General features: G+C 38.3%; 1 protein-coding gene across 2 annotated transcripts; it reads right to left on the bottom strand.

The window, feature by feature from the left end:
• Nucleotides 1-3,047: 3,047 nt before the first annotated feature.
• Nucleotides 3,048-60,713, bottom strand: LOC6572621. Of its 2 annotated transcripts, XM_032733363.2 has the most exons (12): nucleotides 60,260-60,713; nucleotides 51,728-52,802; nucleotides 45,259-45,456; nucleotides 45,028-45,180; nucleotides 44,761-44,949; nucleotides 44,532-44,694; nucleotides 37,823-37,954; nucleotides 35,027-35,194; nucleotides 15,352-15,541; nucleotides 9,291-9,442; nucleotides 8,460-8,575; nucleotides 3,048-8,373 (listed from the first exon to the last, which is right to left on the bottom strand). In XM_032733363.2, exons 2-12 carry the CDS (start codon nucleotides 52,404-52,406, stop codon nucleotides 6,263-6,265), a joined length of 4,251 nt encoding a protein of 1,416 aa, XP_032589254.1. In that variant the 5' UTR covers nucleotides 52,407-52,802; nucleotides 60,260-60,713; the 3' UTR covers nucleotides 3,048-6,262. The 2 variants fall into 2 exon arrangements, with proteins under 2 accessions (XP_032589254.1, XP_032589257.1); XM_032733366.2 differs by lacking the exons at nucleotides 35,027-35,194; nucleotides 37,823-37,954; nucleotides 44,532-44,694; ... (3 more) ...; nucleotides 51,728-52,802; nucleotides 60,260-60,713 and adding an exon at nucleotides 15,902-16,060.
• Nucleotides 60,714-60,948: the final 235 nt, after the last annotated feature.

The raw sequence follows: 60,948 nt of genomic DNA on the forward strand, positions 1-60,948 counted from the left end.
ATTTTAAAAATAAAAATAAAAAAATATATCTATATATATATTTCTTATATATAGTAGAAATCAATGTTAAGAAATTTTATGTATTATAAAAAGAAATATAAAATATTATAAAATGAAGTATTGTAATAAGTCTTAATTTTCAGTTTTTGTTTTTATTATTTTATTTATAGAAAATAAATAAATTAAGAAGAAATATATTTGATATAAATAAATGTAAAGAAATTTGAAATCCAATATCATATGTACTGTATAAAGTTATATAAAAGAAATAAAAAATCTTACAATATGGGCAATCTATTTCTTATTTTTTAAAGTTTAAGTTTACGTATCTTATAGGTATTTAATATGTACATTATTATTATTATTATTATTATTATTTTTGTTTTTTGTTTTTGTTTTACAATTGTGCAAACCGAATAGGTTACTGCTATTGCAATTTTTTGTTATATCTATCTATAATTGAATTACTCTATATTTAATTTATTTTATATTACATATTTTAAAATTGAAAGTTCTTTACGTTTGTCGTTCTCTTATTTGCAAACGCGAATTGGTTGCATGGTGTAACGGCACTCAACTGGGTTAAAAGTCTCCATCCAACAGCTCAACATCCTCTGTGGTGATAGTCGAGCAATTTGTGTACGCTCATCGGGCATTTAAAACAATTGCTGCCAAGCAATTATATGGAAAAGAACGAAAGGGGAACCGAACGTGGAGCAGCCAAGGCGCGGCGCACCAAATTAGCGACTGACAATGCGAAAGGGTCGCAGCGCCGACATTGGCAAGGACAGTGTTGCATGGTGAGAGGAGGGGAGGAGGACTGCAACGACCCAAATTGCAAATTGCAACAAACTTGGCTGGAAGTGGGGCGCGATGTTGGCGACAGTTGTGCCATCGTCTGGCCCAAGTTTACGCACGCAATAAGTAAATGGAACGTAAAACTGCGAAGCGCTGTAAAGTATGCTACAAAAATGGCTTGATATAAAATGCTCGCTAGTGTAACTGTCAATGCGTCTCATTTAGCATATTAACGCAGCGCTTTGTTGCACACACACACGCACACGCACACTCACGCACATGGGGTGCTTACCACGTGCCACCGAACCGCAATATCATGGCGTTAATTGCTACTCGAAGGCAGTTAGACGCGTGCAGTCATGTCGGAGGCAGTCAGGCGGCAGACGAAGCCACGTTGCCACATGCCGCATCCCACGAAGCCATGTTGCGGGCGGCAGGCGCCTGTTAGCCCACTTCTCTACTTCCAAGTCACGTTTTATAAAGTTTCCTGCGCTACTCGGCGAATTTTTTATTTTCTTGTTCCTTTAGTTTTCATGCAGCAGCGAAATAAATAAATAAATAAGTGCATGGAATGAGAGAAATCCGCAAGTAACAAAAGTCATAAAACAAGGATGAAAAATTTGATATAAACATACTCATATTTATAAAGAAATTATGCTGTGCCTGGAGCCAACTTTAAGATGATTATATGATATCTGTTATTTGTCTATTGTAATTATTGCTTAGGGTCAAGCACATATGGAGTTGCTTGTGAAATTCGCAATCAATAAAACTCACCAATTCCGCACCTGAGCTTTAATTACTAATCTATTGGCATTTTGAAAAACGTTTCGTATGCACAGCCATAATAATACCTACAATGGATACTGTAATTTTGCAGCCCATTGAATTGCAGCCGCGACAAACAACCGCAAACAAATAAACGATTATGCAGATGGGTGAAAACTAAAATGAGCTGGAAAATCATTCGGCACTGGGCAAACAGAGTGAACAGCGTGAACAGCGTGGCGCGCTAATTATATTTAATTAAATATTTAATTTATTATTTTAGCACAATTCAATTCAATGTGTTTCTTTTGGTATAATTATGCGGACGCAAACAACATAAAATCAACCGCAAAATGCAAATATATGTGAAACAACAGTTTGATTATATCTCAAAGCTATACATTAATTTGCTGTACTGTGGGGTGAAAACATGGTTTAACTGGACACAATATATGTATTATGTCAATACTCAGTTCAACTTTATGTTAATCAATACTTTTTATACTCGTTCGCCCAAGTGAGATGAGTATATTGGTTTTCTGTCCGTTCGCACGAACGTACAACTATGAATGAAGCAATTTTGAAGCCAGAGACTGAATAAAAAATAAACAAAACAAAATAAACAACTTAATAAAATATATTGTATAATTAAACTAAAATTAGAAAAATCTATTTATTTTTTTAATAAATAAATAAATAAAAAACAAAAAAATAAAAATAAACAAATTAATAAAATATGATTTATTTTTAAACTGAAAATGGAAAAAAATATAAAATATAAATAAAAACAAAAAAGAAATTAATTTAACTATTTTATTTTTATATAACATTTAAACAATTTTTAGCACGTCCATATTTGTATTTTATTTTAAATTGCTCACTTTGGGCTTTAATTGAAATTAACTTATTCAACTCCAATATGCTACAGTAATTCATTACCACCCGCATTGTTGAACAAATTGCGACAATAATCAGCTGAAATTGGAAAACGAGATAAAAAAATATGTCTTTGTTAAATGTAGAATGTGTATTTTGTATTTATTTTTTAATCAAACTTAAATTACTTTACTCCATTTTTTTTAATTTTTATTTTACGTTTGCGTTAATAAATACCACTAAAAATAATTGTTTGGCTTTTAAATAATTTACACATGTTTATTTAAAGTGATGTCCTTTGTTGATTTGTCCTATTGAATTATGAAAATTTCCATTAAAAAGTCAAACAATGTTGCAGCACATCATAAGTGAAGGATAAAAAAGCAAATAAATGAATAAACCAAAAGCAATTATTGTGCAGAAAAACTATATAATTTGCATATTTGCTTTTGTTTAATTTTTTTTTTTTTTTTTTTTTTTGCATGCAAGTCTTACTTTTTGTTGTTGCTGTTGTTTGCGAGTGCTTTTTATTTTATTTTGTTGCAATTTTTTTTTTATTTTTTTTTTTTTTTTTATTTATTTATTTATTTATTTTTTTTTTTTTGAGTAAGGATTTGGCGTCTGTCATGTGGAATGTTTGACCAGTTTATTGTTGAATGCTATTGAATTGAATTGCTGTTGACCCTGTGTTGGCATACATTCATATAGATATGTTATATTAATCTTATAATACTAATTATAAAGTGCATTAATTAGTCCGGATGCATTTATGCCGCTTTATCATTGTATGCATACGCAATTATCATTATTTACCTTCCCTGTCTCGTTTAATTAATGCAAATTTATTTCACATAATTTTTACTTAAGTTAATTTTGTTGTTTTTTTTTTCCTTCGTTGACAGTTTTGATTTAACGCAATTAAATATTAAACTGCTATAAATATTTGCTTATTATTTATTTATGTTCCGTGTACAAGCCGCATAAAAAAAAGAAAAATTAAAAATTGTCTGCCATAAATCAAAAGCCTTGGCAAATATATTGTTATTCAACTGAATTTATGCTTGGAGGAAGTTTCATTTCTGACTACGTATGACTCTTGGCTCAGTTCTGCTCTGGATGCTATTTGTTTATGTATTTCAAAGTTATTTTACTCCTTCACGCAATCTGTAAATAATTCTAGAGAGTCTTTTAAATCAACTCTCGACCCAACTCTAATTTGCGGTTGTCAGCAATTTTGGCAAATAATTTTCCCCTTTTTTTGGTGTGTTATTTATTTTTCTTCATTTTTTGGCTGTTAACTTTTAGTTACTTTCTGGTCGATGGTCAAATGTTGAAGTAGTTTCTGTGATTTTAGCATCAGCTAAAAAGTTTCAAACAATGTGAAAAAGCTTAGAGCTTAGATAGAACATTTTAGGTTTCATTTAGAATTCAATTAAAATTTAAAAATAATAAAGATATTTGATAATTGAAACTGAGTAAAAAAACCTTACATTTTTGGGATAGATGTTGAATATGCAAATGAATATATATCAAAATAGAACAGTGGAGAGGAATTTTAGGGAATAATATTTGAAATTGAAGTAATTTAATTCGCTGCCTCATAGTATATTCATAGGATTAAAAAATATAATAATATGTAGCTCTATTAGAATAGAGTAATAAACAGATGTAAAGTTTCAAATTATTTGAATAAAAAACATAAATCATCCTAGCAAATTGCTGTAGTCGACATAGCGTCCTATGCTGCTGGAATTTGATACAGAGCCGGGGAGGAGACTTTCTATTTCATCTGCCTTGAACAGTGTTGGATTGAGCTGCAAAAGTTTTTAAGAGGTTTATGGACCTAGCTCGGTTTAATTAACTAAATGCCCCAAACTTTATTCAGTTCATCATACAGAAGACTCTGAAATGCACAAATATACAAACTGTCAGAGAGCCCACATGTGGGAAAAGTTAGAGCGGCAAAAGGAGAAGTAAAACAAAAGAATGAGAAAAAAAAGCAAATGAATGAAGTGTGATGCAAATTGAGTGTAGAGAATAGTGTAGAAGAAATTCGGCAATTGCGCCAAATTAACACACAGAGCCGATAGAGAGCAGGAGCCGAGTCAGTCATATGAGCTGCCGCAGGATGTTTTGCCGTTGCTTTGTCGCTCTTTGAAGTGCAAATAAGTGTCAATGCGGAAGAAACTTTGTAGATATATATAGAGAAATTTTTGTTAGTTTTGCCTATATATACATATATACATATAGAGTCTATTTGAACTAATTGGTTGCTAATGAAGTACAAAAGTACTTAACGAAATTAGCGCAAGACAAATATAAACATACTATTTATGCAAAAGCGAAAATATGAGAATGGCTTTTGTACCTGGGCGCCAGCCAAACAATCCAATTGGGCGCAATATTTAATTACAACTTTGGTTCTACGCCCTGTTTATGGCAGGGACTTTAACTTTTCATCGAGATGAAGAAAAACACAGAGAGAGAGAGAGAGAGCGAGAGAGAGGGAATTTCTTAACATTTTTGGGCAAAGTTGTTGCCTGACAGCAATTTGCATAAAATGCCAAACGAAAAGCGACAAAGTCGACACAATAACTCAATTCGCAGCGAGAACAAAAGTAAAGCCCAGGATAAGAGCGCTGAACTTCCTGCAGCCAGGATGGAGTTTAGGCAACTGTTTGGCAACTATTTTGCGGTGACAAGTTTGACGGAACTCCCAGCGGCTAAGTATCTCAAAATATTTGAAATATTTGCAACTATTCAAATGTTCACATAGCCAACAGTTTTGCCGTGGCTCCTGCTGCTGCTGCTACTCCTGCTGGCAGCAACTACTTATGAAAGGGCTCCTGTTTGCCAATCGTTTGGGCCAATCAAATTTCGCATTGTTCGTGCTCATTACACAGGTAGCGCACAGAGGACAAACTTTCTTCCTTTTCCATTTGCAATTAGCCTACAAAAATAAACTCAACTTCTACTTCTACCATAAAGTCCTTAAATTGTGCCCCAATTTACGTTACTTGTTGTTTAATTAGTTCGTACAATATACTTATGTACCTAAATATATGCTATATGAAGTAATCAGTAGCTCCCACATTTTTCCTCTCATAATACTTTTTGGGGATATTTTTTATATATGTATATAAAAGTAATGTAGTGCTTATTTGTTTTGATTCCTTTGTCTCTCTGGTTTCCGATAAATAAATGGAAGCAATAATTTCTAAAGCTTAATTGAAATATCTGCAACTACTTTAAGTTTGTTTAATCAGCGGCAATTAATATTCTTATCAAGTGATTTTTGATTCGCTTAAACTTCTATTCTTATAGTTCGTCTCGCTTAACTAATAAGCAGTTCTACTTGACTTTTCTTTCATTTCTATTTCAATTAACTAATTACGACTTTTTTTATGTTCGTAAAGAGCTGCAGTTTTTCCATTTTTTTTTTTTTCCATTTTTTTTTTTTTCTCTTGCTTTGACCACAATTTGTTGGCCAAACTCGTCTTGACTCGAATTGAATTTCCATTAGTTATTTCGATATTCGTTCTCTCTAATTTGAATCAAAGCCTTGACACAACTTGCAGTTAGCAAAACTTTGGCCAACAAAGGCGACCACGAGCTGCCGCAGGTCCTGCCATGCTCGAGCAGCTGCACGGCTCCTCCGACCCTCAAGTCAAAGATAAACTTTTGGCCAGAATGTATTATTAAATTTCGCGCAAACACCAGCAAATGCCGAGCACTCGCAGTCGCAGTCGCCACAAGCTGCGCCGTCAACGTATTTGGCAAGAGCTGCTTAGCGGACCACAACAGGGCGTCAACTGCAGCTCTATATATGGGTGGCGATGCTGCGGCTCGGCTGCAGTTCCGTGCGCACCGTGCCGGTTGACGAGGAGGACGAGGATGTCGTCGAGTTGCACCAGGAGGCGGTCGAGGCCGATGAGCCACTCGAGATGGTGGAGTCTATGCGTGAATTTGATGCTGTTGTGGCATCCGCTGTCGGCTGGCTGTCAGCCGGCGACAGCTCCTTGCTGGATGCCTGCCGCTGCAGTTGCGGTATGCGACTAGGCGTGGCTGGGGCCGGGGCCGGAGGCGCCGAGCTTTGTTCGCACGCAGTGGCAGCTGCCGTTGACACCTGCTGTGTGACAGCTGGCGTCTCTGCTGTCGCCGCTGCTGGCGTCGCTGCTGCCGTCTGCAGCGGGCGCGGTATTAGCGACGTCCTCGAGGCTGACTTCATGGGCTGCGCATAGACATCGCCGTTGGGCGCTGACCAGCTGCTGCCCGGCATGGAGCCGACGCTGGCACTCGCCGCTATGGCATAGACGCACTCGGTGCGCTGTCCCTGGGGCGGCGTTGCCTCGTGCGCCGGGGGCACCGACTCGAACGACTGGAATGAGCCGCTCAACGTGCTCATCGGCGCGTCTGGCCCGCCAGGAGTCGGCGGCTTAATCCGCTTAAGCGAGGCCGCCGGCGATTTCGGCACAATGGGGCCCACAATCAGCGTGTTCTGCGTGATGGGCGGCTCGCGCGGCTCCTCCTCGCCGCAGTCCTGGGCCAGCATAAGCGGGGATGTGGTTATGTTGCTGCTGTCGCGCCGCCGCCGGCCCAGTGTGCTGCTGATGGTGCGCGGCGGCGGCAGCGGCGCCGTGGCGTGGTTCTGCGGCGGCAGCGAGTTGCGCTTGTAGCTGTGGCTCGCGCGCAAATCCTGCGCCGTGGGCAGCACCTTGGGGTAGTTGCGTTGGCGCAGCAGCTCCAGCTGCTGTGCGGCGCTGAGGGGCTGCAGCACCAGCGCCGCCTCGTCGCGGCTGGTCACATTGATGTCCACATCGTCGGCGTGCACAAAGCTGGTGACCTGCTCGTCGGCGGCCAGGATCATGTCCACGGGATCCGAGTGCGAGTGGCAATGCTGTGGCTGCAGCGCGGCCTCGCAGGGCTCGGTCAGGGCCGAGTGCTGGCGCTGCAGCAGCAGCTCATAGTGCACGCCCTCCTGCCCCTCGTGCATGTGCTGCGGCGTCAGCAGCGCTGCGTCGGCCACCTCGATGTCCTGGCAAATGATGATGCGCCCGTCGCACTGCACCGCCGCCGCCGGCGCTGGCGTCGTGTTGAAGCTGCCCGCCTTGCTGGCCAGCGACTGCTGGTGCTGCGTGGCGGACATCCACTCGCAGACCTTGGTGTGCGTGTCCACCGTGGAGCTGCTCAGCTGCCGCTGCATGGCATAGCCGTTGATGGGCGAGCGCTGGCCAGTCTTGATGGCCTCGTATGTGTTCGACTTGCGCACAATGTCCAGGATGTAGCTCTCGTCGCCGTCGCGCGACTTGCTGCAGCGCTTCAGCTCGTCATCGTTGGCGCCGTCGTAGCTGAGGATGTTGCCGCCCAGCTTGCGCTGCATCGTGGTGCTGCGCTTGCGGCGCTGCCGCACCAGGAACGTGGTGTATATGACCACATTCAGCACCAGGAAGATGGCAATGAGCGCGATGAGCAGCTGCAGCGTGGTCTCCGATTTGGCAATGGGCTCGCCGGGAGTCGCCGGGGAGGCCGATGCCCCGTACTCCCCGTAATCGCTGTTGGGTGTCGCCTCCTCCACGGAAGTGGTAGCCACGCCCTCGCTGCCCTGCTGCTGCTGGTGCTGCTGGTGCAGCTGTTGCAGCCTGTGCACGTGGCCGAATGTGGGCGGGGCATTGTACATGTTTTCCGCAGCTGTTTCGAGCTGCTCGCTGCCCGTCGCCACCGGCTCCTGGAGCAGCAATTTGAGCGTACGCACCGGATCCTCGGCGCCATTGTCACGCGGCCCGTACTTACTCATGTGGCCCGTAATCACCTCGTTTCCGGCCAGCTGCTGCTGCTGTATGGCGGCAATTTGATTCAACTCGTCCGGCAGCTCTTTGTTCCAGAAGTTCATATAGATCTGACGGTACTTGTAGCCCACTGTCGGCGGAATGCCTACGCAAATCAAAAGCGCGAATGTGAATGTGATTAGATGTCAGAGTACTTGGAGAGGGCATGCAAATTGAGCGAGCTCTACTCACCAATATTTAGATAGGCCTGGGCACGCTTGTTGAACTCTGGCCAATCCAGGTCATAGCGATCCCACTCCAACACATGGGAGTTCAGAAATGTGCCCTTCCAAGGTGCTTTCGGGTTGCTAAGAACGGAGATTGATGATCATAAATATATAAATGTAAAATAAATACAAAATATATTATTATACTATAGAGAGTATATAAATTTAGCAGAGTATCTCATCTTATTCCCATTTGCCCTTTACTCTCAAATATTCATGTTGGTCTCGCCCTAAGCCGCATTTGCTCTAATATTTCCTGCTTTCTTTTGCTGCTAATGACCTCCCAGATATTAGCTAAAAACTGAATATCCAAAGAGTGGAGTGGAGAAACGAGTAAGGCAAAAATATAATCCGAAATGTCTGCTAACGATCTCTGATTTTGGCTTTGATTGCCATTTGGCTGGAGGGGCGCATCGCATTGCCACTAATAATATTTGCATGTCCTGCTTATGGCCCGTTTTTGGAGTTGTTTTTGCATCGAAATAATCATAAAAACGGCAGTAAAAATTCTATTCATTTCGCTGTCCGAGCGTTGCAGATTGCAAAACGTGCCGCAGCCCAGCTCCCTGCATATCGCATTCGCAATGGCATTCGCAATCGCATCCGCAGTCTCTGTCGCATTTGCATGCAGAGCTGCGACTAGTCGTGCAGCCCGACACCCACAGCCTCCCTCTCTGCTGCCCCACTGGCCGTTCCACTCTTCTCTTTCTGCGGCTGCCACCCCCCGCTGCGTTTCCAATCGCTAACTCTCAGCAAATGCACTCTTCAATTCGCCCTTGGCTCAGACACTACTCACCCGGTCTTCACGAAGTTCGTCCAATATGCCATTACCGCCTCGGAAAGCAGCTTTTCCTGCACGGAATAGTTGTGGCTGGGAAATGGGCCGGCCGGCGCCAGCGGCGCACCAAAAACGAACGCCAGCTCCTCGCCCATTATGCTATGCGGTAGCTGCAATTGAAACAGATGAGCAGGCACATTGAGAAATAAGAAATATTTCAAATACTCTTATTTAGTGTGAGGAAATAAAGGTAATATTCAATTTAAGCATTCTATAAATATTAAATTTTCTCCGGAGTGAATATTCTCTAAATATTAAATACATAAAATTTCAATAAATAAATAAATAAATAAACTAAAATAAAATAAAAAATTATATATATAATTTATTTTAAATAATACAAGTTAATATTTAAAAAAAATTAAAAAAAATGTATAATCAAATAATTATTTTATAAATATATTAAATCCTACAATAAATTTATAATATAGAAAAAAAATGTATATTAAAATAAAAATAATATATTTGTAATTTATATTATAATACATATTTTAATGAAGTATTAAACGAAAATCAAATATATTATTTAACAAATATTTTTCAACAATATTTTGTAAATACAGGATAGAAAATAATAAATATAAATAAATTTGATATATGTACATGTAATTGTAAAATTCAAATTAGATATAACTCTAGCACCTACAAAATTAAAATATAAAATTAAAATACTTATATATTTTTATATTATATATAATTCCAGTTTATTCATCTGATTTTATAATTATTTCTTTTCAAACACTTTTTAAGTGTGATGGAATTTAAACTTTTTTCTATTCAATTTAAAATAGCTACATTTTCCATTTTTAGCTTTATTCATTTGTAATCCACCAAATTGTTTTTAGACATTTGTCGGCCTGCTATAGAAAATCAATATACCCTCAGCGAGATTTATGATATGCATTGAAAACGTGGTGAAAATTGTAACAGACATCAGACACCAGATCAGGGGAAAATGCTATTCAGCAGCTTTTGGCCAGTCAGCATCAATCTTCTTGGCTTTGGCTGCATAAATATTTGGCCAGTCTGTCGGACAGTTTGTGGGCAAGCGGACAGGAGGGGACGGGGGCATCAACTGCAACCGTAAGTAGGTAGGTAATAAAGCCAACTTTTTACTGTTGCCATGAAAAATGTAACAAAGTCACAAAGCATTTCGCTTTGGCGCTCATAAAAATTGGTGTCGTCCATTGTGGCCTTTGCGTAAGCTCCTTTTGGCTCATTTTCATGGTTGTCGCCGGCTTTTGTTGGCGTTTATGAATGATAAATGTCATTTTTGATTTTGATTTTCTATTCCATGAAATGTGCAAATATCGAAAGTAAGCAGACGAACGAAGGTAGAGACAGTCAGCCCGCATGGAACAGAGGCAAGTTCTGTTGCCCTTTTGTGAGGTTCAGTCAACTTTTTATCTGAGACAAGCCGAATTGTATAGACCATAAATACTTGTTTATGGCCCGAATTGTTGCCAAACAACCAGCACATGTTTATTTGAAAGCCATTAAAGCATAATAATAGAAAGTTCAACAGACAACAATTGGATTAAACAGGATATTGCTGGGCTGCTATTGGCACACTTTTACAATTTAAAGTAAGCCAAATTTACACAATTTCCCTTATGGCTGTCAAAATACACTGTCATAAATGATTATTGAATAAAACAAGCGATGCAAAGAGCTATTTTCAGTGACCTTTTAATTGAGTTCAGCACAAATGTTTTCAATATGAATATTTAAAATCATAAACTGTTATTAAATTATTTTCGTCTGACTTCCTACACGAATCTCGTCATTAAAATTAAATATGAACGTACAAATAAAACCCGGAAACTCAATTTAAAATACATGCGTTAATTTTGTTGTAATTTATGCTTTTGTTTGTTTTGCGCCATCGAGCATCTGTCCACCTCGCTCTCTCTCTCTCTCTCTCTCTCTCGTTCGCTCGTTCGCTTTGACTTCCGCTTTAGCCCAAAGCCAGCGGAAGCAACAATTTGCCTAAGCGTCAACCTCGGGAATTGGCAAAAGTGTTTGCCAAATTGGCCCTAATGTAAACGACAGCAGGCGTGGCATGAACTTCGACTCCCCGTGGCCAGAGGAGGGCAGGCCGTAATTTGTAACTCATCTTAATGGGCTTTTATAAGCTTCAGCTGACACGCCTACGCCGAGCTGGGGGCGTCTTTAATTTGTAATTTTCTATTTCGTAATTAGAAATTTTCGAGCAGTTGCTTAAGTTGCGCAGGAGTCATTTTTTTTTTTCGGGACTGGAACCCAAAAGTATTCCCACACATTTCGCGTCACGTTGCAAAAGTTTTTTATTATTTACCCAAGTCTTGAGACGTATTTCTTTTATGAATGCGGTCAACGGCAGCAAAAAATAAAAGGACGAAAAGGAGACAAAAAAAAAAGAAAAAGACAAAAAATTGTGAATGAAGAAAAGTTTTTGGCCCGCGCGACGCAAATAACAATTTTAGTTTCGTTTTTATTATATTTATTTTTATGAATTCTGTTTCCTTCCTTTCACAATTTATTTCGCATTCTTATCAAAAAGGCAGCTCGAAACTTTTACCGGGCAGAGGAAGGCCGACAAAAGGGCTCAAAGCAGACATAGTTGGAATGCTCGGTATGTTGCTGTGGGTGCGTATCAAATATGCAGACTTTATTATGCTAAAGCATATTAAATATGTATTATTATTAATAGAAATATTTTAGAATATTTGAAAGTTTTGGAAACAAAATTGAACTCTATTAGCTGCTGCCTAAAATATCTATTCATATGAAAAATACTTGGATATAAAAATTTATGTATCTATAGAATTCTCTCTTAAATGCTAAAAATAGATATAAATATATTTTATTGCATGGGCTGAATGTAATGCAATTGAATTTGGCTGCGTTTAAGAAGAGCTTTTACACACATCATTCTAGCCAGTTAAACAACCGCCTTGAGCCGCATTCAGACAGAGAACTGAGTGTCTCTTCTGGGGTCCTTGGACGGCAGCTTCTCAGCTGCAAACATGCAAGACATGTGCCAAAAAGTTTTACAATATGCCCGCAGCTTAACTCAGAGATAGGCGAGAGCTTTGCGGAGAAGAGCGGAGCCAGTCACTCAGTCAGTCAGTCAGTTTGTCGGTTTCAAGTGGAGTGGAGTGGGCGTGGTATGCTTAAGTAGCCTAGTATAGAAATAACTATGGACAAAGGCGTGACTGTGGCCTCGATATACCCTGTGCAGCCCTTTGAGCAATTGGGCAGAAATTGAAAAAATCTAGTTTTAAATATGTTGAAAAACATTCAAAACAAATTTAAATCCATTTTCTATCATAAGATAAGCTTGCATGGAAGATCCTCTCGAATAACCTGTCCTAGCTTTAAGCGACTCGGTTTTCTTCATTTCTGTCTACAGGGTATCCGAGTACTTGGTCACAAGTGCAGCGGCAGCAGCGCAGTTTATGCAGAAATGTGCGCGTTTCAGTTGAGTTTTTGGCTCTGGCCTCTGACAGGCAACAAAGCAAATGGCCAAATAAATAAAAATAAAATGCCGGAGAAAAATGTTGCGGCATTGTTAAAGCTCGCCTAACACAAACTGTGTACATGTGTCTGCTTCTATGTGTGTGTGTGTGTGTGTGCGTGGCTGTGTGGGTGGGCCTAGGTTTGTTTATTTGTCTGGCACATGGGCCCCAGGACTTGGGCTGTCGCTGCGATAATTTGTAGGCAAACGGCAGCCAGCCAGCTCGTAACCAAGAATCCAGCTCATGCTCGTCGTGGCAGCGTTTTGGCTTCGGCTTTGGCATGAATTATTTAAGTGAATTTCATTTCATTTCATAATTTATTTGCAACTAATGCGCTTTGGCGCTTTACGCTGATCGTCGTCGCATTTTTTCTCATCTCGAGCGCATAAATATAAATGTCGCTTAAGCTATGGCACATGCTCTCATCTATTATTAAGCCACTTTTAGCAAACAACTACAATTTAATGAGAAAGAGAGAGGGAGAGAAAACAGAAAATAAACAAAAGTTTCTACACAAAGTTTAAGCACTGCAGCTCGTTGGCTCATTATTTATTAGTAATATATATTTTTACTCTCTCCTTATACTCTCCGTATAGAGTATATTCTGATGCCTTAATTGCCGGCTATTAAAAAGTTGTTGCACTTTCCACTCAGCCACAAATTGTTGTCGCATTTGAAAGAGCCAGTCGAGTGCATCGAGAGCCCCATCGACGTCTATTTTCATTTAGTTGGGTCTTAGTTGACTTGGTCATGGTTTATGTCCAACTCTCGCACCCTCCGCCCTTGGCCAGCTCGGGTCGTAAAAATACGCTTAACACCAGAGCCAAAGCTAAACTTTCCCAAAAATATAATGCGAAATAATAACTTCTCGCTTTTTTCCCTTATTTGTTTTATTTGTATTTGTATTTTTTTTTTTTTTTCGTTGCTTTGGCTCCTTTTATTTAGATTTTTATATGTTTTCTCCCCATTCATTATTTCTGTTTTAGTGCTCCTTATTTGGGGATTTGCTGGATGTTGTTGTTGTTACTGTCTCATTCTCTTTCATTCGGCTGTTTGTCAGGCTCTGCTGTCGGATGTATTCTGACGGGTATTTAAAGTCTTATGAATACATCAGCAATTATTTTGTATACTGTCAAATGGTTTATGTTCGCTACAAGAACTTTTTTACTTGTTAGATGATTTATTTCGATGTTATTCAATTCAATTATATATCAATATTTGTACACAAATTTAAAAATTTAAATGGAATTAAATCTGAATTTTTCTTTAGTTTATGTGAAGGAAAAATAAAAAAATTATAAAAAAAAAATATAAATAATATATAAAAATATATTTCTTGTTTAAATAAATATTTTCATAAATAAACATCAATAATATTACAAATAATAATAATATATAGTAAGTATTTCAAGCAATCATAACTTATCAAAATTCTCTTCAATTGCAAAACAAACAAAAAATATTAGTATTATTATTATTTTTTTTTTTTTCCTAAGCTTAAATATTTAAATGCATTCTTTGTTTCCTATGCCCTGCCTGCTAGGTTCTTCATTTAATCCTATATATTATTGGCTATTTGACAATTTGAAATTGCTTTCTTGGCAATATATCAGCTTCAATCTCTACCAAATTCGAAATGCTTATTCAATTTTCATTAATGCGAATCAAAGTGGTTCAAGCGGCAGTCAGGCTATCAAATTTGTGGTATTATCCCCAAGCAAATGGCTGTGCTCGCATCCTAATTACAAATCGATAGACACATTTAATCATAACAAACTGAATGTATAGAGTAGCGATAGCTGGAGCAACACAGGCTATCTTCCAATGGCAATCACTAGCAAATCCATAAGCATGGCAAAGCCATAAAAACAGCAGCCGAGAGCAGCGGCGTACGGACTGACGCACGGGACAGACTCTCTCGGCAGAGACACAAATAACCAGACAAGTTGGTCGAGGCAAACGGGCAACCAGCCAGTCAGCCAGCCATTCAACCACTCAACCACTCAACCAGTGAGCCGCCCGCAGGCCACAAAGCCAAAAACAAAAGCCGTAACGTATTCCCCTCGCCCACACTGAGGTGGTTCGTTGTCTACTTAGCGACTTGGCCTCAACTTAAAGTTGTTTTTGTTGCGCGTGTTGTTGTTGTTGTTTCTCTTGTTGTTCTTGCAGGAGTGGAAGGCAGTTCATTGCCTTTATTACGATCGTTACGCGCCGCGTCCCGAACAGCTGCAAAGTTGTGAATTGTTTTGCTGAAAAGCTAAAATGCCAGTCAATGATAGAATGACCCAGCAGAGAGCAGCTAACCAAAGAGTCGCCATGGGAAGCGAGCTCTTATGCCGTTTATGTTTTTTGAGAATTGACCACAACAGTTAAATGAAATGCGCCGTTTAATTAGAATACCAGCTTGACGGCGCACACAATATCGAAAATCCATTTGCCCACACAAATACCCTCTACACACATACATACATACATACATATATACACAAATATAGTAATTCAAATGCTCTCTTACTTACATTTGCATAGGGACCCGTTGCGCTGTTGTGTCCGAATACGTACATATAATTGCGTCGATTCACATCCGCATGGAACATGCCCGTCTGCAGCAGCGGGCCCACGACCCGGGCATCGGAGAGTATGTCCAGTACAACGTCGCGATGCTCCAAATTAGTGGCTTTTATCGGATTGTTGTACATGTCCTGGTATCTGTGTGTGGGCAGAGAGTGAATAAAAAAACAAAATACTACAATCACCACATGGCGTATACGTAATGCGCATTGTTAACAATTTTCAAATAGCTGACGCCGTTGTCGGTTGCACACTTCAGCGCTTAATTATGCGGTTTGCATTGTTCGAAAGTTCTCTGCGCGCACAAAATACGCAAAATACGCAATTCGTGGGCCCAAAAGGCATTAGAAAGCAGCAAACGCACTCAATGTGAAAAGTTCTTTAGGTGTAGAGTATTTAAAAAAAAAAAAAAAAAAAAAAAAAATCAAATCAATATACTTAAATCTAACTATACTCAATATATATTTTTCAGTAAATACTAAGAGCTCCACTCCTTACCACATTTTCTTTTATTCCTTCACTCTATCAAACTCTGATAGACTATTCAACTTATAGAACTCTTGAAAGTAGATTAAATCTTTTTTCATTTATAAATTCCTTACAAATTTCCACTTCACTTTAATAAAAAGCATTCCTAATCCAATTTCGTATAGTGTCAGAACTTCATTTGCTTTGATTATTTGACGTATGCGCCAAAGGACTCAAATATGGTTTATGCCACGATCTCAGCAGCCTTTGCAGCGCAGCGTGAAATTATTATGGCCCCAGCAGGACACCCACACACACACACACTTATATATATATATGCACAAATATAGCAACAACAACGTACAGTCAGGGCTGTGCTCAATGGGTTCTCGGTACATGTCAAGCACAACACTTGGCCTTTTGCTAGCAGCTGCTACAGCCAGGTGGAAGCCGAGGAGAAACGGGGCGCTGCTATATAAGAGCGCATACACACACACACACACATAGAAAAAATACTTGTCAGGCGCGTATTTCAACATCTTCTTCTGCTGCTGCTGCTGCTGCTTCTTCTTGTTAGCCTAATGTACAAATAAATAGAGCCATATTTTCTACATTTTCGCACAGGTTTGCTTTTTGCCTTTTGGCCCGAGCGCCATATTATGCATTTTATTGTCGGCTACTTAAGTTATGCGCTTTGACCTCGATACAGACAACAGCCAAGAGGCAAGTCTCTGCACCTTCAAGCCCGTCCACCCCGCCTCCTGCAGAGCCAGCCTGGGGCGGTGAGGCCCGGGCAGGGGGAGCACTCATCATGAATGTATGGCCCAAGGTACGAGTCGCTCGGTGGTCTTCTTTTCCACTTATTTTTACCCGCTAGCTACTGCTGCTGCTTGCTGCTGGTTGCTGCTGACTGCTGCTGCTGGTTGCTGCTGACTGCTGCTGGCTGCTGATTTTCTTGCAGAGCTGCAAGTGCTCTGGCCAAAGGAAGCGAACAGCACTTGCTGTCTCCGGAGACACATGTTCGTACATACATAGCTGCTTGTTGTTATTGCTGCGTGTGTCATGTGGCTATGGTACGCGATATATTTATTTGCGGTCTCTATTATGTAATCCCACACACTTGAGCAAACGCTTAGAGCGAGCGCTCCAATTGTTGTTGCCAGCAGGACGTGAACGTCTATCCCGATGTGTGTGTGCAATAAATAAAGTGAAAATGTCAAGTCTATGTTTACTTAAAATGAGCTCAAGCAGCGCACTGGGCAAACTCTCTGCAATATTTCTTTAAATTATTCAACGAACAACAGCAGCAGTAGCAGAAGCAGCAGGAGCAGGGAACATGGCAATCAGCAGCTGCCAAGCGGAAGGAGGAACAGCTACAAATAGCTTAGAGAAATGGAATATAAATGTCTATGGAATGTTATATGTCTATGGATTTGCTATTCCTTCGAATTACATTTAATTTACATTACCCGATTTTCATTGCGGAAATATTCTAAAATTCACGCTTAGTTGCTCAATAAAAACTTTTTCTCTTAAGCTGTAATGAAATCCAACTAATTTTCGACCGAAAATGCATCAGCAACATGAGATAAACGCAAATATTATGCGAAACCGGAAAAAGTTTTTTTGTTTTTGCATCGTGAATCCCAACCGAAAAACATATATGAGCATTTCTGGTGGTTTACAAAAGCAGCTGAAACTGTGCGAGAAGTTAAACCACCGCACGACAGTTGAATTTAATAGAAATAACCGCATACCATGTGCGTGCGTGTGTGTGTGCAACCAAGCTACGTATACGCACCGCAAACAGTGCTGCAAAGGCAGAGGCCAAAGCAAACGTAACGCAACACCACGTAAAGCGGTGCATCGCAACGTAACGAAAGGCAAAGTAAACTCTCCACTCAAAAAACTAACCGCAAAACACTTAAAAATCAAAACCCAAAACACAGAACACAAAACTTTAAACGCCTCCGGCCGACAAGCAACAGAAATATGCGCAGCAAACACTCCGAAAAGTATGCAACGAATGGAGGGATGCTTATGCGAAGGGCAGGAGGAAACTGGAAGATGCCACAACAACAGCGAACAATGTCGTTTTGTTATTGCGCCACGTCCACAGCGAGAGGCGAGATCTCTCTTGCACAGGAGACAGACACCTGGACTGCTAGCAGGCACTGTACTGTCGCTGGCTCTGACTCTGGCCATTCACACGGCAGGTCGGGTATATAAACTGTGGATGGCGCACTAAACCACAAAATTGCTGATTAATGTATTAGACATCTCAATGGCCCCTCCCCTATTCTTTGTTGCCTTCTTTCTTGTGAGCCATTGACCGATGGTTAATTAATAGAAGAGGGGAAGGTAAATGAATATGAAGATGTGTGCAAGAGAGTCGTAGATGTGCCTGGTCATTTGGCTAAGCACTTATAAGGTTAAGGCTGATTGATGTGCGATTGAGATGTGTTGCGGTTCGTCTAGAGAATATTGTATACAAATGAAATTATTTGCAAGAGAAAGTGAACCAATCAAATAAAATGATTAAATAGCATACGAACCAGAGAAAATAGCTCATTTTCAATCAGATGACATAAAACCTTAATAGCTTAAAAGGCAAAGAAATGAACTCCCATGAATTGATCTTCGAATTGCTTCAGCCCTAAACATATTTTCCAGATCTGATTCTCTCTTACTTTCTCTGTTATGTTTGATGTATGTTTGAGATTGTCTAAATAATATATATTATTAAGCCATGCAAGTAAAATATTAAAAATTGTATTGCTCATGAGCTTAAGAGTTCTCTTCTTCAAGTATATTACATATTCCACTTATTCCCGTTATAGGTACAGCAAGAAAGATCTTTCTCTTTTAATAAGATGTGTCGTATATCAATGATAATCATGAACATATCGCTAGAGTTGTTTTTCAAACTACTTTCTCATTCATCGTATGTTCCAGAACTATTTTCCAATGACTTTTTTACAAAGATTTTCATAAAATACTTTAAAACCTAAAGACAAATCATATCATCAAATTTGTGTCGTGTATTGCTCCAATAATCATTGTCCCGAAAAAAACTGTATTGAGTAATAAAATAAAGAAACTCTCCAGGCCAACCCATTCAACTAAACCCATGTTCCGTCTATTTAACTTTTCAGCATAACAGAATGATTCATTAAAACATGTTAATGTTTTTAAAAATAATTTCGTGAAATAATAAAAACACTTCACCTCTAGATATTTACCGTGTGCTACAAAACATGCCCAACAATATTAAGTATATATAAAATATAAATAATATATATATTTATGGTCATTTAAGCTCTTCATACGTTTTCTTCATACAAATACAAGTTTATCATCATATACATATATAGTATATATGTATATATTTAATTATGCTGTTGCACAGTGTAATGGGACGTCTGTTTTCCGTTTCCCGTTCAGCCCGATCTCATACCCGGGGCCACTTTTACTGGCTGAGCAGAAGCAATGCTCACATTTAATTTCCGAACAGCGTGTGTGACACTTTAAATATTTCCGCACTCGAGAAGACATTTCGAGTGCTCGTAGGTGTGCATTTCGTGTGTTTGCGCGCGTGTGTGTGTTTGTGTGTATCTGTTGGAGTTCATGAGTGTGTGCGACAGTCAACTTTTGGTCGACTGCAGCCATTTGTAGTGCCCTACATTTTGATAGTCATTGGCAGAGTCGTAATGAATTTGCTGAACAGTTTTTGCTAATGAAGTTCTGCAAATAAAATGCAATTCCATTTTAAATTGCATTAAATGGGAATGTGCAATGTTTTGTTAGTGTCTATGAAATATATACAATATTTTTCTGCAAATTTCTTAATTAATAAATGCATACATATTTATTTATTTAAAGATACTGATGCATTAATGTTATCATTTTAATCAGGAGTCCAAGCACTTTTCAGATTGCCTAAGCCATGTTGTCTACTTTTTATTTACTGAAAAAGTTTAAAAATAATATGAAGCCTGATTAAAGACACCCTGTGATTCCCTCAATTCTACCCTTTGCCCTGCACTCATCTCCTGAGAAACAAAAATTAGAAATTGCTTTCTTGAACATTTGCTTTGAACATCATCTTCAAATAATAGAATTTATTTCCTAGTTGAACCTGCTTGAATAATGTTCATTTGTCTGAATTCAGCTCAGCATATGCTCAAGCAAACACATTATATCTTTGGCTTAACTTATGCTCGATTAGCCAACAACTAGGCTGCTCTAGTCGGCTCCAGGCGCAATTTCCAATTCGAATTTCATAATCCTAAAACAAGCTCAGCCACAAATATGCAGCCTATATTAGCATACATAAACAAACTGGAATCAGAGCCTTTGCTAGCCCCAAAATCAAATCCATTTAATCGTCCTAAGGCCACACATACACACACACACACACACACACATTGATAGCAACTGATATGGCAGCAGCTCAAACATTTGCTTAAATAACTAGCTAACCCGAGAGCGAGTTGTATCTCTGGAAGGGCGTTAATGCTTGTGTCTGGCTAGGGTTAAAATGGGATGGCAGCTGCTGCCAGTGCTGCCTCTGCTCCTGCTGCTCTTCCCGCTTCTGCTGCTGCTTCTTCGGAGTTCGTAGACCCCACTTAACACGGCTGCCATTTCCGGAACCGCTGGCCCCATTAGGCCGGGCCGCGCTTTGCCTGGCAGCACTCGAAGGCACAGTTTTAGCTAAATAGTGAACAGAAGCCGGTGGAATTGCTCGCAGATGAATGCGAAACGAAAAGAGCTGCCACACGGCATAAAACAGCGCCCTTGCAAATGTGTGTTGCTTTCTTGACACACTACACATAATACTCATACGACCCTTAATGGCATACAATCAAATAAATTATGTTTTTTAATTGTTTTCACTGGGCTTTCGAATGCGCCAGCAATTGTGTAAGGTGCTGCCATTTGTTATAAGCACACTGCATTATTTATAGTAACGGCTATTTCGTTTTAGCGCTTAAACAAATATATATTATATTGCTCATACGCCAGCGTGCACCGCGAGCGTTCACCGAAAATGCCCCACCGCAGCCTGCGGTCGCTTTGTGTACCACATTTGTTTCTGTTGCTTAATGTGGCTACTGTTGTATGTGTGTGTGAGCGTGTCGGTGTACATAGGCCACAAAATATGGACAAACGATTATGAATAACTCTTGTTCTGCTGGCCGCAATGGGCTTGAGGTTGAGCTCGTGTACTGTCTGTCTGTGTGGCGTGGCCGTCGGCGTCTGGTCTGGCATGTGGAAGATTGCCTGCACATTTATGACGCCTCGAATACCAAAAGCAGCCTTTTATTACATCTCAGCACTTACACTACGCAACAAGCTTGAGATCGCGACAATAATTAAACAAGTGAAAGCGATCAGAGGCACATAAAAAAATAATCGTTGAAAGTAAAAAAAATATATATGTATGAAAAGTAAGAAAAAAAATTTGTTTGTGCATTCAATTAAACACAATAAATTTATCTAAAATAGAATAACAAATTTTTAAATTTGTAAATAAATTTAATTAAAATAAAAAACACATAATTTGAAGTTTTTAAAACTGCAAATTAATAATTTAATAAACCTAATTTAACGGAAGAAAGTTTGTTTTTATGTCAAACTTATTTGCCCACCTATTTATTCAATTCTAGCTCAGCTAAACCTCAGCTCTCAACATGCTTCAAACGTTTTTCAACACAGTTCTCTCCTAAAAACACCTCCATAATAACTTTTTCAAAGCTTTTTTCAAAATGCCATAATAATATAGTTGAGCATAAATTTTATTTTTGCAATTCCGCTTGAGCCAACTAGGTTAGTGATCAAGTTTATGCAGCCCATAATTGTGGATTTACACACATATTGTAATTTGCATGTGGCTTTAGTATTAAACTCTACATGTCTATAACATTTATTCGTGCGCTACCCGGCTCTGTGGTGTAATATATTTAATACGCAGTTAAACTACAGGCAATTTCCCCCTGGAATGTACATACGTACATATGTATGTATCTGTATCCGTGGCGGGTTATCCCGCCGACAGAAGGCCGCGCATTGCATTCGCACTTCATGAATAAAATTTCGACATTAAAATTGTTGCCATTCACAGATTTATAGAGCCAACAAACATTAATATAATACTCGCCAACGCCTTCGTACTTGCATCCTGCACTTTTATGCCACCAACAATAAAAATAATAAAAATAAAGAACGCAGAGAAAAAATGAAAATAAAATAGAGCAGGCAAACGAAAAGTTGAGCGCATATGCATAACACGAATGAGTGGGGCTCGGGCTGGGGCTCGGCATTGGTTTAGGGTCCGTTGCAGATTGAGTTTGAGCGCGTACACACAAGAGGCGTGTGGCAAAAAGCACGCATGTAATTTATGATGTTTCAGCGAGCAAACAACACGTTCCCCAGCAACAGCAGCAGCAGCAGCAACAGCAGCAGCAGCAGCAGAGCAGCCGAAAAACTTTATGAAACGCACAACATACTCTCTATATGTGCATGTATGTGGTATGCTGGAGAGCGCATCAGCAACGGCGAGTGGCACATATGCGCATGGGATCGCATGTTCAAGCATTCTTATGGACAGACTGCTAGAAAACTTTTAGACAACTCCATATTACAATTATTTAGCAGGAATATTTGAATGGCAAAACATTCAAAGATGCTGAAGCTTATGAAAACTGCAAGCAGTCTATTATGCCGCAATATCAATAGGTTGAATAATTTATTAAACAAGCGCACGCTCTGAAAAGTTGGGCTAACTCGTCAGCAAATTCAGAAATTGTTGCTTAATAATTCAATTCGTCATCTATTCTTTCTACATACACAAGTTAATTATTTATCTTCTCATGCAGTTTGCTTTCATCTTCTCCGTCAATGTTTTGTCAACAAAAAAAAAAAAAAAACAAAAAAATCATAAAAAAAAAAAAAGATTAAAAAAATAATAATAATGATAATTTAATACCAAGTAAATTTCTATATTCCCTCTTTACAAGCTTTTACCTGTAATAATATATTAACATTCATAAATATATGAAAGAAAATATTTATCCACTTTTATATATGCTTTAGTGTATGCTAAACATTATAATTTGCATATGCTAAACATGTACTAACAAGTTGTTTTCACTTTGCCAAAGACTATCTTCAAACTGCTTAAGCAAACCTCGAGAAATATATAACATCGAAAAGCTGAGAGATAACATAAGAGCAAGAGAATTAGTTGGGCAGCAAGTTGAGGGGGCTGGGCACTAAGAGCATGGGCGTCAGTTGTTTGGCCAACAATGTGCATATTTAGCCGACGCATTAAAGCCAACAACGTACTAAAAGGCAACAGGGCAGACGGAGCGGGGGCGCCCAAAAGTTGCAGGCCCTTTAGTATTGGGCATCCTTTTATCCGATATGCTGCAGGCCAGACGCTGTGCACATAATGTATGCAACTTCCGCTACCAGCCCGAGGACTATAAATTAAGCAGCATACTGTGCTTCAGCTCGTCCGCTGTCATCATAATCCCACGACTCTCGCACAACAGCTACGCAGTCAGCAGACAACAGACAACAGAGAACAGACAACAGCTGCCCGTGGGTTGCTCTCTGCATATTTTTTATAAATAATAATAATATTAAAATAAATAAGTCTGTTGGCTAGCAACGCCTGCGGCATTTGTCGCCATCGACCCTCTGACCGGGCGACTCGACGACCCTTCGACCCCTGCCTGGACCGCAGCTGCCCCAAAGAGCCTTCGCCTTATCTACGTGTCTGGCGGCGCGTGTTTGGCAACACTGGTAATTAAAGAGCTCGGCGTTGCCGTTGCGGTTTATAAATTGGCAAAATTAAAATGACAATAGAGCTGTCAGCGACACTTTGAGCCGGGTCTCTGGCTCCATTCGCCGCTGGCGGTTATTAAGGCCCTTGGCCTGACGTTTGGATTTAAGATAAGGCTCGAATTTTGTTTACATTTTCCAAGATCTAAGCAACAGTTCTTGGTTAATAATGGCGAAACATTTGCTGGAAAATGCACTCATAAAACATAAAATAAATTATTAGTTGATTTAAGCCTAGAACATTGGTAACAGTATAGTAATACAAATATATTTTAATTCAATTCAATTTATAATTTTTATTTTATTATACCCTGAACCCATTAAAAATGGGAAATCAGGGTAGAATGGTTTTGTTGAAATGTAGGTGACAGGCAGAAGGAGGCGTGGCAGACCCCACAAAGTATATATATTCTTGATCACGGTGACGAGCTGAGTCGATTTAGCTCTGTCCGTCTGTTTGAACGCGTCAATCTCAGAAGATATAAGAGCTAGACTCTTGAAATCTTTCCTAGGTCCGTGTATACCACACGCATATCGAGTTTTGCTTATCGATTATTATCGTTATTTTGTTATCGATTAAAAACATTATTGAAAACCAGTAATAAATTTATATCTCCTACATCTTTAAAGCTAGAGTCACCAAAATTGTGTTTATGTTTATGTTTATTTATATGTACTTTATGGAATTTCGGTTTTTGTCAAAATTCACCCCGAACTCACCCCTTCATCAGTAAGTTTGTAAAAGGAATATGTCAAGTACTAGAGACTTGTGCTTTGGCAAATACATACATATATATGTTATATTTATAATCTAAAAGTTTCATGAAGATAGTCCATCCACAAGAAAAGTTATTAAACAATTAAGTTCCCATAGTAAGCCCATGCGTGTTTATGCGTGCGTGCGTATGGCTGTGTGTGTGTGTGTGCATATGCGAATAATTATTGAAATAGCAGTTGTTCGAAGGGTTCAGGGGATCTCGCAGTCGGGCAGTCTCGACTACAGCTTTCTTACTTGTTTTATTTTATTTTTTATTGATATTAGTTTTATGTACTTTGCTTAAATAAAATTTAATAGGTTTTTATTTTAAATTTTTTTTTTTTATTTTTTATTTAAATTCAAATTTATTTTAATGCACCTTTTTTACTTTGTTTTATATAAGTTTTTGCTTTATTATTTTATTATTTATTTTATTTATATTTAAATTTGAATTATATTTATTTACTCTGCCTATTAAAAGTGAAAGACTTTATGAAGTTTAAGCTCTAGATTTCCTAATAACTCTCTATGAAGAACATTGTCATAAATTGACAAATAAATGTATCCTAGCAAAAATCGTATGCATTTACCCTAAAATTTTAAAACTAAAACTTTCTTTTAGTCGAAGCATAAGAAAGTTATTTGTGGCACATTCTAAAACTTAATTCAGTTGCCCCAAAAAACTTTCACAGAATTACCTCGAGTTTAAAAAGAAATCTATTATTATTTCCTTCAAGAGCTGCTCCTAGGGAGACGCAAATTGAAATTGTTTGCCTCTCCGGATCAGGCTACTTCAATATAATATATACATATTTAATAAATGTTGACTGCCAAGTGGGCTACTTTTGCCACTTTGGCCTCAAGTCCGCTGCAACTTTTTGCATAATTTCTAATAATTCGACTCTGAGGCGGCTCTCGAGCTGGGGCTGGACCTGGTGACTGGCAGACTTGGAGGGGGAGGCTAGTGCATTTCTTTTGTGCTCACCTTGGCTCAGTTTTATTTCGTTTGAGCAGCTGCTTGGCCCGAAGAGGGCCACGGCAGCCTTTGAGTATCCTTCACGCAGCGCATTTTATGCCTTTTTATCTACGAGGATGTCGCAAGTTTTACGCAGGGGCAAAATTGTAGCTTTTAGGCTTTGCGCCAGTTTCAACACTTTGCTTTATGGCATTTTTAGGCCCTCTGCTGCTGCTGCTGCTGCTGTTGTTGTCTGGGAGGTGGCGGCCTGTTTGACCCTTTTAGCCGAGCTTTGGACATGTTTTCGTGCTGCATTTAATGGCTGGCCAGATACAGTTACACCAGATACTGGGCCCTGGTGCGGGCGAGCCATGTTCGGTGTTGTGCAACACTGCAGCAGGTGGCTAATATAAGCTGCTCTACAAGTCGAGCTACATCACAAAGTGAGCAACAACAACAACAACAACAACAACAACAACAACAACAACAGCTACAACAATCGTGGGCAGGGTGCATGCTAATGAGTTTGAAAGCAATTGCCTTAAATTGTTTCGGGCCTCAAATTGGGCTGCTGTTGCTGGTCGATTCAGGTGAGCGGGGTCGTGTGGGTGCCTCTACTAGATTTATCTCTGTCTCTCTCTCTCTCTCTCACTCTCTGTGTATGTGGCCTAATTGCAGGCGTGTTTGATTTACACTAGCCATGAAATCGTCCATTTCGGCATTACAGGGAATTTTGTGTGCTTCTTCTTCTTCAGTTAGTGCTGTTGTTGTTGCTGTTGCCGGTGCTTCAGCTAGTTATGTCCGGGTCTCAAACGTAAATCCGACACACATTCAGTCTGCCAGCCCAGATTAATAGCCCATTCAGTGCGAGGGGGGAGCAAAGAGGCGAGGCAATAGCTAAGCGGCATTTATTTAGTGGCTCGTATCCGGTCTCCTTTCGGCTGCCCAATGAATTAGAGCTTGTCTCGAGTAGCTATAAGACGTTGCTACACTCACACGTGAGTGTGTGTGTGTGTGTCTGTGTCCCGGTGTACGAGAAATATGTGAGCAGCTTTAGCTAAGTGAAATTTTCATCAAGCTACTTAAGCAATCGATGCTTTTTCAATCGCATCAAATTGATTCCTCCTCGAGCTGTCACACCAGCAGCTTAAGTATGTTTTAGCCCGCTCAATTAATAATGGAAACGTATAAGATATAATAGATTAAATTCCTTCATTAATCCCAACTAATATTTAGCTTCTATCGGATAAGTGCTTGAGTTTCTAATGCTCTTTAATTTTTATATATTCCTTAAACGAATGTTTGCCTGGAAGGTAAATCAATAAGAGCGAAAAGCTTTCTCACTTTCTCGACCCTTTTCTCTTAGCTCTTACCTCTACCGTCTTTCCGCTGAGCGTCTTAAGAGCTCTCTCAGCTGCACTTAGAGTCAGACCGCAAACAATAACTCAATTGATGCATCGAATGACAATTTGAAGCATTTTTATCAAGTAGATACCAGCCACCTCCACAGCTGCCACGCCCACTGTGCACACAGAATGATGCATTTGAGACGTGTCATGTAGCAGAGACAAGAATGAGAGCTTTTCAGGCTACGGGTTATTTTGGAGATATTGTTAAAAACAACCGAAGCCCCAGGCTTGAAAGGATGCGGGCTGCGGGATGCGGGACTCGATTTGCTGATGCTCTGCTGCATACACTGTCCAGCTAGCGAGCTGTCTAAATTGTCCAACTGTCCAGCTGTCCGGCTGTTCAGCTGTCGGTGCGTCATGTTGAGCTACAAAGCAAAAAGTGCCGAGGCATTGCCCGCTGTTGCTGCTGCTGCTGCTGCTGTTGCCGTAGCAGCTGCAAGTGCTGCTGCAGCTGCTGTTTCGACTGCCATTTAATTCAATGACGGACAACAAAGCATTGCCACTGGGATGCGCAGCAGCAGCTGTACAGCTATGTCGGTGTGTGTGTGTGTGCGTGTGTGACTGAGTGTGTGGCAGGCAGTGGCATACAAAACAATTTCCCTGGAGAGTTTCCATGTTCAGTTATTCGCATGTGAAAAAGCGCATCTGTTGTTGATTGTGTGAACTTCCTTTCAATCGTTTGTTTGTCGTTGTTTCTTCTTGTTTGTTGTTGCTGTTTTTTTGCTACTATTGTTGTGGGTGTTATTGCTGTTATCCGCCAGCGGCGACTGGCCTGCAGCCTTCATGCATTCCTTTTTGTTACACTACCTTTTGCGACACTCTTGAAAAGGGCAGCTGCTTTTTTGCTGCCAGCACTTTGCAAACTTTTGTAATTATATAATGCGCAATGCGCATTGGAAATTGTAGCTTCAAACTGTTTACATATTTTTTCAATGTGATGTCATTCCATTCCGATTTTCGTTAGTTCTATTAACAAGCATTAAAGCCTTACAAAATATATAAATTTCCATATCAGTTTCATTCTAGACTCTCGAAAGGAAAGCATACTCTTTAGTCTGCTATGATGTTTAGAATAGTTTTCTAAGTTAACTCCAGCCATTCGACTAAGAGTCTATGTCGAGCGCCTTTAGGAACAATTGCGCTGTTTTGTGCAAATAGTTTTATATATATGTATAAATATATACAGTATAAACTGTCGTTCTGGCCAAACTCAAACGCATCTCCAAGGAATCCAATTCAGGAAAACCCACACACACACACACACGCTCAAGGAATTGCAGCAGAGGAGTGGACATTGCGGGGGCGGCGTCGTCGAGTTCAAATTTTGTGCATTGTGCTATTTATTTATTGCACGGCACAAACAGAGGACGCACACACACACACACACACTCAAACACAGAGCGACTAGAGTCGAGTCCTGCTGGCTGCTAGAAATGAGATAGTAGCTGGCATTGTTTTTTGGTACGAAATGAAATGAAGGGAATAATGAATGCTTCTTTGTCTGTGTACGTGTATTTATGGTGTGTGTGTGTGTGAGTGTGAGTGTATACAGGAGCCAAGCGGGAATCGGACAGAGTCGCTGTAATAACTAACTAACTCTCGGCATAATTGCCTCGCCTCTCGCCAGCAGAGAGCCTTTTTCATTATTATTTATGGTAGCCAAAGGGCATTCTTCCATTCAGTCCTCTGAAATGCTGCTGTTCGTGTCAGTTTTGACGCTAATGAGACATACATTATTATGGTGCTAAATAATAAAATAATAACAAAATATTGGTCAATAAGGCACACCAGGCATAATAGAAATATTTTGATGCCAATGAATTTAATAACACATTAATAAAGTTGAAATCAAAAATTAAATAATTAGCCAATAAACAAATTGATATTAAATTTTTTATATGCAGAGTAATTATGTAAATATGAGGATTATATTTTTATTATATGGATTTATATACATTTAAATAATGGCTGATTTGATTTTAAAATATTATAGCATACTTTTCTGCGCACTTATTGTGGAATATCGTATATGTGTTCGCTAATCTGCTTTCGTCGCGGTCGGTTGTGTTACGCATACACAAAATACGCGAATTTTCTACTTAAGCTAAAAATAGCCCTAACTGTAAAAGACCTAACGGTAAACATCGGACGCTGTCCCGTGCAGTGTCGGCTGCCCGAAACAACGAACAACAAGGGGTCTGCGGCAAACCAAATATACTCGTTGCCCACCAGGGCCACACTTATTACCCCTCTACGTGCGCGCCACTGCACACGAGGGGAAATAAACGCCGTGCTCAGCTGATATTCTGCTTCGAAAATATAACAAAGCTTTGTTAACTTTGCAAAGTTAACAAATACGAATTAAAATGGACAAAAACCTTTCTGCTAACTCTCAGCTTAGAAATAAGCCGATTGATTATGCAAGAATGTGCCAAATAGCTGGGAAAACACCTTTTGAGCTGAGGGCTGAATTCAATAACCAACGCCTATCATGCACTGATTCTCAGAATCTCAGCACCATGACAACAACAATCACATTTACTAGTGCTACTTGTAGCACAGTATATACCACCGCAACTGCTGCAATTAACAGCGCGATCCCTAGCGGAAGAATGGATAGTCAGGCAGCCGGCTTCCCACCTGACTCTGTAAAACTTACTGGAGCTGCTACAAAACTGGCAGCAGCCCAGAAAATGCTTAAAACTAAAAGGAAGATACCTCTATCTCCCAATAACAATAACAAAAGAGCAAACAGAGTTGAGGTCTCACACTCCGCTTCAACTAATATGGCAAAATCCAGTAACAGCTTTGCTTTACTGGACATGGATATGGACGCAACCAGTGAAGGCGAGGATGATGTGAATCCCACTGCTTCTATTGTTGATCATAGCAACACTGCTGATGCAATTGATACAGTCAACAGCCATCAGAATAAAAGAACCCAGCAACAACCAACAGACTCTCGGGTCATCTAAGCCACCGCAAATCGTTGTGAGTATCACTGATCTTAATGATCTATTTGAAATCATTAGTGAAGTCACCAGTATTGATAACGTATCAGTCAAGATCAACCAAGGAGTGACGGCTAGAATATTTCCCAAAGATAGCGACACTTACAGAGCTATCGTAAGCCATTTTGATGCGATAGGTATTGAGTTCCATACGTATCAGATGAAGGAAGAAAAACCTTACAGAATTGTAGTAAGAGGGCTACACCATAGTACCTTGAACAATGAAATAATTGCCAATTTTAAAAAATATGGCTTCGATGCTCTGCAAATTCACAACCCAAGGTCACGGTCAAACAGGGATGCAAAATTAAATATATTTTTTGTAAACATAAAACCTTGTAAAAACATTAACGAAGTTTACAATATAAAAACACTTTGCCGCCAAATGGTGAGAGTTGAAAGGATGCGTAAAACTTCTGAAATCGTCATATGTACCCGATGCCAAGAATATGGCCATACAGCCAAATACTGCCGTCGCCATCCTAACTGTGCACGCTGTGGCGAGGACCATCCCACCAATCTTTGCGCACGTTCACAAGATGCACCCGCCTACCTGCCTTCACTGTGGAGGTAACCACATGGCAAGCTACAAAGGCTGCCCGTGGTACCAGGAGTTCTATCGACGTTCACTGGGCTCCTCTACGATCAAGAAGAATCAAGCAAGACCACAACAGCCACAACGGAAGCACCAGCATCAACCAACACGTCCACAACCACAACCACAGCAGCTATCAAATACTTCTGGAGTTGGAGCAGGTGGAATATCCTATGCCGCGGTAGCAAGAAATGGAAGCGCATCTGCTCAAAGCCGCATACATAATATTCAAGCGCAAGCCCAGTTAGCTAAACCTATAGGACATATCGCACAGCAGCAGCATCAAGTTGATGTCCAATCTTTACTGGAACAACAACAACAACAATTTTTGAAATGGCAAAAAGACTTGCAAGTGCAGCAACAGCAGCAATTTCTTTCATGGCTTCAAGCACAACAACGCGAACAGCAACAACAAAACAAGAGAAACAGTGAACGACTAGAACGTCTAGAAAAAATGGTCCACGAAATGGCCAGCATGCTCAAGCAATGGACTGGGGATTCATCGACTCACCAGCTTCTTAACAACGCCTCAGCCTCACAATGAACCCACTCAAGATTCTCATCTGGAATGTCAATGGCATTGCAGGAAAAGCCAGAGATGTGGAGCTATTCGCGCACAACAACAACATCGACATTCTACTATTAAATGAAATCAGACTGAATCGAGGAGATACAGTCAAAATATATGGCTACACCTTCTATCCAGCTTACAAGCCATCAAGCCACAACCATGGTATGGGAGGAGCGGCTATATTCGTTAGAAGTTCACTGCGCCACTTCCCACAAAGGGTTATTGAAACTCAAAATATACAAATGTCTGCAATCAAAGTTGCCACTGGATTGGGAGACATCGAATTTTGCGCCATATACTGCCCACCAAGGAACAGAATAGAAGAAAGACAATTCAGCGACATACTCGCTTCTTGCGGCCAAAGGTATCTTATTGGTGGTGACTGGAATGCACGACACTGGCTGTGGGGAGATTCATACAATTCACCCAGGGGAAGAGAACTAGCAGAAGCCATCACGGCCAGAGGAGCTAATATTCTTGCAACAGGTTCTCCTACTAGGTACCCATATATATCCAGTCATACTCCCTCTTGCATTGATTTTGCATTATACCATGGGATACAGCATTATCAAGCAAATATTTACCAAAGCTGGGACTTAGACTCTGACCATTTAGCCCTTATTGCCGAGTTACACATCGATGGTCATTATATCAGGCCAAGCCCAAGGCTAATAACCAGCCGTACTGACATCGAGGCTTTCAGACAACAGCTAGATGACTCCATTCATTTGAATTTGTGTCTGAACTCCGGCGAAGACATCGAGAATGCGGTTGATAATCTCTCGGAGAACATATATAGAGCTGCTGCTGCTACAACGCCGCTTAATCCTGCGCCTCGTCCCAATAATTATGGCATTGTTCTAACGAGAGAAGCCAAAGAACTCATCAGAACAAAAAGGCGCCTTCGTAGAAGAGCAATTCGATCCCAAGATCCTTGGGACCGCCTTTTGTGGAACCGGGTAGCAAGACAGCTACGTAACCTTTTAAGGGAACTCAGAAGCGATTTCTTCGAGCAAAAACTGGCTTCCATGGACTACACTATTGATGCAAACTATTCGTTATGGAAATGCACAAAATCACTCAAACGACAACCTTTTAGACAGGTACCTGTCCGATGCCCTAACGGCGAAGTTGCTAAATGCGAATTGGAACAGGCTAACGCATTCGGATGTCATCTAGAAGAACGTTTTACTCCATTTAGTTATGCTACGACGGAGCAGACCATGGAGATACAGCTATATTTGCAGACCCCCTTGCAGATGTCTCTGCCTATTGAGCCTATAAGGATTGAAGAAATTACCGAAGCGATCCAAATATTGCCGAAAAATAAAGCTCCCGGAATAGACAAGATTTGCAACGCAACGCTGAAGGCCTTACCTACAAGAGCGCTACTTTACATTGCACTAATCTTCAATGCCATCATCAGGCTCCAAGTGTTCCCAAGGCAATGGAAATTAGCTGCTATCTTGATGATCCACAAGCCTGGCAAGCCGGAAGAGGATCCAGAGTCATATCGGCCTATAAGTCTACTGCCCTCCTTGTCTAAACTATGGGAGAGGACCATTGCCAACCGCATTAACGCAATATTTAGACAATCCAATATCCTACCGGATCACCAATTTGGATTCCGGGAGGGACACAGCACAGTGGAACAGGTCCATAGACTGGTGAAACACATCTTGCAGGCTTTTGATGACTCTGAATACTCCAATGCTGTCTTTATCGACATGCAGCAAGCGTTTGATAAGGTGTGGCACGATGGATTACTGTACAAAATAAAAAACCTTCTACCTGCTCCGTACTATGGCCTCTTAAGATCTTATCTAGAAGACCGTGTGTTCCAAGTCAAGGTAAAAGATACACTCTCGTCCACATACCCTATGAGAGCAGGAGTGCCGCAGGGCAGTGTTCTTGGTCCGCTGCTGTTCTCCTTGTACACCTCTGATATACCTAGCCCGTCCTCTCAACATATGGATGCTCCCTCGAAAGCTGTCATTGCCACATATGCTGATGATATTGCCATCATCTATAACTCAAAAAACGTGGTTGAAGCAAGTACAGGACTACAGAGATATCTGGATACTCTCGCTGATTGGTGCAAGCGGTGGAATCTCAAAGTTAACCCGCTAAAAACATTGAACCCTTGCTTCACTCTAAAAAAGGCTGGCAATGCATACCCCCCAATCCAGATGTCGAGAGTAACCCTACAGCAGCCTGCTCAGGTGAAATATCTTGGCATCACACTGGACAAGCGCCTCACCTTTGGTCCACACCTCAAAGCTACGGTGAAAAAATGTCGTCACAGACTGCAACAATTAAGATGGCTCACCAATAGAAAGAGCACCTTACCGCTGAGATGCAAAAAGAGCTGTCTATGTGCACTGCATCCTACCAATATGGCTCTATGGAGTGCAAATCTGGGGGATCGCTGCAAAAATCGAATTATAAAAGAGTGCAGGTTTTGCAGAACAGAGTGTTAAGGCAGATAACAAACTGTCCCTGGTACATACGCGGCTCAACACTGCATAGAGACCTCAAGCTGTCTACTGTCGAAGAACAAATAAATAAACACACAAGCAGATACTCAGACAGACTTGTACGACATCAAAGCCTACTCGCAAGAGGTCTAACACCTGCCAGACCCCTAAGACGACTTAAACGGCAGGGCTTTGCCAAAACAATGGGTATTCAATAAATATTATTATTATTATTTTTCTTTTTTTTCTCAGTCCTCACAAATTGAGTGAGGTTTGGCTCTAATTTTATGTATATATATGTGTTGTTAAAGTACTATATGTGATTGTACAGTTTCTACACTTAATAAACCAAAATTCAAAAAAAAAAAAAAAAAAAAAAAATCGTATATGTGTATGTATGCATAGAATTAATATTCGTAATTAGCAAACTAATCAAAATAAAATGAAGAAGATGCCAAAAAGTTAATTTTCGCAAAATTATTTAAAATATTAATTGATTATGGCTTGAATAAATTAAAAATTTTATTCAATTTTCATATATATGAAATGAGTCTTTCTTTTAAACTATGTAGTAAAAATGGAGGAAGGAATCCAAAATTTAATTGTGGACCTGGGTCTTAGATTAATAACGAGGTGGATTTGTAGAGCATCAATGTTATTAGGATGGAGAGCCTCATATATACAAATTTCATATACTCTATTAGGAGTTTTCTATTTGGCCATGCATTCGGTAATTCTACACTATTTATTGCTGATTTTATTTTCTATTTTGAAAAGCCGACTGGATTTCATATTCCAAAACTATGTATTTATATTATAATAGGAATTGACACACTAGATATGATATGTCAAGCTACGTCTAAAAATGCAAATTAGTTTATCGATATAGTGAAGGCATAAAATAAATATGATAAATGATATACAAGAATAGTCATTGTGATTTTTTTTTTTTTATATATATATATACGAGGTACTCCAGTATCACCAGTTTCGACAATAACTTCCCATTTAAATGGAATAAAAAAAAAATTCCCAAAATGAATGCAATAAATCGTAGTTTTATTGAACTTGGGTAAAGCTCTTGCTTATTTTCAGACATGCGGGAATATTTCTAATGCGATTTATTGCCCCAACTACCTTTGCGAACGCAACTGAATAACACTAGAAAAAAATCCAACAATTGACTGTGGGTATTTTTCTTCTTTTTTTTTCAATTTTAAGCTAGACTACACTGCGCATCAATTTTAATTTGAAGCAAAGCTAATGTGCAGCAGTTTGTGACATTAGCCGAGGCATTTTGTAGGCGCTGGCGAGGCGACTCTAATCCTTGCCACTTAAGGCCAACAAATTGCCACATAAACAATTCTAATTGAGATAAACGATATCAATGCATGTGTGTGTGTGTATGTGTTTGTGTTTATGCGCGCTCAAAGTGTTAACTGCAGGCAAGTTGTAAGTCTATCCAGCCCCTGGTGCGCGAGGTCGGTTTGTATTTCACGCCCATCATAAAATAGCGCATAAATTTCACTTACTTTTTTAGCGTGGCAGCCAATGCCAAATCGGGGCGAACATCAAAGCGACTCTGCATATAGAAGCGCAATAAATTATCACGTTCATTTTCAGATAATCCTTCCTCGAGTGCTAATGCGGCCAATGTATGATAGGATTCTGACTCCGTGATGCCGAATAATAAATCATAACTGCAAGAGACAGTAAAGGGAGGTGTATGAGAAAGAGAAAGAGAAAGAGAGAGAGAGAGATAGATAGATAGAGGGGGAGAAATAGACAGACGGTAATGGTGGGTCAGACAGAGCAAATGAGAGCAAGCGCATGAGCTGGGAATCAGTCTATAGAGCTATGGCTTAGAGTAAGTGTGTGAGTAGTTAGGCTTGCCTTACATTTATATAAGTAGAGGAAGTAATTTTTCACACTGCGAGAAATCAGCTGTGTGAAGTAAATAAAGGCAATGCACACAGTCTTCTAATTATATATAGATGTATGTAATACATATATTAGTCACATGTTAATAATTGTATTAGGATATGCTGAAACTAGCTAAAAATATACATATATTATTTTTGTTATCTAAAGAGACTCACTATCTTAATATTTTACAGCACTTAATTAAAATTACTCTAATTTATAGCTTCTAAATTGCGCTCAGTGCAGCCTTCGCTTATTGCAGACAACTTGATGCCGTTAACGGCATTTAAAAGCGCTGGAATAAAATGGGGTCCTGCGGCGTCACTTGTTACGCTGCCTGATAAATGGTAAATGCTTGAATGGCCAGCCCGCCCAATGGGCGGCACTCAGCTATACAGTTTGTGTCCTGTTGCGCGCCTGATGTCCTGCCGCCCAACAAACGGCAAAGACGAAGTTATTAGTGTCTGGTCACGTTTTTGCCACCAGTCGATAAAAGTAAATGCAAAATGCAGAGAGACAGGCAGACAGAGAGAAGGAGAGAGAGAGAGAGAGAGAGAGAGTTACAGAGGTAGAGCGACTGGTAGATGAAGCTGACGCTCGATAATTGTTGTCCTTGCTTAACGCCTTCCTCTGCTTACCGCTTTGATCTATGGTCATTTCATTAAAGTGCTTAAAAGTGAAATGCGAAACGAACTGAATGCGCAAAACTCAGACCTGTAAACGTGCCAAACCTGTTTCCATTTAGTTTGTACCAAGTTTGCAGTTAGCTTTAGCCCGAGCCCCAGCCACGTCCTGGCGCCCTTCTGCCTACCGACCGTAATTAATGGCACTTCCGCTCAGCTATTATTCTACTATTTTTTTTTTTTTCGCACGCAGCTTCTTGTCGACGGCTAAAACACGTTCGACTTGCAAAAGGATAACAATTAAAATCCAATTAATCACGCATTTTATTCGATTATGCGTAGCATCCCAAAAGCGAATGAACACGTTCCACAACGTACGCGTCAGAGTCGCAGGAAATGAGATTGAGCAGGAAGTAGTGAGAGAGAGGGAGAGATAGAGAGAGACAGATTGAGGGTGAGAGAGATAAAGAATGAGAGAAACAGCAGCTCAGATAACAAAAGAAGCTGATAGGAGCAAGAAAAATGCTGAAATGCTGAACCCTTTGTTAAGGCCTGAGTTATTACTTGTTGCCTGATTGATTGATGTGGATACAACAGCAACTCAGCTCGATATTATCGCAAATGCTTGGCGAGCTTAAAATATTAGGCTGCGCGGGTATCTGAAATCCGCAAAGACGGCAAATGAAAAGAAAATGAAAATCTTAAAGCTTTGCATGTTTTCAATTTAAATAAACTTTGCGTGGAAGTTGGCCAGAGAATGAGTTATGCCTTTTTAAAGCTTAATAAAGATATTGAAATATGGAACAATTAAATTATGTTTTTTAAAGCCTAACAGAGATATTAAAAAGTTTAATTAAATAAATAATGAGTTATGGGCATTAAGGTTTGCAGAGATATTGAAATATGTAATATTTAGCTACTGATTTATGTTTTTAAGGCTAAACAGGGATATTGAAATATGTCTGTAATAATTAATAAATGAAAAAAAAAATGCAAATTATTTAAAAGATAGTAACACAAATTGAACTTTATATTGTAGCTTGCTAATTTTAATGAAAAATTTCAGTTTGAAATCAAGCTATATTTGCGCATATATATATATATTGAACTTATATACCATTTCACCTGTTCTCACTTGAAGTTTCTTGCTGATTTTTATGAAATGTTCGTATAGGATTTCTCAATATTAACACAATACTTTTTTTTTTGCCTGACTAAAAGCTTTTGCATTGTTAAGCTTCAAGGACTTTGGGTTACGTTTACCTTTCGCGAATATGCTGCGAAAATGCTAATAGCATATTGGAAATATTTGCAAAAGCATCCAATGATTAGCCTGTCTGAGCCAACAATTACCTATTTCTCTGCAGCTCTGGCAATTTGTTTGGCATTCATGAATATTTGTTGGCGCCTCTGAGTCTAGAGCCTGCTCGAAGCAGCGAAGCATTAGAACATGCCATTAACTGGAGTGTTAACACAGCCTGAGGGTCCAACAAGTGGCATTTGAAGCGATCCCAATAGCTGCTCAATTCGTTCAAAATGCATACTTGGATTTCACGAGCGATTTAATTTTACCTGAGGGTCAGAACATGCCACATACCACATGCCACATGCCACATGCCAAACATCTAATCAAGTAACGCAACAATAAATAAATAGTCCTTGGGCTATTTGGCAGGTCTGAAGCAAATATCAAAAGCTAAAGCCAAAAAGTATATATAAAGACAGAGACAGAGAGAGAGTGAGATAGTGATAGAGAGCTGCGACAGCAATTGCTTAACAAACCGGCTGAAATGCTCCGTATAATGCCCCATGACCTTGTATGGTTGATTTGGTATTACGTGTCCATCGACAATTGGACCCAATGATGTTGAAAATTGTTGAAACGATGTTGGTATGTGCAAGATATCCTGGTAGCTGCAAAGACCAAAAAGAAAGCATCAGACAAATGGCGTAAAAAGGTCATATAACTGGATGAATGAGTCACTGAGTGCGCGTGTGAGTGTGCCAGTGTGTGAGTGTGAGTGAGTGAGTGTGTACGTGTGTATGCGTGTAAATGACAGCGGCTACTTTTCACTTTGATTTGAAATTTCTAATAAATTTTATGTGTGATTTGTTGCTGGACCCCACGCACACACACGTGCGCCACATAAAGATACATCCCAACAGATACACATATGGCTTGAAAGGGGATTTTTGCTATTCGATTGCCTCACCACAGCTGTTGCTTAAATTTACTTTAACCAAATGGAGTGAGACCTAGCGAACAGTACCAAATTAGAAACGTATTTGTATGTGCCGAAGCCAATGTACGTATACGTCAAATGAACGCATTTGCATTCAACTACTCTTTCAGCAAGACAATAAACTCTGGGCCAAACAGAATATCATATTTGGAATGCAATAAACATATATAGACATCATCGACGAAAAATCCCATAAGCGCATGCACTTTTTGCCCCGATGTAAATTTCATTGTTGCTGCTGGCGTGGCTGTTGCTGTTGTTGTTGCTATTGCTGCAATATTTCGTTGCCGAATAGTTCGACTGGGTCCAATTTCTGTAGTAGTTTGCATAAAAATTCAGATGCCAGAGTTTCACTCTGGCAAAGAGCATTGATGTTGGTAAGAATTAAGTAAAAAAACCGAAGCAAATATGCAATTGCAGGCAGCACAATTTTATCTCACAAATGCAGACAGTCCGTACAAGCAAACAAACAAAGCGCGACTAGAAGATTTCCTATACATTTTTGCTTAAAACTAATAATAGTATATTCATTTTATTTATTAATTTTTATTAGTAAACAAATTTTATTTTATTATTATTTTTTTATAATAAATTTTATTTTTCTGCATTCTTCGTACCTTCTTGTACTATTCCTTAAAACTAGTAATTGTATATTCATTTTATTTATTAATTTGCATTAGTTAAAATGTATTTTATTTAGTACAAATGTAACAGAAATATTTTATTTAATTTTTATTTTTTTTTTTTAATATAAATTCTAATTTGTCTGCATTTTATATACCCTCTTTTACTTTTCTCACCTCAACAGGGTATGCGCTAACATTATATATTCCATAGCCTGGTGCAGTCGAAAATCGAATTTTATTTGAAAATTTTGCAGCTTCACATTTACAAAATGTCAATTGGATGTTGAAACGGAATATAGGGACTACCCTTAATGAGCACAGAACGTACCTTTTTAAGCACATGTGGCTTACGTGTGCATTGATTTGAATAAATGTGAAGGACAAGCGCCATTTAGCGGTAATTGAATTAATTGACCCGCCTGATTTTACAAAAGCGCACTTAAAGCTCCCTTCGGGCAATATCATCTTAAAGCACTTAAGCTGCATTCCCTGGCAGCCGCACCACCCAACGATCCACCTCCACCTCAGCCCAGCACCGCAAACACTTAAAGACTTAATCAACCGCAGTAGTTTGTGCGGCTGCTGTTGGCATGGTCAATGGTCGAGACATGTTCCGGGTCCGATGCAGGCATCGGCTCTACTGCGGTCAACGCCAATTGTCTTTCGGGGCGTGGCCATCGACACATGACCAAGTTTATCGCCTGTGTTTCTGTTTAGCCCACAGACAGTGTGCTCGACAAATTGTGACTGGCTGCAGGGACTTCTCAAGCCAATGTTCCGCTTGTTGTGGCAGCGCTTCAATTGAGTTTCAGCTGCAGAGCGCAAAGTTTTTGACGCGTGTCGTATATGTGATTTATGATTTTCATATGTGGCACAGAACCTGCGCTCTTTCCATCCAACATTGTTCCTGCATTGTTTCTGCTGCTGCTGCTGCTGCTCTTATTAGCTACGCTCTGTCGCAAAACTGTCGCAAGTTGAACTGCAGCTGCGATTAACTTGTTAGCAATAGTTGGCTCAGATGCAGACATGTGCGGGCGCACAGTGCTGAGCAGCTGCATAGAAACAACTTAACATTTTATATGAAATAAATATTTATCTACAAATATTTATCTATCAAATCAAATAATTTCAGGCCAATTTTAATAAATAATTAACATGAATAAATGATTTGATATCAATTACAAACTAAACCATATTATATCACATAAACAATTAAAAGCAAATAAATCAATATTTTTTTTTTAATTTTGGTAAAAATTTTAACCAATAATTTCCATAATTACTTCTTTTACTTAATTAAATATTAAAAATATCTTTAAGCCTTTTTTTTTTAATATAATTATAATTATATAATTTCAATAGTTTAATAATTGATTAAATAAATAAACTATTATTTCTTAATTTTTTTTTTTTTTTTTTTTTAATTTATTTTTAAGTTTTTATTGAAAATCATTTTAAATTATTATACGATATATTGTATCTATATGATATGTTGCATTATATGTACGTATATTGGATTAAAATTTGTATATATTAACTTTTGCCATATCGATTTAATTAAATATTATAATCGCATTGCAATTTATGGAAATAAGATCTTTTCCTTTTATTAGTATTAGTTTTATTCTAATGCTGTTCATGATTATACAAATAATATATATATTTTTTTAAATCATATAGTTTTTTATAATTTTTTATTAAAACAGGGTTTTCACATTGTTTGATTCACTTATAGTTATAATTTATAATCTTAATGTAATCTCATTTAATCAAATTTAATAAGCTTTTTTATAACTTTTTCTTATTTAATAATCTATGTGTGTTTAAAATAATTTTGTTATAATTTTTATTTTAGTTTGTATGATTACCTTTTAATAATCTTCTTTCCTTATTGTATTATTTAAATATTTACTCTGAAATTTTTAAACCTTGGTTTTCTTTTAATGTTCAGAACTGTACTTCTACAGTTTAGAATTACATTGCCAACCCTCTGCGTAACATTTCTGAATTTAACTAAATAAATATTGTTGCAGCACAATTCCTGTACCTATTCAAGTGACTTTATGTATCAAGCCATTGTGCTATTTGAGTAAATATATTTGTCAGAGTTTTGTGCAGGCAACTCGAATACAATGCACAAATTTGTCTGGCGTGCACTTTCAATATACTTATATACATAGACACATATATAAAAGTGCTTGTCTCTGTGTGTAAGTGTGTGTGTGTATATATGTATGTGTGTGGCATCAACGAAGATTGATGACACTGCTTGTGTGCAACATGCAGCTACTTAAGCAGCTCGCACTCGTAAGTTAGTTGCTGCAGGACCAACATTTATTTAGACTAAGATCGACCTTATTTTGTTGTAGTTGATGGTTTCTGTTTAATGAATTTTTAATATGCTTTCCTTTTTGTTGTTTTGTTGTTTTCAATTAAAAGAGCTCAAACGAGCACAATGCAAACATTTGTTTACACGCACAAGTTAATTTTTTGTGTGCTGCCGGGCGTATACTTGATATGCATGATATTTTTCTCGAATTTGTTTGCATTTCTCATTCTCTCACTGCAGAGCGTCAGTTCTAAGGCGATTAGGTGCACACCAGCTGTAGCTCTCTGTCTGCTTAAATGCCGTATGCAGTGCGAGGGAAACTCAAATAAATGGCTTCATATTTTATGCCTTCATTCAAATCAAATTGTTGTAGAATTTAGAAAGTTCTTCATATCAATTAGTTATGCTCATTCCTTATTTAACAGCCACCACATTCATTTGAGTTGCGTGCATGTGTGTGTGTGTGTGGGCTGGTGTGTGTGTCGAGTAGTGCAATTTGCATAAATTATTCATTTGCATTTTGCAATCAGCTAAGCGAAATATTAGCACAGCGTTAACTGCAATGCAAATGCATTTGTAAATTAATAATTAGCTACAAAGAAAATGAAATGCGCACAGCTCACTGGCAGACAAAACTCTCACAGCATTCATTGTAATGTTCAATAATTAAATCATGGATTTGCTTCCAGGCTTCAAACTCTGTGTTGTAGTTGGGCCCAAATAAATAAATTGAACATTTGGAAATGAGCAAATCATTTGAATAACTACAAGAAATACGGCACAGACTGTGCTATAATTAAATATTAAATATGTGCAGCAGCTAGACACAAAGGAGCAACACGCACCACAGCAACAACAATCACACACGCAAAACTTATTACTTTTAGCTGGCAGTGTGTGGGTGTGCAGAATAAATAGGAATGTGGCCAAAATACCTGCTTTGCTGTGTTACCTGTTTGAGTTGGAGTGTCTGTGCGTGCACAGTAGTTCATATATAATTCATTGCATTCATTTAACTCTCGCACATGCACTGCGCCCCATCACTGCGCCCATTCACTACTTTACTTCTTCATACAGTCACACCCAGACGTAAATGTACTTCAAAGCCTTTTCACTCATTAACACATTGGTTGCACTCTTGAGGCTAGCTTGATTCAACAGGCAGAAGAACTGCACGTAAAGGGTAATACATATTATTTTATAAAAATATAGAAATACAACTAAAAAAGTGATTAAGTTATTTTTGTAGTTTTAATATATCCTCTTTCATTTTCTTTTAAAATTAAAAGTCTAATTATAAATACTTTGGCAATTTTCATACCTCTTCAAAATAGCAAAATCTGTAGCTGTAATTTTACCTGTCTGTCCATATATCTATTCTGCTTTTTCTTTTGTCTCTCTCTCACTTCGATTCTGATTGGTGATGAATGGACGTTAAGAGAAGAATAATTGAAGAGATGATGAAATAGATCAAGTTATTTCTCTATGCTATATATTTCTATACATATTTATTTAATTTATATCATCAATTTATTTAACTTTTCCCTGTCTCTTTAACTTTTCTCATTCACAAACTCTTCTTATATATTTGTCGCAGGGTATTTTGAGAGCGGATAATTAGGCTGCATAAACTTTATCTTTGCCTCTAGCTCATTGCGGCTCAACTGCGCCCAGCGGAGGGTGTGAGCAGAGCAGAGCAAACCCAACAGTTTTCCAACTCACAGTGTCAATTTGCAGCTGGCAAAAGAAAGCAACACACACACTCAAGCATACACACACACACACACAACAAGCAGGCAAAGTAGCGACTGTTGCAATGTTTGTCTAGTGACAGAGCGCGTGTGTGTAAGTCTGAGTGTTTGTGTGTGTGTGTGAGTCTAAGTGCGAGCGCGAGTGCAAGTGTGAGTGTGTGCATGTGCTTGGCATAATTAACATAATTACTATTATTGTCCCGTTGTTGATTTTGTTTTACATATATTATTTTACATCATGTGCTTTTATTTCGCTCTGTATGCAAATGGTTTTTTAGTTTTTCCATTTTCCTTTTGCGCTCGCTTTTCGCACATTTTCATTATGTGGCCGTGCAGGGAGGGAACGGGCTCTTGTTGTTGCACAGCGCTAATGCGCAATTAAAATAGGAACGAAGCATAATTTATGATATTATGATAGTAATTTATTCAAATGAGCCGAAGTCGCGATAAACTATTGTTTTTAATTTTTATTTTTTTTTTAATGTTTTAATTTTTGCAAATAAAACTTTGATTTCAACAAATGTTCAAATAAAATATTAATGCATGCATATGCAATGCGAGCATGTGCACTAATTAAATACACAGGAATTCCAAAAAGTATTCATAATTCACGTTCATAATGCTATAAATATGCAGAAATTGAGTGCATTTTTTTTTTTTTTTAATAATTGTTGAAATGGTATTAATTAAGAAATTATTATATTATTTGAATAAATGAATCGAATATGAATGAATTTATGAATTTATGTAATTATAGTTAAATTGAATTAAATGATCAACTATAATTTAATATCAAAAATCATTTGTATTATTTCCTCAGCTTGAAAATACAAATTGATTTCCTTAAGTAAATCCATTACCAAAATTCTAAAAAATCAGTCTCGCAAAAAAAAAAAAAAAAACAAAAATGCAAATAAAAAGCATAATCTATGGAGCCCGTCACCTAATGGGCCGCTAAGTGAACGAGCCTCGACACCGACACCGACCTCGACGCCGAGCTCGAGCTCGACCTCTGTCGTTGCTGAAGAAGCGATCCAAAAACGTGATTAATTGAAAAGCAATTAACTAGCACGCCTACCGCCCACCGCCCACCGCCCAGCGCCCAGTGACCACCGCCTAACGGCAACCACAGCGCACCACTCAACTAAACGTGGCGCTTATTAGGCGCGTGTTTCGAATAGAATGGATACAAAGGATTACAACTAAGCTGCAGGCTTATGCCCACGCATGATTAGTTATGGCCAGCAACAACGGTGGGTGGGCGTGGCCGTGTACGGCTCATTGAGAACGCGGCGCGACACTCTCTCGTAAATTTATCGAATCATTAAGCACAAATGAATCACAGCCCAGGCCGGCGGGCTATTGGAAGATGCCAGCGTAAATTAAATTAGGACCAAACATCGAAACAAGATAATGGACAGCAGCAGCAAGAGGAGCAGCAGCAACAGTAAAAGGCATTAGCGCGCATTGTGGTGCGATTAAAATGAACTGGTGCACCACGCTCGCACCACACTCAATAATTCAATAAATTGATTGACTCACCGACGTTGGCGCAGGCAATTCAGCAGAGCATCGTCCTCCTCGTGGCCAGCCAGCGGACAGTCGAGGGACTGGGCTATTTGCATGGTCAATTGCAGGGACTGATTGCTGGCGGCCCAGTCGGACATGGCCGAGCCGGACATGAGAATGGCGCGATGGAATAGACCTACATTTAAATGCCATTATAATCAATGGGCAGCTGGTTGGTTTGATTTTTGGGCGTGGCACTTACCTGATGCCACCGGCGAGACCATTAGGTAATTGACGCAGGCGGCGCCGGTGCTGTGGCCCATGAGCGTGACGCGCGTGTTGTCCCCACCGAAGGACGCGATGTTCTCCTTGATCCAGTGCAGCGCAGCTATCTGATCGAGCAGCGCATAGTTGGCTATATTATGAGCATCGATGCCCGGACGCATAAACCCTAAAGCATATCGTGACAGGCAATTAGCACACTGTCCATTAGGGTCGACTGGGGCGGCGCCACGCCCAGACTACATACCTAGAACGCCGAGCCGATAGTTGACAGTGACCACAATGACCTCCCCATAACTGGCCAGAACGGAGCCATCGTAGGCATTGCCGCTGTTCCACTCAAAGGACTCGCCATGCAAATAAACAAGCACGGCGTGCTGCTTGGTCCCTGCCACGGGGTCTGCAAGGGGTAGAGAGAGACAGAGGGAGGATGACATGGCTTTAGTTTCTGGATTTGCTATGTGCATCATTAAGTTACCTGTGTGCGGCACGTACACGTTCAGATACAAGCAGTCCTCGCTCTCCGTTTTCAGATAGGGCATCAGTCGCATCAAGTGCCTGTAACGGCCCTGTGACATGTTTACACTGCTCGGCCCGGACACATCCGGCAGTTTTTGTGGACAAACCGGCGGCAAATGACGCGCGATTTTCAGGCCCTGCCATGGCAAGGGCGCACCTGCAAGGGAGAGCCAAGCGGAGGGGAGCAACGCCATTAGATAAGCTAAAACAAACTTTCATAAAGCACTTTTTCGCCAGCACTCGAGCTAAACTAGCAGCAGTCAACAGCACAGTGTGCCGACAACTAGCAATAACTGGGTGAAAATTAAAATACCAAAAAATGTATAATATAATTATAATATTGTATATAACTAAATAACTAATATATAACTAAATAAATATTACATTATTTTAATTATATAAATCTATCTACATTTACTTATCTATGATCTTATTACATTTTAATATATAGTATTTAATATATTTGTTGTTAAAAGAAGCTTTAAATATTAATGCAAATTACACTCTTTTAAATTCAAATTACCATCTATCGAAGGAAACTTATATTGTTCAATTTTAGTTTATGAATATTGGGGATGGTAAGCCTAGAACAAGGAGATATGGCAGAAGTACCTATGCCTATAACAGGTGTACCATAAGATCATGAACGTTTTTATCTTTTAACGTTTAAAAAAATGGAATAGTTAAGCTATTAATAATAAAGCAAACCAAATTTATAAGTCTCCTTATTGAAGGTGTGGAAATCAGCAATTGAACGAATACACTTGACTATGATGGTGTTTAGTTTCGTATTGATCTTTATTCTTCTGAGCCCGAGTTTATATAGCCAGACTCATGCATAATTTCTAGTGCTGAGTGTGTAAGGCTCAGTATTGATCTATTACATAATCTATCGCTGAGTTTGTAAGGTTCAGCGCTAGTCTCTTACATATTCTTGTCTTGTCGCGAGGATTGCACACATTTCATCTATCTACCTTAAGAGTCCATACAAGTTACACATGTTATATATGTCGTGTCAGTGCGATATTACACTGTTGAAGTTGCAATTTGATTTCTTAGTGCAGTAGTGATGAGAAAGACTGTCAATTCGTGTTAATCGATTGATTAAGTATCGTAGTGCAATTAAAGTATGTATTGTCACTAAGAGAGAGAGACAACAATAGCTGTTACTGAACGTGGTCCCGGTTGTCGCTGGGTGAGAGCGAGACGGCTAGCTATGTTGATCGCAGCAGGGTCGCTGTGCTTTCGATGAGCAAGAATATGCGACCATGATTAGAAGTTTCGAGAGTAGACGAGAAGTCACACTTGGTCACAGACGATTGAACGAGTAAAAGCATTAAAAAGAGTTTAGCGACACACCGGGAATTCGTTGGTACGCGCAGCTCAGATGGAGAACATGAATAAGAAACGCAACGCCCCGACATATATTTTAGCATATCTAGCCGTTGAGTGCTTAGAGGGTATGCTCTCATATTTATTATATTTATCTGTTCATGAACACCAATTTTAAAGTGAAAAAGTCAATATACGTTACTCTTTTTGTCTGTCATCTCATTGCATAATATTCATTATGAACAGTTTTATCAAATCTATCAAGTTTTTTAGTTAATAAATTACTGTATATCGCCTCTGCGCTATATTATATTTACAATATATTCTAAAGTAAATATGGAAGATGAGTTTCTAGTTCTCCAGATGACAGATTAGTTCTTATCCCGTTTTATCTACCTTAAACATGGAATAAGTAAATGAGTTTATGCAATAGCTAGTAATCGACCGCAACTATTTACTGTATTAAATCATTTCAAGTATTACTCGATTGCAATTCATGATTACCATGTAACAAATTCGTATCTAACATCCCATATAACTGTAAATGGCCCACTGTGCCAGTTATAACCAACGATTCCACGCTTGGTTATTTTCTCTTTTCCCTCTCCCTCTCACTCTCTCGCACTCCCTATCTGTCCGCTCTTTGTCTCTATTCCGGTTGCCGCGGAAAAACAAGAATTCGATTGGTTTGCGTGGCATTTGGGGAGCACAAAGTCAATTTCGTATTTATGTAGCACGGTCAACGGGCACTTGAAAGTGCCGTAAACAAGTAGACAGCCGCATGCGAGCTCACAGGCAGCGCCACGCCGGCATTCACACTCGTGCACATGGAGAGGCAACATGAACAGGACACTTCCTGCAGCGGACACTCGGGACACTGTGGCCAAGTTGACTGCGGTTGGGTTTTTGGCATTTCAGTTAACGTCGCCTCGCATCGCGTCGCATTCCTTTGCATTGCTTTGCATTGCATGTGAGTGGAACTTATGTGGGGCAATTGTGACCACGATTTGGTCAACTTAGTTTCGGTTCCGTTGCATTGTTGCTGCAGCAGCCAGCTGAAACACACATAGACACTAAGCATGCCCCATGACACACTTCGTGCCACATCAGCGGACAGCCAATCGCAGTAGCTTGGCTTGGCTTGGCTTGGTTTGTGCAGTGGTTAGTCGCTGACAATATTTGGCCAAAGATTCAAATGGAAACATTTCGCACAGCTATGCAAATTTCGATCGGGTTATCAAGCGCAAAATGGAATTTTAATGCAGTTTTGCCAACGAATTAATATGCAAATTTACCAACTGCAGCTAGATATCGAGTTCGACAATATTTGAGATAATATTTTCATTAACGAGGTTTCGTAGCATTGGCATTGGGTATGTAGATTAAAGTTGTATAAAACATTAGATAGTCTGATGCTTAATTCTAATTAAGTTAATATGCTATTTTAATTATTAATATAAGTATTTTAAAGAAAGGATAATATTGTAAGTGGGTAATAATATAATTGCAGGAACTGGCATCGAATCGATAAGACCACTTTTGAAGGGGCTCAAAGACTATTATATTGTATAATAAATTGGATTGAATAAAGATAATATTGCTAAACTCTCAGCAGTTTATATATATAAGAACAGGACAGTTGGGCGCAACTGAGCTGCCAGCTCCAAATCATTTAACATTCAACATTTGCTACAATCCATATCTTTAATTAAATTTATATAAATTTTGGCAAATCAGTAGAGGCTGCCAATTGTACTTTAAGTATTAGATTGTGAATTTATAATTATCAAAGTTTTAGCAATTTTGCCATGCCTTTATAAAATGTTGGGTTTGTCCATTAAAGTATATTTTAAATATTTATGGAAATATTTAAATATTTTAGAAAAAAGGAGAAAATATATTCAGATTTGCACTTCTTTTAGTAGGTGTATTGGGAATAACTTTATTTCATTAGACCAGAGTATAAATGAGTATATATTTCAAATATGTAAATGATATGAGAGTCCATTTGTTTATTGGATTGGCGTTTCTACTAAAAATAACTCGTATTATAATCTCTGCTAAGTTTATCATCTCTTTAATGGTGTCGCGCTCAGTTACTCTAAGTACACGCATATGAATATAAATATATAAATTGTTCTGCTTCGGTCTCTACTTTATTATTTATAATATATACATATATGTATAATATTATCAACATTATTAATTCATAAATTCCTTAAAAATTAAACGCCATGGTCAATGCATTTATATCAGGGATTTCACGATAATGTGATTAAATTAAATAATTAAAACATTTGCAAACAATTAAATATTTTGGTTGATTAGCGTCTGATTTTTCGACATTGCTAAATGTACTGTATAAAGCAGCAAATTTGTTTGTCAAAAATAATATGATTAAAGGGCGAAATATCTGCTGATGCGTGATATAAATATTCTATAGACAAAACATTTCTACAAATAATTCTCTTAGACAAGTTTCATTACATTAAAGAAAACTCATATTGCGTGCACTATGTTCACTACTATTCTGTCTCTCTCTCTCTTTCTCTCTCCTCATCATTGTCTTTCTTTGCCATTACATTGCGGGGCAATTTCAGGCATCTCAAAACATTCCAGATATGCAGCATTTACACTTTGACATATTCGAGTCGAACAAATTTCATTTCGCCTGTCGAACGCGGCGCGTTTTGTTATGACGCCCATAAAACAAAGAGCGAGCGAAATCTTGGTGCACATGGTCACACAGTTTTGTGTGTTTGTGTGGGTGTTGGTGTTGGAGTGTGTGTGTTTGTGTGAGCCGCAACAATAAACAGCAAACGAGGCATGGCAACATGGGCGGGGCATGGGGGGCGCTGCGCGTCAGTCGGTTGCGTTATTTGCATTTTGTTATTAATAATTTTCGCAACAGGCAATAGGACGCGCTGTTAGTACATAAATAAAGCCCCGCGCGATTCCCCAGAGCAGCGAAAAGAGAGAAAATACAAATGCTGGCGAACCAATTTGTGACGTGTTTTCGACAACTTTTTCTATTTGCTCGAAAGTGTGCGTGTGCTGTGTGTGGCTGTGTATGTGTGTGTGTGGGTGTTTTTGTTTGTGTTTGGGTGTGTGTTTCAACTGTACATACAACACATATACATATACGCAAAGGAATCTCGTATTTGCATTGGCTTTGAATTTGCCAGGCAAAACTCTGCGCCCTATTGTTGCAACAGCGCGTCGACATGTTTGCAACACCAACAGCAACAACAACCACCGCGAGCAGAAGAAGAGGAACAGTTTCCGCTGACAAATATGGCGTCAGTGTTGAGCTCAACAGCAGCCACGGCCTGTCCGCCGTCTTCCGTTACTGCTGCACTTGCTGCATGGATTGAGTGTGCGCCACTCAAGTGCTCAATAAACGCAACGCGGTGGCAAGCACTTTGCACCGCACACACACACACACACAGACGAGATACACTTACACACACAGACAAATAGAATTGGTGACAGGCACTTTTGTTATGGCCTGTGGCTTTGGATGGTGCAACATTTTGTTGCCACATAATTTATTGTGGCCCCGGACTGAGTCGAGCCATATCCTGTCTGTGCACTTGTGAATGCCGTTGGTAGATTGTGGTTTTTGCATGGCAATGTCCTGGCTGTCCGACTGTCTTGGCCAGCCAGCCACTCAATAGCCGGAAATAACTTGGCCCAGTCTCTCGGTATTTACTACAATTCTCATTTGGCATTCGACATTCAACAAGCGCATAATTGGCAAATATTTGCAATTTGTATGTGCGTAATTAGCATACATATTTGGCACTCGCCGGCACTGAGAAACCCAATTATAAAACAAACAAAAATATGATACGCAGAGCTGCACAGATATTCCATAAACACATTTGGGCTGTGCATGCATTCGAGAAATACTCGAGTCGACAAACATTTTCATTGCAACAATAACTTCCAATTGGATCCAATTTAGCTGCAAAAATGTCTGGCAGGCTCGCAATACGTGTCAAGTCATGCCAGCAACCTCAGCCAGGTGTCTCCGCACCCGCACCTGCACCCGCATCCTCACCTGGAAAGATAATTGCTTAAATTACAGCCTGCATTCTGAATTGGCCTGCAGCATGTGTTTGAGACATGGTCAGAATGTTTTCCCGGCATGCGGATCGCAATTTGGGTTTTGATTTTCGTTACGTTGCGGCTGCTGCTATTAAGTACCAATAGGTCCAATGCAACAGTGATGACGGGTGTAAGTTTTAGGAAATGGGAATATAATTTATAAAGCTATTTTAAAACTATTCGAAACAGTTTTATTTATGTACATACACTAATAGGATTTATAGATGCATCATTAATCTTAAAATCTGAGTTTTTTTTATAGTCTATAGGTGTACAAATTTTCATTTTAATTAATCCAAAAATTGAAAGGGAATATTTATAAATACAGATCAACCTGAATTTGAGAATATCCAAAAAGGTTTTTTTTTATTGTTTATAAATAAAAGTATAAATAATATTTTTTTTTATAATATGTGAATAATTGCTTAAAAATAATCTAATTTTAGAATTTAAGAAAAATGTTCAACATAATATATATATATATATTTTAAAATATATTTAATAATAAAATATGACAATGTAAATATATTCTAAAAATATAAATATTATTTTTTTAAATTATAAGTAGTTGCTTCTATTAAATCAAATTAATAAATGAAAAAAAAAAAAAAAAACAACCAACAACTATCTGATGATTAACAAAATTTACTAAGTTATTCTGTATGTTATTTTAATGAACAAAAAAAAAAAAATAGTTTTGTAATAATAATAAAATACTTAGTATAGAATTAAGCTCATCAATAAATTAAATTATTGAATAGAATTACTTTAAATACATTTATACAAATTTTCATTTATGATAGTATATTTTTCAAAAATTTGAAACATACATATAAAATAAAATGCAGCAAAAATACAACAAAGCTACGTATGGTATGAAATTAATCTATTATAAACTTTGAAATATGTTTGAATAGAATATACAAATCTTTAACTCTAAACAAGCTGGTCTGACATCACTATAGCTAAGAAGTCATGTTACTCACCTGGCGGCATGAAGCGCCTGCTCCCAGTGGGCGCCTCCGCATAGGGCAGCCCCAAATATTGATCCACCTCGCGCAGGCCGCTTGTTACCTGGAAGCGACGTGTGATGCCCATGAGGCGACCCTGTTTGATTTGCAGCTCCGGTGTGTAGAGCAGCTTGTCGGGCACCACGTGCCGCCTTTCCGGATGGTGAGTGCTGCTATCGCTGTCAGGCGTGGCAGCTGTTGTTGTTGTTGTTAGAGTGGACTCTGGCTGCTCCTCGCTGGCGAATAGCTGAGCCATGCGCTGCTTAAAGCTCAGCTCTAAAGTGTTTGCCTTGGCCGACTTGAATGCCAGCTGAGCGATTGTTTTGGCCGTGAGCGTTGTGGCATCCGTTAGAGCTGAAGGCCATGTTGTTGTTGCTTTTGTCGTTGTTGTGATGTCCCCAATAACCGGCGGAGGTTCGACTGGCGTTCGAATTGCGGCCACACGAAATTTTGTTGCGTTCTGCGACTCATTTCCGATGCGGCCATCGATTGAATTTAGCTTTGGTGCAACTGCTGCAGTGGCATCTGCAGCTGCAGCTGCAGTTGGCATGCCCCAAGTGGCTGCCCCGTGACAACAATCAGCGCTTAATTGCTGCTGCCGCTTGCCGCCAACTGTCAACAAAAATAACCAAAAAGCGGCCAAATGAAACTTCATGGCGCCTTCTCTCTCGCTCGCTCTCTCTGTCTCTGTTCCTCTTTGTGCTGCAGCTGGTGGTCTTTTTATTTTCAATTTTCTATTTTCAATTTTAATTTCAATTTTAGCTCAAGCTCAAGTTTTCACATTACGTTTGTCTTTTGTATTTGTCTCTTTCTTTGTTGCGTTAATTGCGTTTTATGCTCTGCCCAAATCGCCACATTTTCCTCTATTTTCGCAATCTTCTTAATTTTTTGCTTTTTTTTTTTTTAAACTTTTATTTACATGGATTTGCCAGATGCCCCGAATAGTTCTCTCACTTTATTTACTTGTACATTTTTAACATGTTTCCTGTCGAGTGTTTACTGTACTTGGGCTCTTGCATTGCTGCTGCACGGCAAACTTTCATTCAGTTTTCTTTTGTGCGAAAGAAAAACACGGAAAAAAGAAATGGAAAAAATGTAAGAAAATACGAATTGGGTAAAACTCAAAGCTATAAACAATTTAAATGTTGTTTTCAAGTTTTTTTCATTTTTTTTTTTTTTTAATTTTTTCTTGGCAGCTCTTTTCTTTTGTGATTCTTTCGTAGCAAATATTTACGTTCTGTCGCTTTTGTTTGTCAAAGGCATTAGAGATTAAACACAGCTCAAATCTGCTCTCAGAATTGCACTCAAATATTTGTGTTGCTGTTGTGGTTTATTCAAATGTCCAGCAACGTCCGGCTTAATATGTTGCTAAACATGTATTCGAGTTTATTATTTTAGCCAAATAACTAAACAAGAAAAACTGGTCATCCGAGGCATAGGGAAAATGCATTTTATTAAATCAAATACCAAGAATTATTTCGTATCAAAGAATGTTTTATATTTAAAATTAAATTACAGCTAACCATATGAGATTTAATATGAAGCTGAATAGCTTTTTGTACGGATCAACTCATGTCAAACAATATTGAAATGATTTGGCTTCTCATTGCAAGTGAAACAAATTAAATGAAACTATTTCGGGTTTATTAAATATTTCTTAAATATATTTCTATTTTCACTTAGTTATGCATAAGCTTTTTCTACTATATTTTTGATAATTTAATTTTTTCAAACAAATTGAATTAAAATTCCTCAGCATTCTTTTCACCCATCACTCAATTCATTTTAGTTTTCGTTTTCGGTTTTTTCACTTCACATTGACGAGGTTTTCCATCAAAGTGCTGTTCATTTTTCCAATTTGAGCATTTATTTTTGCTTCTCGACAACAGCCAATTATGTTGCAATTCGGTTCTGTTTTGTGGCAGCTCTCAAAAAATCAATTACTTGGAAGCACACACTTGAAGGATTATCAAATCAATTGAACTTTAATAATACGCACTGTAGACTTTGAAGCTCACATCAGTTCCACTGAATGATATAAGAGCTGGCATTAAAACGATTTTCTATACAAACTGAAAGCAACGATTATACATACATATATACATATATAAGAATATACATATATGACTACACACACATATAGAGATCAGAACAAACGTCCATCATTCAAATGCCGACACATAGCAAATAAAATCTGAATGCCATTTGAAACTTTGGTCTCAAATTCACAATTTGTTGCTCTGTTGCATAAACAAATGATAAAAATAGCAGCATTTCCCATGACGATTAATCATAAAAATGCTAATAAAAATTCAATTAGCTTCTTACGGCTCTTTTGTATGCGCCCGTATGTGTTGACACTAATGCTATTTATACAAATACAAATACATAAATTCACGAGTGGCAAAATCAATGCGAATACCTAAATAAAAACGGAACGCAAAAAATTACTTTTAAATGATTTTTTTGTTTTCTGTGTTTTTTTACGAGCAAACAAACTCGGAAAATAGAAACATACGCGTAATATGTGCCGCATAGCTAGATATAGATATATATGTGTGCACATATGTATATTTGCTTATGTGTGTCTGCATAAGTGTATTTGACTATATATCAAAATAAACAGAACGCTTTGACGCTCTAAAAGCATTTTTTATTTCAACAACAAACCTTACTGAAACAACAACAAAATATGGGGCAAGCTAAAAACTAACTTTATAGCCAAATTTGTAGAACAAAACTAGTTTCAATTGCTGCTAAAGCAAATATACATATGTGTATATGTACTAGATAAAAATATTAAATCTATTTATAATATATTTATCAACATTTCCGGCTGCACTTAACATTTTTTTGCACTCTGCTGGCGCTCAAGAATAAAAAAATGGTCCCCAAAAACCAATAAATAAAATGGAAACCGATCTGAAAATACCCTAAAAAATAATTTTGCATGACGAACGTTTTAATTTCATATTTAATTTGGGTTTCTTATAATTTTTATAATAATGCAATTGATTTATTTTAATTGTATTTTCCCTGTTATGATTCACCAGTTACTAGTTTAATAGAAGCTAAATGAAAACTTTAAGCAACTCATCTGATAAGCTATTATATTGCTAATTCTAAATCATTGAGGATAAGCCTGATTTAATTTCTCTATGTTTCATTGTCAGTATGTTACATGTTTTGTGATACGACCAGTATACCCTCTTCATGTTTTAAAAATAACAAAAGGAAAACATTAAAAATTCTTTTATTTATCTTACGAAATTATTTACTATTTTTAGAGTCAAAGCGCACAAATGTCAAGGTACATTAGCTGAAAACATTAGCTTTAACTTTTGAGTCAATTTTCAATTTGCTGCGGAAGTTTTTCCAGTACTTGGGCGGCTGAGAAAGTAGTTTTCCCTTCCAGAAAGAGGGCCATAAATCTACTATATTTATGTGCGTAGGGGCTAATTGAGTCGGCGTTAGCTGATGTTTGTTCGGGCTGTATTTATAGAGTGCTTTATTGAATGGAAAATCATCGCTATTTCGGACATCGTGATATCAGCTGTTGAGCGTCGAGTATATACGGATTTGAGCACTTAATTCAGTTTCACTAAGTGAAAACGAAAATGCGCTTCGCTAAAAATAGCACGTAAGTAAACAATAAATAGACGACAGCTCGACACCGCATTTAAATAAAATGCGCAACATTAAAAATAAACTGCAAGTGCGTAAAAAAGAACTCGAAATCGAAACACAACAGAAATGTCCTCGGAATTTCGTTGGTGCTAACCAAAAGGAAATGACAAAACGAAAAGAACGAAAATCGAAAAGAAAACTAAAGCAAAACAAGTAAGAACGTTGCAGTCGGGCGTTACCGACTGCGGAATACTCATTCACATCTCATCAACAATTTAGTAGTTAAATTTCGCTCTAATACTGTAGAATATACAGGCTTTTCCGATTTGCCACGCCCCTACTGGGCGTAGACACCTCATTTTTGGTCAGTTTCTAGAACGAGATAACAGTACCCTAACTGCAAAGTTTGAATGCTTACTCTCAAAAAAAGTGAAAACTACAGGGTATTTTTCGATATGCCACGCCCCTAAAGAGGCGTAAAAATGATTTTTTGGGGAATCGATAGATGAGGCTACCAGTAACTCAATTATCTAAATTTGAAGCTTCTAGCTATTATACTTTAGGAGATATACATTTTTGCGGTTTGCCACGCCCCCTGTGGGCGGACATATATCCGACAAAGCTTTTTGGTCTTGGGTGATCAGCCCGAGTATATATACAAAATTTGAGATCTCTGGCATCAATAGTGTCCAAAAAATAGCAGAATTTGAAAAATCACTATATCTTCAGGTCCGATTTGCCACGCCCCTAATGGGTGTAGACTTATAATTTTATTTTAAGACTTTATAGAATCATAACATTAGCTGACATGCAAAATTTCAGCATTCTAGGTTTACAACTTTAGGAGATACAGTTTTATCCGATTTGCCACGCCCCCAATGGGCGTAGATATATCCGCCATAGCTTGTGATCTTGGGTTGTCGATGCGGACCTACATACCAAATTTCAGCTTTCTAGCTCTTCAACTTATATGATTTCTGGTATATCGGAAAATGCATTTTCCGATTTGCCACGCCCCTAGTGGGCGGATCGAGAAAATTTTAACACTTTATAAATCGGAGATATACACGAGTATGTGTTCCAAATTTCAAGTCTCTAGCTTCAATAGCGCCGAAATAGATTGCGTTCATACGGACAGACGGACAGACGGACAGACGGACAGACGGACGGACGGACAGACGGACAGACGGACGGACAGCAAGACGGACATTGCACAAAACCAATATACTGATTCACTTTCGTGAATGAGTATAAAAAGAAGCAGAACTGAAAATGCAGTCTCGAGCTAAACTGGCAGCAACTGTCAAGAGCTGGCAGCTGGCAAAAGGCGAAGACAAAGAACTCTTCGCATTCCAATTGGAATGCGAGTTAAGCAAACTGATTTGATTTGGATTACTTTGTCGCCGTTGCACCGCTGCTCCACTGCACCGCCGCTGCTCTTCTCTGTCCGCGGGCCACTTCACACGGTCCGAGCAGACCCAAAAACAATTTGGAAAATGCTTTGTACTTGCTGCAGCCTGCTGATAGATAGCATTATGTGAATTGGACATAGTTTAGCATATATCAAAAGTTAGATAGATGTCACATAATTGGAGAAGTAGCAGACCTAAAAATACTTTAAATCTATATAAATTATATATATATATATATTTTCTTAGAAATATAAAAGCATAAATATACATATATATATATTGTATGTATATATTTTATTTATTTAGATTTAGAATATAATGCAGAAAAGATAAAGGTATTTATCTGGAGATGAAGGGGAAGCAGTTCTAGTATTGAAGACAGTTTCATTAGTTTGAATAGCTAAACTATTTAGGTATAAATCTGTCTCTAAATTTCTATATATTTATGGTATAAATATAAATACTATTGCTCCATATTTAATTATATAAATACAAAGTTAAGCATATATTTATATAATTTAAATATACATTAAAATAATTCATTTATAAAAATATTTCTCCCTGTATTTATACGTGTACCTATCTGTCCATCAACCTTTTATACTATTTAACTATGCGTGTATCTAACTACTCATATAATATTCATTTGTTTAAATATTTATTTAACTTTAAAGAAATTTATTTATTTATTTATTTTTTTTTTTTTTAATATATACTACAATAAAATGTCAACTAGCTTCATGAATAAACATGTGGACAAAGTGCCATCAGAAATAAAAAAGCGAGGCAAATATGTTTCTGATTGCCACAATATGTTGCACACACACACGCACACAGGCGACATACAGTTGCAGTCGTAAACAAACACAAACAAGAAGGAACAGAAAAAATAATAATTTATTTATATATACGAGCAACGAGCGCCGAAATCAAAGTTTGACACACTCTGCACTCATTATTCCTCAAAATGAAAAATAAATATTTTTCTTCAAAATATTGAATATGAACTACATATAGGAAAAAAGAAACAGATTCTCTGGCTGCATGCAAATGTGCATTACGTCGGAATGTCATAAATCATATGCTGTTCATAAAAGCAGCGACGGGCGGGGCGGGGACATCGCGCTCGCATTTGTAATGCAAATGATGTCAAAGGGGCGCCTAGACCCTAGTTGGGGCCAACATAATTTGCATAATTAGCATCGGGAGCTGACAACGCATTGAAAGCTGTCACATTTGACACGTGGCAACCAGGCGTGGCAGAGAGTTGAAAATGAGAAACCTAAAAACAGAACAACAAGCCCAACCAAAGCAAATTATTTGCAACTAATTTTAGCTGCCCCGCTCGAAAATTGGTTGGCTTCGCGGCGGCTAAGGTGGGTGGTGGTGGTGGTGAGCCATATTTTAGAAATTAGAAATTCGAAATAAAAACGCAACGAAACGAAACAAAATCCACGCGAAATAAGTTCAACAAACCCCAAAAAAAAAAGCGAGTGAAAATGAAAAAAAAAAAAAAAAAAAAAAAAACTATGCGCCACAAAAATTATTTCGAATTATGCGATTTATTTTCGGGCCAGAAAACTGCATGCCAACGCCAACGCTAACGCCTCCCATATCCCATGCGAATATGTATAAAAGTGGGCGTCACAAATGCATAAATCTGGCCCATTATCATGCAAATTAAGTGAAGCAAATATAGTATATATAAATATATATGTATATTCAGATACTTTTATGTGTATGTAGAACATTTTTAAATGCCCCGGCTCGACTCGGACAACTATTTTAATGCCAAATTGTTTACACCATGGCAATAGATATGCATGTGCGTCTGTGTGTGGCAGAGTATATTGTCAGAGATTTAAGAGGGATTTGCCAGCACAATTGATTGCAGTGTAATATTGGCTGAGCATTTAATGCATTTGCTGCAAATTAAACAAAGAACTAGACAAATATTTGCTGAAAAGTTGAAAAGCTGACAGCTTCCAAAAGAAATGATAAACAAACATATACAAAGATACATGTATACAGAGACATACATATATATGTATGTATGTGTGTTTCTATAAATTCATATTAAAGCAGATTGAATTGCGCTTCAGTAAAATATTTACTCTAGCAAATTTGACATTTGACTTCTTCGACTTATTCGACGCGAACTTTCAAGTTAACTGACAGCTTCCATAAGAAATTATAAGCAAATACTGTTATGTATTTATATATGTGTATAAATATGTTTTAAAACATAGAAGACATCTTTTAAATATTGAATCGCACTTCAAAAACTTTTTACTTCGGCAACTTTGAAATTCGTCATAAGCTGAATTTTGATTATCGTAATTCGATAAGAACTTTTTTATTTACTGCCAGATAATTGTCAAGCATTTGACACATTGAACTTTAATTTGATTTGCTTTACATGACAGTAAGGTAATTACATATTTTCAGATGAAATTTTTAAAGAAACAAGAAAATATGAAAAGATTTTGTTTTTTTTTTTTTTTTTTTTTTTGTATTGAAAGGCAAAGAACTCTCCAGATCTATCTATTCAAATTAAAACTGAAACTCTAGAGTCAAAAATAAATTTCTTTATAAAAATCATGTTTTATTCCTCTTCTTGTTAAACACAACTGCTACAAATTCAACAATTTTGAGCTCTACATATCTGTCTTGCATTTACATATATTCAACAGATAGAGAGCTGTCAATTGAAGATATTTCCCAGTTGATAAACGAATTTTCAGAATTAAAGCTGCATCCAATTACTTTGAAATTCCTTTATACAATAGAAAATCATAGAAAACATGAAGGCTTGAAATGTATTAAAAGGACTGTAAATACAATGGAGTCAGTTGCCAAAGTTGTGAGAGAGAATTTAATGGAAACTTCTAGCGAAACGTGAAAATTTCTAAGAATTTTATATTGTTTATTCCTTCAGCTTTTTTTTTTTTTTGTTTTTTTTCATTGTGTTTTGAGAACACATTATATTCACGCTTCGGCTTGTCCATCGCTTGACGTCAGTTTATCGCTGCAATATTCACCGCTTTTGTTTATTTATTTGCTCTCTGTATAAGTATCTGAACGTATGAAATATTTATCTGCAACACAATATCATAAAAATTAAGTGAAAACATTCTGTTGATGTGCGTCAAAGTGGGAAAAGGCGAGCAGAACATTCAAACAAAAAATGTATACGCTTTAACAGATTTGCATTTGCAAAATGAATTTTTTTTTTTTCGTTTTTTTTCCTCCTGTTTTATTAAATTTTAAATTCGCGTTAATTAATGTAAATTGCAATAAAAGTCCTGCAGGTTGTGGTTCGAACTGTAAATATTTGCATTGCTCACAGATTTCTCCCATTATTTTTGTTTGTTTTTCAATTTAAAATTTTTTTATTTATTTTATTTTTTTGCTGATTTAATTTCGCAAAAATTATACGCATTATCAATTTCTGGCAATTTGCATTTACCAATTTACGGAATGGGCTTTCCGCATGATTTGTTTATTATGTTTGCGGGCCACTTTGATCTGAATCGTGGATACTTTTGATCGACCGAATATATACTATATGCACACTATATATTTATTTCGCTGTCGCGCCGATAAATAAATACAGCATTTTTGGATGCACAAATCGATTGCATAAATAAGTTTCCACTTTTGCATTTTCACATAGGCATTTTCCCATTTCCCATTTATATTCACATTTTCAACTTGATATTTATAAAATTTGTACGTTTTGGTTTTTTAGGGGTCCGACCCTATGTTTTGCAATTGTCGCGCGCGTTTGTTTTTGTCCCCCTTTTTCAGTTTCGCCGTTTATTTTTAGACCGTGCAAAAGATGTATCTCTCAGATGCTAACGAACAGCATTTCCCACACGTTCAGCTGCTGCAACACAAGCGGCACGATCGACGTTCAAGCGACAACTGTTCTGAATATTTTTCAGCTAGTCTCGCATTTGTCGTAGAATTCAGATCATTCTCTTTGGTTCTCTTAACTGCTCTCTGCCGTAGATGGATGTACTTAAAGATAGATTTATGCATGCAGTTCCTTTAGCCTGAATCAAGCAAAGAGCATATTCTAGAAATCATTTAACGAGATATATATAAAGATAGACCATAAATTAGCATTGCTTGCCTTTCTTTATACATATATAG

The sequence above is a fragment of the Drosophila mojavensis genome, unplaced genomic scaffold (genome assembly GCF_018153725.1).
Source record: "Drosophila mojavensis isolate 15081-1352.22 unplaced genomic scaffold, ASM1815372v1 contig_16, whole genome shotgun sequence".
Lineage (NCBI taxonomy): Eukaryota > Metazoa > Arthropoda > Insecta > Diptera > Drosophilidae > Drosophila > Drosophila mojavensis.

Excerpts from the sequence above, each read along its gene's own strand:
- LOC6572621 (XM_032733363.2), bottom strand. The coding sequence starts at position 52,406 with ATGAAGTTTCATTTGGCCGCTTTTTGGTTATTTTTGTTGACAGTTGGC. Across the intron at positions 45,457-51,727 it reads CAGGCGCTTCATGCCGCCAG|GTGCGCCCTTGCCATGGCAG; the intron begins GTGAGTAACATG and ends TCTCCCTTGCAG. Across the intron at positions 37,955-44,531 it reads AATTGCCTGCGCCAACGTCG|CTACCAGGATATCTTGCACA; the intron begins GTGAGTCAATCA and ends TGGTCTTTGCAG.